At 36.1% G+C, this 72,089-nt stretch overlaps 1 pseudogene across 1 annotated transcript; it reads right to left on the minus strand.

Annotated features, from left to right (window-relative positions):
* Positions 1 to 5,940: 5,940 nt before the first annotated feature.
* Positions 5,941 to 13,670, minus strand: LOC309792107 (electron transfer flavoprotein subunit beta-like; annotated as a pseudogene). The gene is made up of 2 exons: positions 13,614 to 13,670; positions 5,941 to 6,941 (listed from the first exon to the last, which is right to left on the minus strand). The product of its transcript is annotated as an electron transfer flavoprotein subunit beta-like (transcript).
* Between the last annotated feature and the right edge of the window lie 58,419 nt (positions 13,671 to 72,089).

Consider the following 72,089-nt stretch of genomic DNA (forward strand, 5'->3'; position numbering starts at 1 on the left):
AAGATCCAGCCTCATTCACCAGAACACAGGCACTAGTCCCCTCCACAAGGAAGCCTACACAACCCACTAAACCAACCTTAGCCACTGGGGACAGACACCAAAAACAACGGGAACTACGAACCTGCAGCCTGCAAAAAGGAGACCCCAAACACAGTAACATAAGCAAAATGAGAAGACAGAAAAACACACAGCAGGAGAAGGAGCAAGATAAAAACCCACCAGACCTAACAAATGAAGAGGTAATAGGCAGTCTACCTAAAAAAGAATTCAGAATAATGATAGTAAAGATGATCCACGATTCTATTTCCAAGATCCAAAATCTTGGAAATAGAATAGACAAAATGCAAGAAACAGTTAACAAGGACCTAGAAGAACTAAAGATGAATCAAGCATCGATTAAAAGCACAATAAATGAAATGAAAAATACTCTAGATGGGATCAATAGCAGAATAACTGAGGCAGAAGAACGGATAAGTGAGGTGGAAGATAAAATAGTGGAAATAAGTGATGCAGAGCAAAATAAAGAAAAAAGAATGAAAAGAACAGAGGACAGTATCAGAGACCTCTGGGACAACATTAAACACACCAACATTCGAATTATAGGGGTTCCAGAAGAAGAAGAGAAAAAGAAAGGGACTGAGAAAATATTTGAAGAGATTATAGTTGAAAACTTCCTTAATATGGGAAAGGAAATAGTTAATCAAGTCCAGGAGGCACAGAGAGTCCCATACAGAATAAATCCAAGGAGAAATACACCAAGACACATACTAATCAAACTGTCAAAAATTAAACACAAAGAAATCATATTAAAAGCAGCAAGGCAAAAACAACAAATAAAACACAAGGGAATGCCCATCAGGATAACAGCTGATCTCTCAGCAGAAACTCTACAAGCCAGATGGGAGTGGCAGGACATAATTAAAGTGATGAAGGAGAAAAACCTGCAACAAAGATTACTCTACCCAGCAAGGATCTCATTCAGATTTGATGGAGAAATTAAAAACATTTACAGACAAGCAAAAGCTGAGAGAGTTCAACACCAGCAAACCAGCTTTACAACAAATGCTAAAGGAACTTCTCTAGGCAAGAAACACAGCGAAGGAAAAGACCTACAAAAACGAACCCAAAACAATTAAGGAAATGGGAATAGGAACATACATATCGATAATTACCTTAAATGTAAATGGACTAAATGCTCCCACCAAAAGACACAGATTGGATGAATGGATACAAAAACAAGATCCATATATATGCTGTCTACAAGAGACCCACTTCAGACCTAGAGACACATACAGACTGAAAGTAAGGGGATGGAAAAAGATATTCCATGCAAATGGAAACCAAAAGAAAGCTGGAGTAGCAATTCTCATATCAGACAAAATAGACTTTAAAATAAAGACTATTAGAAGAGACACAGTAGGACACTACATAATGATCAAGAAGAAGATAAAACAATTGTAAATATTTATGTGCCCAACATAGGAGCACCTCAATACATAAGGCAAATACTAGCAGGCATAAAAGGAGAAATCGACAGTAACACAATCATAGTAGGGGATTTTAACACCCCACTTTCACCAATGGACAGATCATCCAAAATGAAAATAAATAAGGAAACACAAGCTTTAAATGATACATTAAACAAGATGGACTTAATTGTTATTTATAGGACATTCCATCCAAAAACAACAGAATACACATTTTTCTCAAGTGCTCATGGAACATTCTCCAGGATAGATCATATCTTGGGTCAAAAATCAAGCCTTGGTAAATTTAAGAAAATTGAAATTGTATCAAGTATCTTTTCTGACCACAATGCTATGAGACTAGATATCAATTACAGGAAAAGAGCTGTAAAAAATACAAACACATGGAGGCTAAACAATACACTACTTAATAACGAAGTGATCACTGAAGAAATCATAAAGGAAATTAAAAAATACCTAGAAACAAATGACAATGGAGACACGACGACCCAAAACCTATGGGATGCAGCAAAAGCAGTTCTAAGAGGGAAGTTTATAGCAATACAATCCTACCTTAAGAAACAAGAAACATCTCGAATAAACAACCTAACCTTGCACCTAAAGCAATTAGAGAAAGAAGAGAAAAAAAAACATCCCTAAGTTAGCAGAAGGAAAGAAATCATAAAAATCAGATTGGAAATAAATGAAAAAGAAATGAAGGAAACGATAGCAAAGATCAATAAAACTAAAAGCTGGTTCTTTGAGAAGATAAACAAAATTGACAAACCACTAGCCAGACTCATCAAGAAAAGAAGGGAGAAGACTCAAATCAATAGAATTAGAAATGAACAAGGAGAAGTAACAACTGAAACTGCAGAAATACAAAAGATCATGAGAGATTAGTACAAGCAACTCTATGCCAATAAAATGGACAACCTGGAAGAAATGGACCAATTCTTAGAAATGCACAACCTGCCAAGACTGAATCAGGAAGAAATAGAAAATATGAACAGACCAATCACAAGCACTGAAATTGAAACTGTGATAAAAAATCTTCCAACAAACAAAAGCCCAGGACCAGATGGCTTCACAGGCGAATTCTATCAAGCATTTAGAGAAGAGCTAAGACCTATCCTTCTCAAACTCTTCCAAAATATAGCAGAGGGAGGAGCACTCCCAAACTCATTCTACGAGGCCACCATCACCTTGATACCAAAACCAGACAAGGATGTCACAAAGAAAGAAAACTACAGGCCAATATCACTGATGAACATAGATGCAAAAATCCTCAACAAAATACTAGCAAACAGAATCCAACAGCACATTAAAAGGATCATACACCATGATCAAGTGGGGTTTATTCCAGGAATATAAGGATTCTTGAATATATGCAAATCAATCAACGTGATACACCATATCAACAAATTGAAGGAGAAAAACCATATGATCATCTCAATAGATGCAGAGAAAGCTTTTGACAAAATTCAACACCCATTTAAAAAAAATCCTCTGGAAAGTAGGCATAGAGGGAACTTTCCTCAACATAATAAAGGCCATATATGACAAACCCACAGCCAGCATCATCTTCAATGGTGAAAAACTGAAAACATTTCCACTAAGATCAGGAACAAGACAAGGCTGCCCACTCTCACCACTCTTATTCAACCTAGTTTTGGAAGGTTTACCACAGCAATCAGAGAAGAAAAGGAAATAAAAGGAATCTAAATTGGAAAAGAAGAAGTAAAGCTGTCACTGTTTGCAGATAACATGATACTATACATAGAGAATCCTAAAGATGCTACCAGAAAACTACTAGAGCTAATCAATGAATTTGGTAAAGTAGCAGGATACAAAATTAATGCACAGAAATCTCTGGCATTCCTGTACACTAATGATGAAAAATCTGAAAGTGAAATCAAGAAAACACTCCCATTTACCATTGCAACAAAAAGAATAAAATATCTAGGAATAAACCTACCTAAAGAGACAAAAGACCTGTATGCAGAAAATTATAAGACACTGATGAAAGAAATTAAAGATGATACAAATAGATGGAGAGATGTACCATGTTCTTGGATTGGAAGAATCAACATTGTGAAAATGACTCTACTACCCAAAGCAATCTACAGATTCAATGCAATCCCTATCAAACTACCACTGGCATTTTTCACAGAACTAGAACAAAAAATTTCACAATTTGTATGGAAACACAAAAGACCCTGAATAGCCAAAGCGGTCTTGAGAACGAAAAATGGAGCTGGAGGAATCAGGCTCCCTGACTTCAGACTATACTACAAAGCTACAGTAATCAAGACAGTGTGGTACTGGCACAAAAACAGAAAGATAGATCAATGGAACAGGTTAGAAAGCCCAGAGATAAACCCACGCACATATGGTCACCTTATCTTTGATAAAGGAGGCAGGAATGTACAGTGGAGAAAGGACAGTCTCTTCAATAAGTGGTGCTGGGAAAACTGGACAGGGACATGTAAAAGTATGAGATTAGATCACTCCCTAACACCATACACAAAAATAAGCTCAAAATGGATGAAAGACCTAAATGTAAGGCCAGACACTATCAAACTCTTAGAGGAAAACATAGGCAGGACACTCTATGCCATAAATCACAGCAAGATCCTTTTGGACCCACCTCCTAGAGTAATGGAAATAAAGACAAAAATAAACACATGGGACCTAATGAAACTTCAAAGCTTTTGCACAGCAAAGGAAACCATAAACAACACCAAAAGACAACCCTCAGAATGGGAGAAAAATATTTACAAATGAAGCAACTGACAAAGGATTAAGCTCCAAAATTTATAAGCAGCTCATGCAGCTCAACAACAAAAAAAAAACAACCCAATCCAAAAATGGGCAGAACTCCTAAATAGACATTTCTCCACAGAAGATATACAGACTGCCAACAAACACATGAAAGGATGCTCAACATCTTTACTCATTAGAGAAATGCAAATCAAAACTACAATGAGATATCATCTCACACCAGTCAGAATGGCCATCATCAAAAAATCTACAAACAATAAATGCTGGAGAGGGTGTGGAGAAAAGGGAATACTCTTGCATTGCTGGTGGGAATGTGAATTGGTACAGCCACTATGGGGAACGGTATGGAGGTTCCTTAAAAAACTACAAATAGAACCACCATATGACCCAGCAATCCCACTACTGAGCATATACCCTGAGAAAACCATAATTCAAAAAGAGACATGTACCAAAATGTTCATAGCAGCCCTATTTACAATAGCCCGGAGATGGAAACAACCTAAGTGTCCATCATCGGATGAATGGATAAAGAAGATGTGGCACATATATACAATGGAATATTACTCAGCCATAAAAATAAACGAAATTGAGCTATTTGTAATGAGGTGGATGGACCTAGAGTCTGTCATACAGAGTGAAGTAAGTCAGAAAGAGAAAGACAAATACTGTATGCTGACACATATATATGGAATTTAAGAAAAAAAATGTCATGAAGAACATAGGGGTATGATAGGAATAAAGACACAGATCTACTAGAGAATGGACTTGAGGATATGGGGAGGGGGAAGGGTAAGCTGTGACAAAGCGAAAGAGCGGCATGGACATATATACACTACCAAACGTAAGGTAGATAGCTAGTGGGAAGCAGCCGCATAGCACAGGGAGATCAGCTCGGTGCTTTGTGACCGCCTGGAGGGGTGGGATAGGGAGGGCAGGAGGGAGACGCAAAAGGGAGGGGATATGGGAACATATGTATATGTATAACTGATTAAATTTGCTAAATAAAAAAAATGGCTGGGCAAGGGGAGAAGGACTGTAAGAGGGGGCAGGTGGACTTGGGTCAGAGTGGACAGCAGATGTAGTGTTGGAGAGCGAGCCCATGGCAAGAGCAGGCCCCTCCTCCTTCTTGCTTTCTCTTCAAGGCTTAAAAGACATTCTTTTAGTTTTTCAGATAGTAATCTATTTAAACCACTTAATAATTTTATGAGATAGACGCTATTTTTAGTTCTTTTTTCAGATGAGCCACCTGATATTTATCAACTTTAAGTACCTTGTCCAACATAATTCCAAAATTATTGAGGTGAATCTTTAACGAGTATTCCCAGTAGTTAAAAACTGCCAAAGTGAATGTTATTGGATACTATCTACCAAATATTGGTATTTTGTAAGTAGTTGGATACATGTATCTCGGTTTCAAAGGAAATGTTTGTGCTCAAAATATAAATTTAGGAGCCAGTCATGGAGCAGAATGAGAGCACTTATGAATTAATATAGGTAGAAAATAAAGAGATTATATCTAGAGACAATATTGCCCTTGTGTCAGAGGTTGCTTTTGAATTCTGACTCTATTTCTTAACCATTAGAATAAACTTGGATATGATACATACTACTCTAAAAATTAAATTGTGAGAGGCAGCATATTAAAAATGTTAAGAACATAGATTTCCAGCTTTGCCACTTTGTGAAGATAAACAAATTATCTAAATTTTCTAAGTATCATTTTTCCTCATCCACAAAATGGAAAAAGTAATTATAGCTACTTCAGAGGGTTATTTTGAATTTTCATGGAAATTAATATTTAGTGAATTTATGCTATTTATTAAGTTCTTGTAAATTCTAATATTTTTCTTTTCTCTAAAATGTAATTGGTAAGAGTACTTACCACATACCCTTAAGAAATAAATGAAATAAAGCATATATAAGTACTAAATAAATATCAACCCTTTTTTTTTTTTTTTTTTGAGTCATGGTTTTATTGCTGGGTTTCAGGGAAAGGGCTCAAATGCACCCAATCTCCCTCAGCTTGTCCACCAGGTCCTCTGTTGTCTCCACCTTGACACCGGCCGTGTGCTGGGGTGGGTCTTCCAAGCTAATCACAGAGAATTGGAGGTCAGGTCCACATCCAGGTCCCCAGCCTTGATCACCTTGATCTTCTTGGCTTTCACAATGTTGGGTAACGTATCATAGTGGGGCTCGTTGAGCTGCAGGTCAGCAGTCACCACATCAGGCACCTTCAGGAGCAGGATCTCCAGGCCTCCATCCATCTCCTGCTCCGCTTTCACCTTGTCCCCTTCCAGCGTCACCTGGGAGACGAATGTGCCCTGTGGCCAGTCCAGAAATCCAGCTGTCATCTGCCCTACCTGGTTACAATGATCATCAATGGCCTGCTTGCCCAGGTCCACCTTCTCCTTCTCTGCCAGTTTGGCCAGGACCCAGGCCACCTGCAGGGGACTCAGGAGATCTGCCTATGCAGCCAGCACCTCCACGTGGATGCCTCGGTCTGCACCCATGGCCAGAGCAGTGCGGATGGTCTCCTGGCACTGGGCAAGCCCGCAGCTGACGGCAATGACTTCCTTCACCAGCTTTTTCTCCTTGAGTTGCACGGCCTCCTCCACTGCGATCTAGCAGAAGGGGTTAATGGAGTGCTTCATGCAGTCTGACCGCACCCATCCTGATGGGCTTCACCAGGATCTGCTCAGCCGGGAGGGGAACTGGCAGGGTCAGGTGGAAGCAGGCAAGAAGGCAAGTGTAGGGGTAGGGGGTGGCCGAGACGCCAAGCCTCGCCCAGGCTGGATGGGGGCCAGAGGGATGTGGAAAGGGGCAGGACCTTGTCCAGGGTCCCACAGCTTCAGGGGCAGAGAGCGTTAGAATTCACAGGTGGGTGGAGGCCACCTTTTCACTCAGACATTCACTGAGTGCCAGGGACATCTGACATGTTTGTCCTACTCTGTGGCTGCTTCTTGGGCCTGAAAGAGTGTTTCACAAATTTTTCTTTACAGTAACCCGTAGCAAGAGGTACATTTTACAATATTCCCAAGTGTATTATAAGTGCACACATACATTTATATATAAACATAAATACCACGGCCATATGAGGTTTGGTGATGAATTCTAACCTTTCCATTATACACCTTACCCTGACATTTCCTATTCTTTTCTTTACAATTAATTAATTAATTTTTAACATCTTTCTCGGAGTATAATTGCTTTACATTGTGTTAGTTTCTGCCATATAACAAAGTGAATCAGCTATAAGTATACATATATCCCCATATCCCTTCCCTCTTGCATCTCGGTCCCTCCCACCCTCCCTATCCCACCCCTTTAGGTGGTCACAAAGCACCCAGCTGATCTCCCTGTGCTATGCGACTACTTCCCACTATCTATTTTACATTTGGGAGTGTATACATGTCCAAGCCACTCTCTCACTTCGTCCCACCTTACCCTGCCTCCTCCCTGTGTCCTTAAGTCCATTATTTATGTCTGTGTCTTTATTCCTGTCCTGCCCTTAGGTTCTTCAGAACCATTTTTATTTATTTTTTTTAGATTCCATATGTATGTGTTATCATACGGTATTTGTTTTTCTCTTTCTGACTTACTTCACTCTATCTGACAGATACTAGGTCCATCCACCCCACTACAAATAATTCAATTTTGTTTCTTTTTTATAGCTGAGTAATATTCCATTCTATATATGTGCCACATCTTCTTTATCCATACATCTGTCAATGGACACTTAGGTTGCTTCCATGTCCTGGCAAATGTAAATACTACTGCAGTGAACACTGTGGTACATGACTGTTTGAGTTATGGTTTTCTCAGGGTATATGCCCAGTAGCGGGATTGCTGGGTCATATGGTAGTTCTATATATGGCTTTTTAAGGAACCTCCATACTGTTCTCCATAGTGGCTGTATCAATTTAAATTCCCACTAACAGTGCAATAGGGTTCTCTTTTCTCCACACCCTCTCCAGCATTTATTGTTTATAGATTTTTTGATGGTGGTCATTCTGACTGGTGTGAGCTGATACCTCATTGTAGTTTTGATTTGCATTTCTCTAATGATTAGTGATGTTGAGCATCATTTCATGTGTTTGCTGGCAATCTGCATATCTTCTTTAGAGAAATGTTTATTTAGTTCTTCTGCCCATTTTTGGATTAGTTTGTTTGCTTTTTACATTAAGCTGCATGACCTGCTTGTATATTTTGGAGATTAATCCTTTGTCAGTTGCTTCCTTTGCAAATATTTTCTCCCATTCTGAGGGTTGTCTTCTCACCTTGTTTATGGTTTCCTTTGCTGTGCAAAAGCTTTTAAGTTTTATTCGGTCCCACTTGTTTATTTTTGTTTTTTTTATTTCCATTTCTCTAGGAGGTGAGTCAAAAAGGATCTTGCTGTGATTTATATCATAGAATGTTCTGCCTATGTTTTCCTCTGAGAGTTTGAGAGTTTCTGGCCTTACATTTAGGTCTTTCATCCATTTTGAGATTATTTTTGTGTATGATGTTAAGGAGTGTTCTAATCTCACACTTTAACATGTACCTGTCCAGTTTTCCCAGCACCACTTATTGAAGAGACTGTCCTTTCTCCACTGTACATTCCTGCCTCCTTTATCAAAGATAAGGTGACCATATGTGCTTGGGCTTATCTCTGGGCTTTCTAACCTGTTCCATTGATCTATCTTTCTGTTTTTGTGCCAGTACCACACTGTCTTGATTACTGTAGCTTTGTAGTATAGTCTGAAGTCAGGGAGCCTGATTCCTCCAGCTTCATTTTTCGTTCGCAAGATTGCTTTGGCTATTCGGGGTCTTTTGTGTTTCCATACAAATTGTGAAATTTTTTGTTCTAGTTCTGTGAAAAATGCCAGTGGTAGTTTGATAGGGATTGCATTGAATCTGTAGATTGCTTTGGGTAGTAGAGTCATTTTCACAATGTTGATTCTTCCAATCCAAGAACATGGTACATCTCTCCATCTATTTGTATCATCTTTAATTTCTTTCATCAGTGTCTTATAATTTTCTGCATACAGGTCTTTTGTCTCCTTAGGTAGGTTTATTCCTAGATATTTTATTATTTTTGTTGCAATGGTAAATGGGAGTGTTTTCTTAATTTCACTTTCAGATTTTTCATCATAGTGTGTAGGAATGCCAGAGATTTCTGTGCATTAATTTTGTATCCTGCCACTTTACCAAATTCATTGATTAGCTCTAGTAGTTTTCTGGAAGCATCTTTAGGATTCTCTATGTATAGTACATGTATCTGCAAACAGTCAAAGTTTTACTTCTTCTTTTCTGATTTGGCTTCTGTTTAGTTCTTTTCTTCTCTGATTGTTGTGGTGGGTAAAACTTCCATAACTGTGTTGAATAATAGTAGTGAGAGTGGGCAGCCTTGTCTTGTTCCTGATCTTAGTGGAAATGGTTTTATTTTTTCACCATTGAGAATGGCGTTTGCTGTGGCTTTGTCATATAAGGCCTTGGTTATGTTGAGGTAAGTTCCCTCTATGCCTACTTCTGGGCAGCTTTTATCATAAATTGCTGCTATATTTTGTCAAAAGCTTTTTCTACATCTATTGAGATTATCATATGGTTTTTATCCTTCAGTTTATTAATATGGCATATCACATTGATTGATTTGCATATATGGAAGAATCTTTGCATTCCTAGGAAAAACCCAACATGATCATGGTGTATGATCCTTTTAACGTGCTGCTGGCTTCTGTTTGCTAGTATTTTGTTGAGGATTTTTGCATCTATATTCATCAGTGATATCACCTGTAGTTTTCTTTCTTTTTTTTTTTTTTTTGGTTACATCTTTGTCTTGTGTTGGTATCAGGGTGATGGTGTCCTCGTAAAATGAGTTTGGGAGTGTTGCTCCCTCTGCTATATTTTGGAAGAGCTTGAGAAGAATAGGTGTTAGCTCTTCCCTAAATGTTTCATAGAATTCACCTCTGAAGTCATCTTGTCCTGGGCTTTTGTTTGTTGGAAGATTTTTCATCACAGTTTCAATTTCAGTGCTTGTGATTGATCTATTTATATTTTCTATTTCTTCCTGGTTCAGTCTTGGAAGGTTGTGATTTTCTAAGAATTTGTCCATTTCTTCCAGGTTGTCAATTTTATTGGCATATAGTTGCCTGTAGTAATCTCTCATGATCCTTTATATTTCTGCAGTGTCAGTTATTACTTCTCCTTTTTCATTTCTAATTCTATTGATTTGAGTCTTCTCCCTTTTTTTCTTGATGAGTCTGGCTAAAGGTTTATCAATTTTGTTTATCTTCTCAAAGAACCAGCTTTTAGTTTTGTTTATCTTTTCTATTGTTTTCTTCATTTCTTTTTCAGTTATTTCCCATCTGATCTTTATGATTTTTTTCTGCTAACTTTTTTTTTCTTTTTCTATATGCTTTAGGTGTAAGGTTAGGTTGTTTATTTGATATTTTTCTTGTTTCTTGAAGTAGGATTGTATTGCAATAAACTTCTCTCTTAGAACTGTTTTTGCTGCATCAAATAGGTTTTGGGTATTCGTGTTTTTATTGTCATTTGTCTCTAGGTATTTTTTGATTTCCTCTTTGATTTCTTCAATGATTTCTTGGGTGTTTAGTAGCATATTATTTAGCCTCCCTGTGTTTTTAATTTTTACAGGTTTTTTCCTGTAATTGATATCTAGTCTCATAGTGCTGGGGTCAGAAAAGATACTTGATATGATTTCAATTTTCTTAAATTTACCAAGGCTAGATATGTGACCCAAGATACGATCTATCCTGGAGATTGTTCCATCAACACTTGAGAAGAAAGTGTATTCTGTTCTTTTTGGATGGAATGTCCTATAAATATCAATTAAGTCCATCTTGTTTAATGTGTCATTTAAAGCTTGTGTTTCCTTATTTATTTTCATTTTGGATGATCTGTCCTTTGGTGAAAGTAGGGTGTTTAAGTCCCCTACTATGATTATGTTACTGTCGATTTCCCCTTTTATGGCTGTTAGTATTTGCCTTATATATTGAGGTGCTCCTGTGTTGGGTGCATAAATATTTACAATTGTTATATCTTCTACTTGGATTGATCCCTTGGTCATTCTGTAGTGTCCTTCTTTGTCTCTTGTAATAATCTTTATTTTAAAGTCTATTTTGTGTGATATGAGAATTGCTACTCCATCTTTCTTTTGATTTCTGTTTGCATGGAATATCTTTTTCCAACCCCTCACATTCAGTCTGTAGGTCTGAAGTGGTTCTCTTTTAGATGGAGTATATACAGGTCTTGTTTTTGTATACATTCAGCCAGTCTATATCTTTTGTTTGCAGCATTTAATCCATTTACATTTAAGGTACTTATTGATATATATGTTCCTATTGCCATATTCTTAATTGTTTTGAGTTTTTTTTTTTTTTTTTTCGGTACACAGGCCTCTCACTGTTGTGGCCTCTCCTGTTGCAGAGCACAGGCTTCGGATGCGCAGGCTTATCAGCCATGGCTCACGGGCCCAGCCACTCCACGGCATGTGGGATCTTCCCAGACCGGGGCACGAACCCATTTTCCCTGCATCGGCAGGTGGACTGTCAACCACTGCGCCACCAGGGAAGCCTCTGTGTTTGTTTTTGTAGGTCTTTTCCTTCTCTTGTGTTTTCTGCTTAGAGAAGCTCCTTTAGCATTTTTTGTAATGCTGGTTTGGTGATGCTGAATTTTCTTAGCTTTTGCTTGTCTCTAAAGCTTTTAATTTCTCTGTCAAATCTGAGTGATATCCTTGCTGGATAGAGTAACCTTAGTTGTAAGTGTTTCCCTTTCATTACTTTAAATATATCCTGCCACTTCCTTCTGGCTTGCAGAGTTTCTGCTGAAAGATCAGCTGTTAACATTATGGGGATTCCCTTGTATGCTGTTTCTTGCTTTTCCCTTGCTGCTTTCAATATTTTTTCTTTGTATTTAATTTTTGATAATTTGATTAATATGTGTCTTGACATGTTTCTCATTGGATTTATCCTCTTTACAACTCTGTGCTTCCTTGACTTGATTGACTATTTCCTTTCCCATATTAGGGAAGTTTTCAACTATAATCTCTTCAAATATGTTCTCTATCCCTTTCTTTTTCTCTTCTTCTTCTGGGACCCCTATGATTCCAATGTTAGTATGTTTAATATCCCATAGGTCTCTAAGACTGTCCTCAATTCTTTTCATTCTTTTTTCTTTATTCTGCTCTTCGGTAATTGTTTCCACTATTTTATCTTCCAGGGCACCTATCCATTCTTCTGATTCAGTTATTCTGCTATTGATTCCTTCTAGTGAATGTTTAATTTCATTTATTGTGTTGTTCATCATTGTTTGTTTGCTCTTTAGTTCTTTTAGGTCCTTATTAATTGTTTCTTGTATTTTCTCCATTCTACTTCCAAGATTTTGGATCATGTTTACTATCACTACTCTGAATTATCTTTTAGTTAGACTGCCTATTTCCTCCTCATTTTTTTGGTCTGGTGGGTTTTTACCTGGCTCTTTCGTGTGCTGCATATTTCTCTGTCTTCACATTTTGTTTAACTTACTGTGCTTGGAGTCTCTTTTTCTCAGCCTGCAGGTTCATAGTTCATGTTGCTTTTGGTGTCTGCCCCCAGTGGGTAAGGTTGGTTGAGTGGGTCATGTAGACTTCCTGTTGGAGGGGACTGGTGCCTGTGTTCTGGTGGATGAGGCTGAATCTTGTCTTTCTCGTGGGCAGGACCACTTTAAGTGGTGTGTTTTGATGTGTCTGTGAACTTATTATGATTTTCGGCAGCCTTTCTGCTAATGTGTGGTTTTTTGTTCCTGTCTTGCTAGTTGTTTCGCATGAGGTGTCCAGCATTGGAGCTTGCTCATCATTGAGTGCAACTGGGTCTTTGTGTTGAGATGGTGATCTCTGGCCGAGCTCTCACCAATTGATATTACAATGGGCTGGAGGTCTCTGGTGGACCAATATCCTGAACTCTACTCTCCCTCCTCAGAGGTTCAGGCCTTACAGTTGGTTGTAACACCTAGCCCCTTACAGCCACACAGCCTTAGTAAGCTGAGACACCAAGTGGGGAGTAGGAAAAATAGTGTCAGATACTTCCTTCATCAATTCTTGGATAGTTATTTGGAAAAAAAAAGACAAAAATATAAATAAAAAAGTATGCACAATACCTTGAAGGAAGCCTGTGCCTTTGTGGGTCCCTAGATCTTATGCATCATTAGCTTCATTGTCCATCAGCCTCTGGGAGATAACCAAGCAGAAGTCAGGGATGAGAGTCCTCTGGCACAGGACACAGCAATTTCAGGCACTGTGATGTCCGACAGAGGGAGGAACAAGAGAGGCGGCTGCTGAGGAGAGCTGGAACCAGACCATGTATAAATTTATAATCCATGACAAGGAATCTTCATGGTGAAGTCAATGACCTTCTTGACAGCCATAACCGCACACAGCTCCACCATCTTCCTTCTGCAGCAGCCCTATTAATTTGTTTTTAATAAAATATTTTACATGGTGATTACTATGCCATGCATAACCAGATACAATCTTAATTTATTACATTATTTTACATAAACAAGCATAATCATAGTTTTGTGTAAATGAATATTTAATTCTTCCCTCCCTTCAAGATTTATCCTTTTGATAACTCCTGAAAGGCATATACAGTGGCTCAAAAACAAAACTGACATTTTAAATATCCTTTGACCTTGCCATGAACTTCAATATATGTTTATTCTCTTGATTCTTTCAATTGAATCACTTCAGATATTTAAATGAAGTTTGTTTTAGTTGATGCATAATTCATTGAAAATATCCAATGTATGATGATGTATTGAATTTAAAAGATTTTAGACTTTTCCTTTTTTGTCTAATGTTTGCTTAAATAAATATTCTACCTTTTTCCATACATAATAAGTGATCTCCATTTCCAGTTTACAGGTTTGGCTGGATTAAATGCCATCTTCTACAGTCTTATATTTGGTAGTTTTGAAAATCTTTTCCCAAATTGGATAAATTTTTAACTTCAAAACACTTTTGAAAAACGTCTCTTCAGTGTCATTTTCAGTGTGTTTCCAGTGGGTGTATTTATTTATTTATTTGAAAGGATTTACACAGGAAGAATTTTTTTTATCCTGTGACTGAAGTAGTTAGCCTTTATGGCTCTTGCTGGACTCATTACCACAGAACAATGTCTCTTTACAACTGAAGAGAGAAGGTAGCTTATTTGTCTAGAGACATCTATGAGTTTTAATTAGTTAATACTCATCTAAATGCATACTCTCTAAGTAAAAGTCAAGGAAATTTGATTGTATTCCTAAATAGATAACACTGTAATCAAAGGTTGCCAAGAAATTCCTAGGAGGTTTTCAAAGAAACACCTTGAACTAACCAGCTCCTTGGATTTATCCCACAGAGAGAATAATTTCTGTGCAATTTGAAAAGTGTGAGGACTTTTACTCTTCCCCAGGCATGATTATTAGTGCAGGGATTGCTACCAGAAGGATACAGAAGCCAGAGGTGAATTGAGAATACATGAAATCTAGAGAAGAGGAAACTGTGTCTACATCTAGGTTTTCCTTGCCTGAGTTAAGGGGCACATTTAGTTCTGCAAAACTATGAAATATTTCTGAGTAGCAGAGAGCTTTTGGACTCAAGACTTAAGCTCTTCCAACTTCTCTGGTATGGTGGTCATAGTACTCCACAGAGAGAACTGATAAAGCGGAATTACATTTGTCTTCAAGATACCATATCTAGAATTTCTCCCAAATTAACTTTTGAAAATGTAATTAATAAATGGGCTATGAAAGTTAATGACAGACCATTAGAATAAAAAGAATGAGAAAAGAGGTTTAGAATAATGGCAAATAATATTGGGTGGGTACTTATGAGTTCTCTTGATGCCAACACTTGGAGAGATATCAAGTGTGATGAACATAAGTATTGGAGAAGAAACCTCTATTATATTTTTGACTCTGTCATTAAGCTAGCTGTGTAACACATTTAAATTTTGTTCTATGGTGGCCTACCTAAAACAAGATGATAATTCAGTTTTATTCCAAATGTGCTCCTTGACATTTTATTTTTGTTTAAATTGAAGTATATTTGCTTTACAATTTTGTGTTAGTTTCTGCTGTACAGAAAAGTGAATCAGCCATACATATACATATATCTCCTCTTCCTTTTATTTCCTTCCCATTTCAGACACCACAGAGCACTGAGTAGAGTTCCCTGTTCCATAGAGCCTATTCTCATTAGTTATCTATTTTATACATAGTAGTGTATATATATCAACCCCAATCTCCCAATCCACCTCACTTTGGTAGTCATACATTTATTCTCTATATCTTTGTCTCTATTTGTGCTTTGCAAATAAGTTCTTCTGCACCATTTTTCTAGATTCCACATATATGCATTAATATATGATTTTTTTCTCTTTCTGACTTACTTCACTCTGTATGACACACTCCAGGTCCATCCACATCTGTACAAATGACCCAATTTCGTTCCTTTTTATGACTAATATTCCATTGTATATATGTACCATATCTTCTTTACCCATTCCTCTCTTGATGGACATTTAGGTGGCTTCCAGGTCCTGACTATTGTAAATAGTGCTGCAATGAATGTTGGAGTGCACGTATCTTTTGCAGTTATGGTTTTCTCAGGGAGTATGCCCAATAGTGGGATTTCTGGGTCATAGGGTAGTTCTCTTTTTAGTTTTGTAACGAACCTCCATACTGTTCTCTATAGTGGCTGTATCAGTTTACATTCCCAGTAACAATGTAACAGGGTTCTGTTTTCTCCAGAGCCTCTCCATCATTTATTGTTTGTAGATTTTTTTGATGATGGCCATTCTGACCAGTGTGAGGTGATACCTCATTGTAGCTTTAATTTGCATTTCTTCTAATAACTAGTGATGTTCAGTGTCTTTTCATGTGTTTATTGGCCATCTGTATGTTTTCTTTGGAGAAATGTCTATTTAGGTCTTCTGCCCATTTTTTGAATGGTTTGTTGTTTTTTTGATATTGAGCTGCATGAACTGTTTGTATATTTTGGAGATTAAACCCTTGTCAGTTGCTTTATTTGCAAATATTTTCTCCCATTCTGAGTGTTTTCTTTTCATCTTGTTTATGGTTTCCTTTGATGTGCAAAAGCTTTTGTTTCATTTGGTCCCATTTGTTTATTTTTGTTATTATTTTCATTTCTCTAGGAGATGGGTCAAAAAGGATCTTGCTGTTTTTTATGTCATAGAGTGTTCTGTCTAGGTTTTCCTCTAAGAGTTTTATAGTGTCTGGCCTTACATTTAGTTCTTTAATCCATTTTGAGTTTATTTTTGTGTATGGTGTTAAGGAGTGTTCTAATTTCATTCTTTTACATGTAGCTGTCCAGTTTTCCCAGCACCACTTATTGAAGAGGCTGTCTTTTCTCCATTGTATACTCTTGCCTCCTTTATAAAAGATAAGGTGACCATATGTGCATGAGTTTATCTCTGGACTTTCTATCCTGTTCCATTAATCTATATTTCTGTTTTTGTGCCAGTACCATACTGTCTTGATTACTATACCTCTGTGGTATAGTCTGAAGTCAAGGAGCCTGATTCCTTCACCTGTTTTTCTTTCTCAAGATTGATTTGACTATTCATGGTCTTTTGTGTTTCCATATAAATTGTAAAATTTTTCATTCTAATTCTGTGAAAAATGACATTGGTAATTTGATAGGGATTGCATTGAATCTGTAGATTGCTTTGGGTAGTATAATCCTTTTCATAATATTGACTTTTCCTATCCAAGGACATGGTATATCTCTCCATCTGTTTATGTCATCTTTGATTTCTTTTATCAGTATCCTATAGTTTTCTGAGTACTGGTCTTTTGCCTCTTTAGTTAGGTTTATTCCTAGGTATTTTATTCTTTTCGTTGTAATGGTAAATGGGATTGTTTCCTTAATCTCTCTTTCTTATATTTTGTTGTTAATGTGTAGGAATGCAAGAGATTTCTGTTCATTAATTTTGTATCCTGCAACTTTACCAAATTCATTGATTAGCTCTACTAGTTTTTTGATGGTATCTTAAGGATTCTCTGTATATAGTATCATGTCATCTGCAAACAGTGACAATTTTACTTCTTCTTTTCCAATTTGAATTCACTTTATTTCTTTTTCTTCTCTGATTGCCATGGCTAAGACTTCCAAAACTACATTGTGTAATAGTGGTGAGAGTAGATATCCTTGTCTTGTTCCTGATCTTAGGGGAAATGCTTTTGGTTTTTCACCATTGAGAATGATGTTTACTGTGGGTTTATCCTCTATGGCCTTTATTATGTTGAGGTAGGTGTACTCTATGTCCACTTTCTGGAGAGTTTTTATCATATCAGTGTTGAATTTTGTCAAAAGTTTTTTCTGCATCTATTGACATAATCATATGGTTTTTATTATTCTATTTGCTAATGTGGTGTAGCATGTTGATTGATTTGCATATACTGAAGAATCCTTTCATCCCTGGGATAAATCTCACTTGATCATGTTGTATGGTCCTTTTAATGTGTTGTTGGATTCTGTTTGCTAGTATATTGTTCAGGATTTTTTCGTCTATGTTCATCAGTGTTATTGGTCTTTAATTTTCTTTTTTTGTGATATCTTTGTTTGGTTTTGGTATCATGTTGATGGTTGCCTCCTAGAATGAGCTTTGAAGTGCTCCTTCTTCTGCATTTTTTGGAAGAGTTTGAGAAGGAAATGTGTTAGTTCTTCTCTAAATGTTTGAACTTTTGAGGTTAGAGGATATGATTCTGGGAAAATCAGAGTATATAACCCACTCCACCTTGGAAATAGAGATCACATTTTATTTTTTTCTGATAATAACCCATTTTATAACTCTGTTAATAAAATAAGCTAGAGTTTATAAAAAAAACTTTATTTCTCATAATGTAATGTCCTTCACAGTGGAAACACTTCTTTAACATAATGCCTAGGATATAGTAAATGTCCAAGGAACCACTCCATCACTATCTATAATAAATAAATAAATAAATATATATATATATATATATATATATACACACAGTCTAGATGCAGTATAAAATAACACACTTTTACTCATTCCATATACCTTTATATAAAATGCAAAATGAATTTTCCTTCAGTACAGATTCTCCCAGATACTGAAGGAAGGAAAATTTACTAAGTTGGTAATTATAATATTATTAACTATGATAATGACAATGAATAATAAGAGTAATAATGGTAGTAACATTTAACACATCTTATGCTTTTACAAATATTCTAAACACTAAGCTAATTGTTTTACAACAGTTTCTCACTTGTTTCTCAAAATAACCTAAAGAAGTTTCTTTTATACTTTTAATTTCTATTTGAGGTAACAGGCTTAAAGAAGCAAAATTGCTTCTTAAAGATTGCAAAGCTAGGAAGTGGTGGTGCCAAAAAATGAACTAGGCTATGTATTTCCAAATCTATGTTACTCCCCATATTCAACTTATCCAATCTACTGGTCTGGTTTAAACTGAATCAAACAAACAAATAAACAAAAAAAGCCAAAGCCCAACTAATTAATCTATTGAAATGTGCAGCTTTATTTTTAGTCAGTGATTCTTTGTGATAAACTTGACACAGATTTTTATCTCCTGAGGTAAATTTGATGACTGAATTTTGAAAGTAGTCTTCAGGTCTCATTGGCATACTAAATGTCATTGTATAGGGCTACTCTATAGCTTTTAAGCACTTATTCTATACTAAGTGTCATAAACATATTACATCATTTAATCTAATGACAACCCTAGGTGCTAAATATAGTTGTTCTCCTGCAAGTGATCACAGTGAGACTGAGAGAAGAAAATTAAATTATGCAACTTTGCAGAGTTAATGGACAACTAAATGAAGGGCCTCATATTCAAACCTATTACTTTCTAAGTCTACAGTCCAATTTCCTTTCTATATATAAATTATCTTTAAAAGGCTTCATACATATAATTAGTTGTATGAGTAGTGTGTGAAGGAAGAGTCATGAACTCTAATGTACATGTTCTGTACTATAATATTGCTTTTATTTTCTCATTTAAGCTGAAAAACTATCTTGTGAAATATTTATGTTATCCACATTCTGAGGACCAGGAAACTGAGGTGCAGAAATGTGGCATAATTTATCTAAAGTCATCACATCTGGAAAAACTGCAAAGGTAGAATATGAAGCTGAGGGCTTTTTTTAAGATTTTTTTTTCCATGTGGACCCTTTTTAAAGTCTCTATTGAATTTGCCCAAACACTGCTTCTGTTTTATGTCTTTTTTTTTTTTTTTTTTTTTTTTTTTTTTGCCATGAGGCATGCAGGATCCCAGCTCCCCGACTAGGGATTGAATCTGCAACCCCCACCCCCACCCCCACCCCCACATTGGAAGGCAAAGTCCCAACCACTGGACCTACAGGGGAGTCCCTGAACCAAAGTTTGACTGACCTAGGAGCTTGAAATACTTTTCATATAGAATCTTTAAGGTACTTAATAATTTGAGTTTTTAAGACTCAGTTAAAATGACTGATTCTACTAATTCAATTTTTGGACCACTTATGTTTTCTATTTATTTTCTAGTAATTTATCTATGTATTTTTTTCTAGTATTTTAACTGTTTTTATAATTTAAAAATTATGTTGACAGAAATGTTTTAATCTATACTGTCATCATTTTATCTCTGTGGCTTCTGTAGATATTTATGTATTTTGTTTTATAATGTCTTTTTATTTGTCTTCTCTTATTTTTAAATTATCTCCTCATCAAAAATTTAAATGTCAATACTTCAAAAAACTATTTGTCATTAGCCATTCTTTCTATTTTATATTTGCATTTTAATTTCATTTTGTTACTTTTTTTTGTGTGTGGTCCACAGGCCTCTCACTGTTGTGGCCTCTCCCATTGCAGAGCACAGGTTCCAGATGTGCAGGCTCAGCAGCCATGGCTCACTGGCCCAGCCACTCTGCAGCATGTGGGATCTTCCCTGACCGGGGCATGAACCCATGTCCCCTGCATCAGCAGGCAGACTCTCAACCACTGCACCACCAGGGAGGCCCTCATTTTGTTACTTTTTGATGTGAAGTATGAGAATAATCATTTTAAGTGTTTTAAATTTCTATTATGATTGCTTATTTTACCTGTGTCAATAGTATATTTACTAATTTATAAAATATGAGCAATTTTTCTTAGTTTCTAATTTAATTGAGTGGTGGCTAGAAAAAATTCAAGACATATTTTATGGCCCCTTTCTGTGGTCAGTTTTCACAGACATTCTTTATGTGGGTAAAATAATATCTGTTACATTGTTGCTTATGATAATTTTTTTTCATTTTGCTCTTTATATTGTTCCTATTAATTTTGTTTAAGCTATTAGTTACTGAGAAAGTTATTGATTGACAAAATCAATCCTCAACCAAACTAATACCGACTTCTCTGTTATCATCAAATGTTCTAACTTGTGATCTCACTACCAAAATGTTTTGTTTCATTTTATATTTAGCCAGACTGATATTGTTCATATTATAATATGAGCTCCTATGCATAAGAAATGTAATTATATGATTAGTTTTAAAAGCAACTTACAGAGCACTTCATGAAGATAAAAGGTTTATCATTTTTGTTTAATTCTTCTTCTCTAATCTTTCTTTAGTTGATAATTTCTTATGATTCAGGTATCTCCTGAAATGGCAACACCTCAGATCATTTTCCTGACTGCCCAGTGTAATAATTATTCATTATATATATATATTTATATACATATATATGAGTATTAAATAAACATAATAGTGTTTGGTAAAATTTTGTTGAATGAATAATGTTAAATGATATTTATGAAGCTTTTCTGAATCCAATTTTCTTTCAGTAATACTTGAAAAATTGAAGAGAAGAATGTGGTTATATAATAATCCCTGATTCATCATCACCATATCTTTTTTTTTTTGACATTTTTATTTCTTTCTTTCATTTTGCACTGTTTCTTTACCTTTTTCCCCATTTCTTTCTTCTCTCCCTCTTTCTCCCATTTCTATGTAGATAGTGAATTTTTCTGAGTCTTGCTTAATAAACTCTTTGTCCTTTCTAATGCTTAGAAGTCAGTGGACTTTGCAAAGGAGGAAATTAAAATGGCAGCCTCAGTAGCTCAGGGTTAGATATTAACTCTCATCCTTATGAGTAGACACTAGAGATGCAAATGATGCTGTTGCATTTTTCTGAGAGTTTCAGTGTGGAGCTTTTATTGTTTTGTTATTATGAAGATAAGTCATCATGGGGATCAACCTACACTTTGTATTCACTTTAATAATTTTTTAAAATTGTTGCTCAGAAATGTGCATCAGCATAGATTGTAATCTACTGCTTCCTTAATCTTCCATTCAGGAAATGAGTGTGCCTAAAAGAAATATTAATACCCTTTCCTTTCAGCTTTTAAGATACAACCTATTTTATCCATTGTTTCCTCCTTATTGCTGTTAAGAACAAAAGAGTCTGTTTATTAAAATAATAATTTACAACACAAAAACAGTGTGTATGCTGAAATAGAAGTCAAGTTAAGGGCAAATTCACACATACTGATTACACATTTAGTCTGACTCCTCTTAAGGGAAGTTGTGTCTAGATATGCCTAAATTGACACAAAATATGCCTATACATGAGTAAATTTCCACAAGACTAAGAGTTTCACGTGATCTGTTTACTAATCATAGAAAAAATCTCATTAGCATGTATTTCCTTTAACAAATTCACTCATTCAGTAGACAGGTATTGACTGCTTACAACACAACAGTCTATGTTTTAGGCTCTAGAAATATAGTGGTAAACTGTGCAAAACTTCTACCCTCATGGATGATGTCATGAGGATATCAAAACAAAAATATCATTCCAGACTGCAGTAATGGCTTTGCAGAATGAGACTATATGATGAGTGCTGTTAGAGCTATGTTAGTTAGGAAGGTTAGGAAAAGCTTTTGTAAAGAGATGATCTTTTAGATCAGATATAAATAATAATGGAACAGTGCAAAGCAGAGAACAGCATCTGTGGTGAAGGGAATAAATGGTACACAGGCAGTGGTTTTCCTGAAATAGAAAGAAGACATGTGTGGCTGGAGTATCTTGATTGAAAGGGAGAAATAATAAGAAATGAGGTTGGAGTGAGAAGTAGGCACCAGGTTATGTTGAGTTCTGTGGGATAATTATAAAAAGTTTGAATCTTATTAGAAGTTTTAGAACAAGTTATTGAAATATTTTAATCAGAGGAGTAAATGACCTTATGCTCTTTTTAAATTTTATTATCATATTGTCATCTCTGTGGATAGTTGATTGCAATGTGATAAGTGTAGAAGTGGAAGACAGCTTAGGAAGATTCCTTTTTTGGTTGTGAAATGAAAAATAATATTAATTTTGAATGGAAGGGAAAGTGTAGACAGTGAGAAGAATTCAGGTTTGGGTTATAGTTTGTGGATAAAGCCAACTGGAATTCTTGGTGGAAGGCATGACTGTATTAAAAAAAGAAAGTAATCAAGAGTGACTGTAGCTTTTATTTTCAACAACTGGATGCAAGGTGGTGACATTATAGAATAAGACTGATATAGATTTAAATCGCAGAGCTTAAAATCAGTAAAAAATAAATTTGATATGTACCTTATTATAAGTATTATACATTTCCTATAAATGTTAACATCTTGACAACTCTCAAAACTTTTATTTTGGGACCCAGGGGTAGGTTCTAATGGACACTGAATATGTATCTTTTGAAGGAGATTTGGAAATATGCTGCAAACCAAACTTTTATATCTTTTCTGTCATTATATATATATATATATATATACACACACTGAATTTAGGTCTTGAGTATCTCTTAAAAACATACCAGAGCCCCTTATATTGAGAATTAATGATAAATGTAATTAAGTTGAAGGATTACAGCCTAAATAATGGGTGACAGTATTGTAATTTATGTGACATTTTATTTTATAATGACAAAAAGAAACTAACATACATGAGCACTGAAAAAATCAGTAATGAGCATTAACTGAAGAGATATGAGAAAAATAGGCTAAGTTAGGCTTTTTAAAGTTCTTTTATCAGAAGAGAAAAGGGGAGAATATTGTAATTTATCTTATGTAGTAAGTAGTAGTCTGTATGAAACATACCTAATAGGACTGATTCACAGATGGAAACACTTACTCAAAATGGTCTGGATCATTTAAAAAATGACTGAATACATGCCACGTCCTAATATTTAATGTTTGCATTACACATTTCTTTGAAGGATCCGAGTGCCTGTATGTCTCCAGATAGTCTTGAAATTCACGTGAGTAATTTTTATTATGCTTGTGCTACTGATGTTGCTGGATTTTAATTTCCTTTGAATTGTGATCATAATAATTCACTTTCCTGACATGAAGTAATACTTTATTTCCTCATTGGTGTTAATAAGAGCAAATCTTTGTAGGAAGCATATATTGATGAAAGATTCAGCACTTTGCAGCTCATCTTCATTTTAAATTCAGTGTTGCTAACCTACGATTCTTCCCTGAGATATTTTTTTTATTACCACAACAAACAGGTATTTAAATCCCTTTTTCTTAAGCTATGAAGACATATGGTGGTTTTAATAAATGGATTTTTATAAGTGTGTTAATCTTTGCAATGAACAATGAAACATTTTTCTATAACTATGTCATTCCTTTGTATATTATTTCATTCAAGTAACTAGAGTCAGAACAAATACTTGTATAAATATTGTATATATCTTGTTTAAATATAGATTCATATAATTATTTTACATGAAATATAAAATAATATATCTTCATATTGATATGATGTCAATTATATTAGAAATGAAAATAGACCATGAGGTAAAAGCTCAAAATCTCTAGAGTAAAACTAATTTGCCTTTGATATAACAGCAAAATAGTATTTGTAGGCATTTCTTTTTAATAAAGATTCAGATGAAGCCAGATATCTTTTTTCATATAACTATGTCTTGCATCTAAAAGCTTACTCTTAAATCAGAGGAGCAGAAAGAACAACCCAACCAATCTGTGTAAGGGTTGGTTATAACGGTTCCATTTCTTAGAAATACAATGAGAAGATCTAGAGACAATTCATAATAGTAATATAGCCAATGATTAGCTATAATAATTAACCTCAAACTAGAAAAATTCTACACACTCTTACTAGGTTTGATTAAACATAATGCTTGGAGATATGTTCTCATTCAAGTAATTCCTGCAGAGAATTTTTGGATGAAAACTTTTATAAATAGTAGAGCAAATAAAAAAATTTTTCTGAGTTTTTGTGAACTGTGTGTTAGAAGTAGGGTCTACTCCAATGTAGCTTTCCATCAAACAATTATTATGCAAATATTGTGTGCTAAACACTATATTAGCTATATATATATTCAGTAAAGTATTTTACAAGTGAGCCTGATAGTGAAAGACCTAGGTTTATTTTACCTTTCTTCCCTTCATGACTCCATAACCTTAGAAATTTGACTTGACTTCAGAAGGGAAAATAATTTTGATTGAAGCATTTTTTATTTTTTGGAACCTAGACATCAAGTATAAACAAGAGGTAGGTATAATGTAAGACTGGTTACTGTTAGTAATATAAATTTGATTCAATTGCTTTTTCCTGAAATCCTACTATTTGTTTGCCTTTTACTAGATGCTGAGGATAGAACTGAAAATTAAGTAGCTCCTATGAGTAGGAATGGAAGATACACTCTGGGATAAAGGTATAACAGTGAAAAAAGATGCTGGGATGCCAAATCATGAGATATGTACTTGCAATAGTGATGGTGGTTTCAGTTTAACATCTGCATAAGTAATAGTACCTATATGTGAGGAAAAGTAGGTTGTAACCATTTTATGGAGGGTAAAGGCCAGGTTGAGAATTCTATACTGAATTTGGAAGGTTATAGGAGCCTCTGAAAGCTTTTAGGACAGAGGATAATGTGGTCTATGCTACTTTATAAGAAGATTATATTAAGATTCCTTTCTCTAATGATACCTGAGAGGTATAAAGGATATTTATTTCTAAAGTGCTGTAATAGGTATAATATTATTTTATCCATATAAACTCCTAATGCTACATAGGTGAAAGATAGTTTTGTTATTTTACCATTGGGAGGTTATTAGTGTTCTAAGGTTAGACATTTCACTTGACACAACCTATATTTTAAGGTGAGATTATATTTAAATATATATTTCATGGAATCTTTCAAATCTTAAAGAAGATCAAGACATATTTTCTTTTGAATAGCTGAGAGAGAGCTGCAGATCATCTTGATTGAAATATTAATTTAAAATTCACTGCGGGAGAACAGTTTTAAATATGTCAACAGAGGCTTGCCGATTATATGATCCACAAGCAGTAAAATAGATCCACTAGTTTGGATGGTTTCAAAGTAGATGAAGAACTCTTCTTCCTAATAACAGTTGTTAGAGCAAAATGTGCTGTGTTTACAAACACTTGCCTTTAAATTGGTTTTGCTCATCCATAGTTACTATATTAGGTTTAAACTACTGTGAAATTGTGAAATTAACTTTACTAATTGTATTTGTAGAAAAGATTTTCAATGCAGTAAAGTAAGGTCAAAAGGTTAATTTATTGGCATAGATTTCAGTAGTTTTAGTGAAGCGTAACTAGAGTTCTGTTTACTTGAATCACATTTCCATGAACAGAAATTGCTTTATAACAGAATCATTCATGGAATTATGTAGAAATCAGAACATTAGACAACTGGATATTGAGCAAAAATATATTTTTTGAGTTGTGCTCTCATAGGAAAGGTCCAAAGATGAATCACCCTTTAGGTGTGTTATTATGCATGCATGAATATATTTATGTGTTTAAATACCTCTGTGGCATCAAGTAAGGATTGCAGCCTCTTGACATTTCTTTATCTCTTGCTCTAAGTATTAAGTGAGTAGGCTTATAGCTTAGAAACATTGAAAGGTGCTGAGAGCCCAAAATTTGGATACAGTGGTGAAAGACTAAAATAACACTTTCAGTGCTATGTAGACTAAGAGGCCCAATCCTATGCTAATTTTTAAAAGATCACTTACAAGTTTTACCCTGGCCCTTTTAATCCATTGGTAATTAAATCTGTCATTTGATGGACAGTAAGAGGGGAAAATTCTCCAAGTTACTAAGCCCTTAGTAAATGCCATAGGTATGTATGCTATTGTCTCTGGAGTGCTTGTACCTTTCATGTTACTACTTATAAGAACAGAGATATTTAGACTGTTGTTTGTTTCCTTCATCCACTTTATCACTTTTTTTCTTGAAATGGGAGAAAATGTCTTCACTGTATAAGAAAAGAATAAACATGTTTGCTGCTTTTTTTTCCTAAAATATATATATTTGATTTTGATTACATCAATGAAATATTCTAAATTAAAACACAACTTCTTTTTTCTTCTTGGCAAATGCATTTGTTTATGCAATCATTTGGCTATTAATACTTGACCATAGGTGAAGCCTTATTGCTTTAGGGAACAGAGAATTCCAAAGCAACCCAATTTAAAACTTGTGTGAAATTACTGGCTCTGAGTTCCAAATTTGTCTTGAAATGCAATTTGAATTTTGATTGCAAGGGCTATACATTTGCAAGGATTTTTTAAAAAGTATTTATTTCCAATAAGTTTGTCTTTGACTACCAAATTAAAGTTTAGAAGACTTTATTGCCTAAAGTACAAAGTGTAGAGAAATGCAAAATGATACAAGAGAGGTTTCCTTTCACGCTGAAAAAAAGTGTGGAAAATTTCTGACCTGGGAACAAAAACTTTGAAGAGGATTGAACCAGAAGAATATGAGTGTTAAGCTGTGAGTTTTGTGGGAGAGCACTGCCTCCTACATTTTCCTTCATTGTAGATGTCTGAGGGCAATGAGGGGCAGGGCTTTAGCAGCAGAAATCCCAGAATGGTTTAGGGATGGTAAGAAATTAGTGGACTCATGCCTTATTTTGTATTGTGAGCAAGGACATTTACACATAACTCACTAGCAGACGAGTAGTGAAGACTGAGTAAGGTATCCAGGAAAATGGGACTTAGGGCAGCCTCACAAAAGACTGCGTACTACAGTGAGGTGCAGGAAAAGAAGCTGGAAGTTTTTAATCTCTAAGGAGGAATCATAAGGGAAATAGTCAGGCTAGAACATCTGTAGTCAGTATGGAGAAGAGCAGAATGCCTGGAACTGGTAACCAGAGGATATTTTTAACTGCACATATCAGCAGAGATGCAAATGTACTCAAGAAACACCAAAGGAGAAGCTCTACTTCTAACCAGATGTCACTAGAGAACAGAAGACGACTGTAATATTGCTCTTTCAATGCCATGCCTGAATTCCTGTGCAGTTCAGGTAATCACTGAGCAGAAGAAATGGTGAGAAGTGAGGGGGAGAGTCCTCAATTTTCATCAAGTATTATCCAAAAAAGACAGCAAGGGCAAGATTAAAGTTTTAACCATCAATAAAATAGAGGAATGAATGAAAAGCCAACTTATTTTTAGTCCATAGTGATAAAGTTAAGGTTTGCATACTTGAGTTTTATGAACTATCAAACTGTGAAATATGTTTGCTAATAGAAATCTATTATTTCTCAACAGTATATTTATGTGGATGAGTATGAACTTAAGTGGGAAAGTAATGTTTTTGTTTGGGTTGGTACAAATACTTACATCACTGTATTGATTAAGCCTGGGTTACTAAAACACACACACACATACACACACACACACCAACTTCAGTGTTTCCCAAGAAGCCATAATTTATTTACCATCTTCTGTTCTTTTGTCATATCTACACACCACTTATTTTAGTTGATTTAGTATTTTTTTATGCCTACAATTTATGACATTCCTAACTATCCCAGTTCAAAACAATTATGAATTAAATATTTGGTATAACTGGATAGTTAATTTTTCTTTATATTAATTTTGAACATTATTATTGAAAAGAATAATACATTCTACATAACACCCAAATTTTAACTAATACAATCAGGTAGTCACTAAATTTTGGAAAATATTGATCTCATTAGTAATCAATGGAAAAAATCAAATAAAAATCTGTTTATTCAACAATCTTATATTCAGTATTTCTTAATGAAGTAACATTTAGAATTTATTTTTCTTTTGGTGGGGGAGATAAATGTCTTTGTTCTTTAGAATTTGTTTCTCCTTACATGATAATTAGCATCCTTGACTTCCAGGTACTAAATGTCAGAAGCAGCTCACATCACTATAAAACACACCCTAACCTCTAACACACACCATTTCTAACTTCTTCCTATTAGGTTTTGGTGCCAACAGTTTCTATATTGTGAATATGTATGCACTCTTAAATTAAAAATGAATCTTTAATCCAATCTATTATTATAATACTCTAGATGGTTTGTAAATATATTAGGATAAGAGGGTTTTGAAAGAAAAAAAATGTGTAGGACAGGATGGCAAAACAGGAATATCTACTGTGTAATTAAGAAATATAAAACTGTGGCACATATATACAATGGAATATTACTCAGCCATAAAAAGTAATGAAACTGAGTTATTTGTAGTGAGGTGGATGGACCTAGAGACTGTCATACAGAGTGAAGTATGTCAGAAGGAGAAAAACAAATACCATATGCTAACACATATATATGAAATCTAAAAAAAAAAAAAAAGAAAGAAAAAAAGAAAAGAAAAGAAAAGAAAATGGTCAGAAGACCTAGGGGCAAGATGAGAATAAAGATACAGATCTACTAGAGAATGGACTTGAGGATACGGGGAGGGGAAAGGGTAAGCTGGGACAAAGTGAGACAGTGGCATGGACATATATACACTACCAAACATAAAATAGATAGCTAGTGGGAAGCAGCCGTATAGCACAGGGAGATCAGCTCGGTGCTTTGTGACCACTTAGAGGGGTTGGATAGGGAGGGTAGGATGGAGGGAGATGCCAGAGGGAAGAGATATGGGGACATATGTATATGTATAACTGATTCACTTTGTTATAAAGCAGAAACTGACACACCATTGTAAAGAAATTATACTCTAATAAAGATGTTAAAAAAATAAGAAATATAAAACCAACTAAACTGATGTACTAGGAATTACATTCCTACATTTTATAAGTAATGATGTATTGTATTCCTTGTGCAAAAGGAATAGAGAATACCTTAGTTAGATATAAGAACCAGTTATTTTTTTCTAGATTCTGTCATGCTCTGGTAGTAAAGAAGTCATTGACCTAGTTTCATTTTTTGCATGTAGATATCCAGTTTTCCCAACACCAATTCTTGAAAAAACGATCCTTTCCCCATTGTGTGTTCTTGTTGAAGGTCAGTTGACCCTTATGTGTAGGTTTATTCCTGAACTCTCTATTCTGTTTTACTGGTCTATATGTCTATTTTTATTCCAAAACTATAATGTTTTGATTACAGTAGCTTTGTAATATAGCTTAAAATTAGGAAGTGTGATGCCTCCAATTTTGTTCTTCTTCTTCAAAATCACGTTGTCTTTTTGGAATCTTTTGTGATTCCATAGAAATTTTAGGATTGTTTTCTCTATTTCAGCAAAAAATGCCATTGCAATTTTTATAAGGATTACATAGATTACTTTGAAGAGTATGAATATTTTAAAAATATTAATTCATCTAATCAATAAATACAGGATGTCTTCCAATTTGTGTGTGTCTTTTAAATCTCTTTCATCAATGTTTTATAATTTTCAGTGTACAAGTCTTTTACCTCTTTGGTTTTTGATGCTATTGTAAATGTTTTTATTTTCTTGATTTATTTTCAGATACTTTGTTGTTACTGTATAAAAACACAAAAAATTTTATATGATGGTTTTGTAGCCTACAACTTTAATTAATGTTTTTATTAGTTCTAACTTTTTTTTGTATGCAGTCTTTACAATATTCAATGCATAAGATTATGTCATCTGCAAGCAGATAATTTTACTTCTCTCTTTTTGATCTGGATGCCCTTTATTTCTTTTTCTTGCATAATTGATCTAACTAGGACTTCCATTATTATATTGAACAGAAACAGCAAGAGTGGCCATCCTTGTCTTTTTCTGGATCTTAGAGAAAAAAGCTTTCATTTTTCCACATTGATCATTTTATTAGCTGTAGGCATTTCATATGTGGATTTTATTGTGTTAAGGTAAGTTTATTCTCTACCTAATTTGTTGATGAACTCCCTTTTCCCTAACATATGCATTTATTACTTTGTCATGAAATTGTAGCATTTTCTAGTATGAATAGAAATATTGAAAATGGAAACAATTTACCGAGGGATTTTGCTTCATACTAGATTAATATCAAAATATCACACCTTTTTAAAACAAAGTAAAAATGAAGATAAATATATTGTATGCTATATGTTTCTTGCTATTCTATCAATTTGAACAAGTTTGTTGTGCTAGACATCAATTTAGTTCAACCATTTCTAAGTTCCTATTTGAAATTTATATATATATATATATATATATATATATATATATATATATATATATACACACACACACACAAAACAGGTTGATCTGAATCCATATTGGAATCTCTTTTTAAACATGACTTGTCTCTAAAGCTTTCACTGACATGATAGTCTATGCAAAAGTTATGCTGACTTCATGGTTCCATTATGTAAATAAGGTAATACATCTATTTATGTCCCTCAGAATGTGACTGAAAACTGTGAAGAAATACAGCAGGAGGGAATGTGTCTGGAAAATTTTTATGGAGATTTTTATTTCCAGCTATCAAATTCCACCAACTAATTACATTGAGAAGAGAAGGAAAAACACCCCTCCCTTACATTGTGTATAACTTCACAAAATAAAATAGAGAAGGGAAATAGCTATTTAGTCTTGTAAAATATGTTACTTCAAGTTGGTTATACTTAAAACTGATTATTTTAGCATGTATATTTTAAAGAAAGAGCTGCATCAATCAAATTGTCTATTTTTGCTCTATGTAATTCTGCCCATTTCCCAATAAAGTATTACCGTGAAATATATGACTTCAGGGATTTAATCATAAACCAATTTTACTTTGGATTCCCATTCTTCCTCTACATAGATACACGGTAGCTAATTTTTCCACTGCTACTGGATGAAATATAGAGACTTCTATTATCACATTTTTGGGGGGAATTACAAACTATATTTACTTAGTTATGAGAATTTTTAATGTCATGTAAGATTTAAACTTTCAACTTGATTCAAAGTACCTCCCCACCTCACTCCTGTTAAGTTTGGATGCATGCAGTTGTCGACTGAAAAAAAAAAAAAAAGGCACAACTTAAAAGTTAAGAATTATGTTTTATTTGGTGGACAAAAAACTTTAGCCCAGAAGACAGCAGTTCAGATAGCTCTGAGGGACTGGTTGGAAGGGGTAAGGGAGAAGCCAGGATATATAGGAGATTTTAACACCATCACCACCCCCAAAAAAAAACCAAAAAAAAAAAAAAAAAGAAAAGACAGGTAGTCAGAATATCAAAAGATTACTGTTAATTAAAGAAAACCAGATATCTCAAATTAATGACTTTAGTAGTTTTCTAAGTATGGGAAGATTCAGGAGTCTGGGCTCATTGAAATCATTCCTTTGATATACACCTTAACTATATAGGGATAGTATCCTGCTTTTCTCCACCCTGAATCCCCTCAGGGTGCCCAGTAGGAGCACTTCAGTAGCTGCAGGCTTGATGAACAACATCCTTTGTTTACTGATTTGGCAGACAACATTTTTCATCCATAGTGGAGAGGCCTATAATAAAGGAGAAAGAACAACTGGCTGCTTCTCCAATACTGACACCTTGCTAACAGTTGTTTCAAATCCACACTCACTGTCAAGTATGGACTGGCAGAGTAGAGGAAAGATGAGCAGAATATTTTTGTGATTGTAATGTTGTGAGCTAGCAACACATTTTTAGAGCTGGCAGATGGTTAAAGCTTATTCTTTAATAGGTGTGTTCATAGGTCCTCAGATAACTTATGCACATTTGGGGCAATATCTCATCTGCATCTCTCCTGCTGCAGATGATGCTCTTTCCCTCAGCTCATTGGTTACAATTCCCTTCTCAGACTCTGCAACTCACTGATTCTCTTTGCTCTTCCAGGTATCCTTCCTGGAAAGAAACACAATGAAATCCACTCAGTTTTCTGTTGCATGTGGCCCAAATCTAGTTTACAGGAAAAACTCACTGGCTAACTCCTGTACAAGAGAATGAATACAAAAAGAATAGCATCATTCAGTGGAAAAACTATAACTTCAAGTTTTTATTGAACACAGAATAAAATGTAGGAAGACATATAAAGAATAATGCTATTAATACCTCAGAGTTGCATTAGGTAACTATTGCTGTGTAATTAATTATTTAAAAATGATGCCATAACTCAGCTTCTCTGTGCACCCGTGCCGAATCGAATCTCAGAGACAGAGTTTTGGGTAGAAAAGGATAGCTTTATTACTTTGTGAGGAAAAGGGGGACACAGCAGGCTCTTGCTTTGAAAAACTCTGTGTCCCCACTTGGAGAGGATAGTGAGTAGTTTTGTTTTACAGTAATTGTTTAAAGAGGGCGTGTTCAACTTGAGGACATTCTTTGATGGGTTGGTGGTGAGCTACGTAGGAGTCAGCATATCAACCTTCAGGTTCCGACTGATCTGGGGTCTACATGCTTGTGGGCAGCATACCATCATTCATTAATCTTTAACTTCTCCCACCTGGGAGTGGTGTCAAAATCTAGAAAACAGCTCAAAGATATTGTGTGTGTATCCTTTGATGGGGAACCAGCAACTTGCCCCAAGGCTGCACTATTGTTTCTCTTGACTGTTTGTTTCTCTCTTGTCTGGCATCCTCTCCCTTTCCTAACTAAAAAATGCTTCAATCTGCCCATTGGAACTCAGCGGAAGTCATGGAGGCTGAGTGAAGGCTATTTTCTGTAATCAAAGAAACGGCAGACACAGAAACCTTTTGTGCCCAGGAGCCCCACAGGGCCCTGCTCGGTATCAAAAACTCAGTGGTCTAAAATAATAAATAATTATTATTCATCTCATAGTTTCTGTTGATCAGGAATACAGAAGCAGCTTTGCTGGAGGGTTCTGGCTTGAAGTATCTCATGATATTCACTTAAGATGCAACCAAGACTGCAGTTGTCTGAAGGCTTGGAATTGTTTCTGCCAACTAAAATATTATTCACAACCTAAAAATTGACAGTTATATTTTATTTGGTGGGAATTTTTAGGACTTCAATCCTGAGAGGCAGCATCTCAAGTAACCCTCAGAGAACTGCTCTGAAATGGCAAGGGAGGGAGCCAGGGTATATGAGTTTTGTAACAAAGGACAAGTAGTCTGAACATCAAAAGTCTATTGTTAATTAAAGAAAACTAGAAATCTTAAGTTTAATGAATTTAGTGCTTTTCTATATATGGGAAGATGCGAGAGTCTGGGGTCACTGAAATCATTCCTTTGCTATGTACCTCAGCTATCTGAGACCAGTATACTCTGTTTTCACTTCCTGAGTCTCCTCAGAGATCACTGTGGGGAGTGCCTGCAGTCTGATGACTGCTAGATGGCAGGTATTCTTATCCTTCCTGACTTACCTCAGGGCTCCCCAGCTCACCATCTGCTGGCTGTGGCTGCAATCGCTGATGACTGTAAAATTCTTTGTTTACTGATATGGCAGGCAATATTCCATTTACCATTTGCAAGATCTGCCTTCAAGATGGCTCACTGTGTGGTACTGGTTAATTGTCACCTAAAGTAGTGGGATGGCCAAAAGTTTCATCCGTGTTTTTCTGCAAACTGTTACAGAAAACTTGAATGAACTTTTTGGCTAACGCAGTATCTCATAACATACTCTTGTCTTCACTCAGAAAGACAGAACTCACATGCTTTTTATGACCTAGCCTTAAACATTACACTTCACCTTTTCTTCAATATCCTACTTGTTATACATGTTAGTCCTACTCAATGTGAGTGAGACTGCCAAAGGCTACGAATATCAGGAAGCAGGACCTGATATTCATCAAGGACCCCTTGAAGGCTGATTCCCACAGAAATGCAGTTGAAAATCCAAATACTCCGAATTATATTCTTCTACCAAGAAGACCAATGTATAATTGATAATTTAATACAAAATCCAAAACATTTAATATTCTCACAGACTCCTTCTCTCTGCTAAGCTCTTATGGAATACAGAATATACTATTTTGAAATCTTTATATCTTCATGAGGAATGTGAAAATAAAGTGGATTTCAAAAGGTTATATTTCAGTTTGTGTGAAGAACAGTAGACAAATAGAAACAAGTGTGAAGACCTTTGTTATCCCGGATCTCACATCCTCAGTGTGTTTTCTCCTTGATGGGCACTTGATTTTCTGGAAAAACTGCATTACTCAATCTTATTTGTGGTTATATGACTAAGTTCTTATGGAATGTGAACATTAGTGTATGTTCAAATTTCTACCTTATTCTCTTTAAAAAAACAAACTAGCGGTAGACGTATCCCTTTGTTTTCCTTTCTGCTGACTGGAAACAGTGATGACTAGAGTGGGCTTGGAATTTGCATGTTGTCAATGGTACAGCTGTCCAACTGGTGAAAGTTCTTGAAGTGGTTTTTGGAGCAAATTCTACCCACCCACTAGGGGCTGTTACATGAGTGAGAAATAAACTTCTATCTTGCTTGAGCAAATGCATTTTTGCATATTTTTACTATATGGCTGAAGATTAACTGTAAGTAATTTGGAAACATGAATTGTTACTGGGTTGGTGTGCATTGTGTCAAATGGCTTCAACCGAGGATGTCAGTGGAAGACCTGGACCAGCAATCTCGGTCCTTGTGATAGCGAGCAAAGAGCTGCAGACTACTATTTTGGGCTTAAGCAAAGCAAAGTTTATTAAAGCACAGTTACACTCTCAGAGGGAGAGTGGGCTGTTTCTGTGAAGTGAAACCAGAGCTCCTATACAGCCTTTAGGGTGTTTATAAGGAGGTTCTGTGAGGAGGCGGGGTGCGATCATGGGTGAGTGACAAGGGATCATTATTTGATTGACAGTCCCCAGTTACGTAACAAGTACGTTATTGCACATGCCCTCACCTTACCCTTGATTCACTAAGAAAAGCCCACAGGGTGGGCGGGGGGGCAAAACCACATGCAGATTTTATTATTTTTTATTATTATTTTTATTTTATTTTATTTTATTTTACACAGATTTTATTATAATGATGGTATAATGAGTTTGGGTTTACTATACGTTGTAGTCCTATTTGGCCTGGGCATGAGCAGCCTGGGAAAGTCCCCTCATGTTACTGTGCTCCCTCTTTATCAGAATAAATTGCCCACCACACGATCAAAGTTTTACCTCTTCTGGGTGGGGTCAAGGGAGAGTCCCCAGATGGTTGAGGTATAACTTGACTACTCCCCTCTTGTCTTTTCGCCACGGTAACCTTCTTGCTGCTAATGTCAGGGGAGGGTACTCAGATGGTTGGGGTGTGACTTGATCATTACCCTTGTATCTTTTCTCCACTGTTACCTCCTTGCTGCTAATGTCTGACTAACTACCTAACAGAATGAAAAACATATGCAATACAGTATTAATAACTATAGTCACCATGCTGTATGTTACCATAATGTGATTGATCCAAAGGAGCAAGCCTGGAGAGGCGAAAGGGTAGAGTTCATACTTAATATCCTTTTCCACAGATAATCCTTAATGGTGCTTAAAAGGAGGGACTTGAATAATTTTGTCTGCACATTTATTTAAAGACCATGATCAGGGCTTCCCTGGTGGCGCAGTGTTTGAGGGTCTGCCTGCTGATGCAGGGGATGCGGATTCGTGCCCTGGTATGGGAAAATCCCATATGCCGTGGAGCGGCTGGGCCCGTGAGCCATGGCCATGGAGGCTGCGTGTCCGGAGCCTGTGCTCCATAGCTGGAGAGTCTACAACAGTGAGAGGCCCGTGTATCACCAAAAAAAAAAAAAAAAAAAAAAGACCATGATCAGATTGAACTTCCTGAAACACTTTTCTGATTCTGTCACTCCTCTACTTGATATTTTTCAATGTATCCCTGGACAATATAATAAGACCAGATACCTCAGGGCAGGGGTCTTAAACTAGTATCTGCAGCTTTCTTTCACTTCATCAGCACAGTGAGAAACACAAAACTAAATATCTTAATGGGGTGAGACACAATTACTACAGGCTGTACTGCTGATAATAGCAATATCAGTGATAATAAGAATGCTTAAGAGAAAAGATTTCTTTAAACCTGAAAAAAATTGAAAAACATCAATATTTTAGACACAGTCATAAAATTATAATCATTGTCATCAGTTTGTTCAATTCCATATTATTAATTTTTCATTCTGCTTGAATCCAGTTTTTCCATTAGTTATCCCAACCTTGCCTGATGATTCCAAGAACTTTGCAAGGTTTTCACTAATGCTTGTATTATTTTTCCAGTGAAGTCTGTGCCTTGATCACTGGAGATTGTGGAAGGTATACTTCAATTGGGAAACACATTTTCTAACAGTTTCTTTGTCACCATGAGGGTATCAGCCTTGAGATAGGGGGAGGTTTCAATCCATCTGAAAAACGTACATAACAAGAACATATGGATAACTCATACTGAGTGGCAGGTGAATGAAGTCCAGCTGCAGGTGTTCCAAGGGTCCAGAGAAAGGAAGTCTGAGGTTGCTGGGGACAAAAATAATTTTTCCATGATTATGGATCTGGCAGGTCATACACTGCTGGTAATTTGTCTTTGGAGTTTTATAGAAGTTTCCCCACCAAAGTCTATTCAAAATATGAGTCACCTTCATGCTCTATGGTGGATAAAGAGGTGTAAAAACCAGAAATGGGATTTGCCAGGGAGATGGGAAGAACCAAGCGGCAGTCTTGGGTTTTCCATAGTCCCAACTGTTTGTTTAATTTACAGCCATTGTTTACCAATCTTAATTTCTTTGATTCAGAAGCAGACTGTTGCCTTATTGTCACAGGAAATCAAAATGGCAAAATTCTGGCAATGAAGGATCATTTTTTTGCAGAAGGAGGATAAGACATTAGCCACACCTGCCACAATCTTTATAGATTCTACTGCTGTTACATTAAAGTAGGCAAGGGCATTTCCCAAGTTCAGTTCTTTTGATGTGAGCCTCAGTTTTGAGAACAGCAATCAGGAGGTTACATAGCTGTGAGCAAAACTAGCTGTTTTAATGTTGAGGACACTAGATTCAAGTAATAAAAGACCTGATAAACACAGGAAATTATTTTGGCAAAATACAGAATCCTTGGGTTCTAGGCAGATTACTTTTAAAAGTAAAGAAAAAACCTTTCAAAATCTCTTATTATCAAGAGCAGACCTATAGTCCAAGAAAATTTTGTCCTTCTAGGAGAGGCAAGAAAGTTAAGTTCCTGTTTTACATAAGTACACTATTGATATTAAAGTTCATTCTTAAACCCCCTATAATAACAGTTCAATTTTAGCCAGCTTGAATACACAAGATTCCTCTTCTCTCGCTCATTTTCTCTTCCTAATTTCTATGTGCATAGTTTGCCCTTCACTTTCTTCCTTCCCATTCTGGAAATAACCAGAACTAAAATAAAGTTTTGGTTTTAGATGAAATTACTTTCATTTTCTTTAACAAGAATGCATCTCCATAGCTCATAATTTTTCTTAACCCCAAAACACATTCTACTTTCCTTGCATGCAGAGTTGTTTCCCTTATTACCTCTAATTGCTTTAATTACATATATTAATTAGAATTATTAACCATTATAAAACTTAATTTCTAGTAAAAACTAAGAATTAAGCAATTGTGAACCATATGTCATATGAAGAATTTTTTTAGATTGGCGAATTTATGAATACATTTCATAAGTTCTAGAAATGTGCTTCTTCACAGTATAATCTTTCAACATGACACAAATCATGTGTACCACTAGAAACAAATTAATCTTTAGTTTCTCTGCAATGGGAAGCCAAAAGTAGATAAATGTATGTTCAATAATTAATGTTTCACTATTTTATTTTATTTTATTTAGAAATGATCTAGATATTTAATATCTATCATTTAATTTAACTTAGCCAATCTAAGTTTTGAGTTACCAAAAAGATTTTGGAAGCTATTTTTAAGTACACATAGAATATAACTTGCTAAAATGTTTCTCTACAAACTCTTATCCCACTTACATCCATCTAAATTGCTTGCTCTCAACAATCATGTTGAGATTACCCATGAAAACTTCATGAGACATTAGAAAAAAATAGCTATCATTCTAAGTTATTTTATTTTATTTTTCTAAAAATTTTTCAAAGAGATAACATGAATTTGACTACCAAACCCTAGTAGAATAAAAGTTGTTTATCTGCATTATATTGATATCTAATGTTGATAACATTAAGGACATGTTTGTTAATTAAACCAACAAACTGAAACCCTAGCAGATCATGTTGAGACAGAAAAGAAGGGGGCAGGGCACAACCATTAAAAGAATGACACAACCATTAAATGAACAGACCACCACAAAAAACAGTTAGGACCACTAGGCCCAAGATGTTGGAAGATTTGACTTCTAGTAGATCTTGAGCCTTATTATACACTCATTATAATACATTAGCATGTTAAATGACACACCCACATATGCCATGACAGTTCTGAGGCTAACCATAAAAGGCCAAAAAGTGGGTGGTGGCCCAATTCCTGGAAATCCCAGCTCCTTCCCCAAAATAGTTGGAATAATCCTCTCACTTGTTAGCCTATGAAATCACCCCACCCATAAAAACTAACCACCCCATATTTCAGGTTGCTCTCATGTCTTCTGAGATGGACATATTCTGTCTATGGAACGTGAATCTAACAGGACTGCTTTTATGTGCACTTTTAAAATGATATTATCTATTTCAAATGTTCTTATAATGAACATTGTAATTCCCTGGAGGGCCGGCAGTAGTTTGGTGGGTCCCTAGCCACAGTGGAGTTTAATCCACATTTCTATCCAGCTATGTCTAGCCATAAATGGGGTGCAACTCATATTTCTATTTGGCCATATTTTAGAGCCCCCAACCTGGTGGCTACCAAGCCAAGTTCTCAGGACACAAAACAAGTTTGGACAGATTTTGCCATTTTTGTAAATGTCTACAGCTTCTGGGATCATAGTTCTCAGGTGTAAAATAAGTGGGTGTACTGGAAGGTGGTTTGCTCAACTCTTTGGATGTAAAGGATCCCAGTAGCAATGAGCCTTTATTTACACAAAACAAGACAAACAAACTTGCATCTTAATACATTTGGAGTAATCAAGTGATATTAATGAGTATTTCTGGCCAAGAAAAGGCCCTTTCTGCACCACCACCAAGTACTGTGGAACCTTGGACTGAGGAAAGAATGGAACCAGCAAACCCCAAAGAAGGGGGTTGCAGACTGATTCCAAACAAAAATGGAGAATTGCAGCTGCCACCAACAGTTCCCAACGTGAAATCTGGGGAAAGATTCCAAACAAATGGGGAATTGCAGATTAAACTATCAGCAGTTTCCAGTGTGGAAACTGGGAACAGAATCAAGGGCTAGAGTTTTTCACTCAAAAACCTGGGAATCGTGGTCTGAAAGTCTAGGTTCTTGGCTCTGGACGGAACTGTCTGCCAGCTTGTATTCAAAAAGAGCAGAGCTCAGGGGGCTTCCGTGATGGCGCAGTGGTTGAGAGTCTGCCTGCCGATGCAGGGGACACCAGTTCGTGCCCCGGTCTGGGAAGATCCACGCAGCTGGGCCCGTGAGCCATCGCCACTGAGCCTGAGCGTCTGGAGCCTGTGCTCCACAGCGGGAGAGGCCACAACAGTCAGAGGCCCGTGTACCGCAAAAAAAAAAAAAAAAAAAAAAAAAAGCACAGCTCAAACTGGGAGGAACTTACAGGGCATCATGCTTGTGTTTCTCATTGATCCTGAGTGCCATTGGACGTTTGCTTTGGATCCCATCACTGCCATCAAATCTGTTAAAAAAAGAAAATTCAACTAAGTAAATTTGAAGATGTAATTGGTTTCTTAAGCAATTCATGAATTGGCAGCATCCCATCTAGAAAGCAGAGAGATACTCCAAGTTGTACAAAATGGAGGATTTTTATAGAAGCAAGGTATAGGGAGAAAGTTTTTAGCAGAAGAAAAGAAAGAATTGTTTCTTACCAGGTTACCTTCTTTTGGGAGAAAGGCAAGTATTTCATACAGATTGTCTCTTCTTTCTTGGGCGGGGGGTGTGGACAGGGATCCTTGTGACAGATTTACCTCATTGGTGCTGCCTAGAAAATTCCAAACTGGCTGATTAAGGTTACATTCCTGGGAAAGTGGAAACTGCAATGGTTGGGTATTAAATCCAGGTTTGGTACCATGGGATTCAGGGCAAGTGAAGTCATTTTGGAACTGTGGTTTTCTCTTTAACAACTTTTACAAAATTGGCTCAGGTTTTTATCTGTTCTCTAGCTTCATGATAATTTTGTTCATAGAGATTTTGGTCACTTTAACCTCACAGAGGACATCCCATTAGTTTGCTGTATCAATTATTTAAGATGATATATCCAGATGGATAGGAAGTCACAGGTAATTTAGAGTCCTTGTTAAATTACTTTTGTGCTTGGGAAATGGAGATAAGCCACATGAAAATTCAGGTTATTGTTGTCTCTGATACTTTCTGAGTGTCCTACCAAATTACATTCTCTGTGTTATATCTTCCTCGATTTGAAAGAAGCTACATTTTGGATGATTCTCTTTGTTTTTGAGCCAACTGTACCAGATTTGGTCTCTTGAATTTCCTGCATGAACTGTAGGTTGTAAGCTATAGCAATGTCAAGCTGACCAAGGCTGAAGTACAAGCATCAGTAGTACTTTATCCTGAGGATCCACTGTTAAAACTTAGTGAGTGTGCAAATTGTGGTGTATGCTCTCCAAGGCAAGCTTAGATAGATTAATCACAGAAAATAAATCTAAGATTTTGTTACTGTTGCTGTTATTTGTTTTCATTTTAACAATGTCATGTTTTGTTGAGCAAATAAGCATTTTCAAACTAGAGGCAATTCCTGGCTTGCTACTGTGCCCATGTAGAAACCCTAACCTGACCCCTGGTCATCCAACAATGATATGGCCCAAGTTCTCTGGTCCACCAAACCATAATCAAGTGTGTTACACAATTCTTCATGATCATATGGAATTATGCCTCAAGACTAGATTTGAAAACCTATTGAATACTATCCTACTAGTATGTCGATTTCACTGGCTCTTCTCATACAACTCACTTTTGTGATGAATTTTCACGAAAAATTCCTTATGACCTTTTGAATGAAGTTTAAGTGAACCTGATTTAGTGATGATTCTGCTTGATAAGTTAGCAACAATAGGAAGGTAAATACTGTAGTTCTTTAGTGACACACACAGGGACCCTCAAAAAAGAGCAGAGAAAACAAATCTTTCCTATTGGGGGAAACATCTAGCAGCATGCCAAATTTCAATATCGACTGGAAGGAGAGGAGGTCTAAGGTAAAGATATACACAAACTCCATACAAGCACTAATGATTTTGACAGATTATCAGGGATTTGAAAGGAAAAAGCTCGGGGGATGAGTAATAAGTGTATTGGGTCAAAAGGTGTACAGATCCCTTCTCAAAATGGATATAGAATGTTAGAATGTTTTATTGAGAACAAAATACCGTTGCAAAGTCAGGCAGGCAAGGTGACAAGCTCTGTGGCTATCAACAAAAACTCTTGCCTCATAAAATGATTGATTATGATAGAAAGAGCAGGGGTTGCAGAGACTTAACACAGAGTATCACTCATCAATCTGACCTTGTTATTGTCACTGCTGGGTGCCCATCTGTAAAAAATATATATACTTGCATTTTCTAGAAATTTGGAATAAGATGCTTTATTAACTATACTACAAAGATCATTGACTTTATACTTTGATAAAAAGTTTCCAGAAACTGTAAATGAGATTATTTTGACTAAACTAGAAGAGAAACGAATGTCCGGCAGAAATAGTTGTGGTAATATTGTACATTGGATCACCTTTTGGAGGACAGTTGTGTGATTGAAATTTTATTTTTTATGAGGAATAGTTGCATTGTGTTTAGTAAGATCAGATTGTTATAGCTATTACATGGACAGCTAAATGGGGATATACATGGCTTTTGAATAGTCAAAACACCAAATGTGTATTTACTCAAATTTAGTACTTATTGCAATGTTATCCTAGATTGATCGCTTCTCCCACAGTTTCTGAAAGTTCAGCTACTACAGTTTAAGACTTTCATATGACTTAATTTTCATGAGGTTGACTTCCCTGTGAGAAAGTTGAAGTTGGAAGGAAAACAATTTGAAGGGGTAATAGTGCATGGAGTCATTAGTGATCCTTTTAAGCATTGTGACAGAGACATTAAGAACCTCTGAGGGAGTAGTGGGGGAGTTGTTAGCATTTGGAATCTAACGTAATAGGGCCAGATGCTGGGCAGTGACGGCAGCGGTATTTCCTGAGAACATCCCTTTAGAATAGAGGGTTTAGTACACTCTATGCAGTGCCACCTAGAAACCAGGCTTCCAGGTATCAGGTACTGTCAACAGACATTTCTACAGGCAAACCTCTACAGGAACTACAAACCATCACCTGAAGAAAGCCATTTCTCCAACATTATAGCCCTTTCCAGGGGAACCCTGTATATAATATAGCTGATCAATGCAAGGCTATAAAAAGTCATGCTACTGGGAAAGGGCCATCCCCCCTTCATAGCTACTGATCAAATTGTCTGAGATTGCTGTGATGTATCACCACCCAACTTCTTCCTCTGCTCAAAATATGTTTCTTAAGCTTCATATATATGTTAATCCTAAAAGTCCTCCAATTAATGTACTGCATGGTAATCTTCAGCTCCTCCTGGGTAACCTGACCTGCCACTGCTGGGTATTTTCCTGTACTATTTCTAATTGTGTAGTATCCAAGCCCAGTTCTTTGACCCTCTTGGATATTTTTGTTACATTATATTTTTAATATGTAATATATAATGCACCAGTACTTTAAAAATCTTTTTGCTTAAACCTGAAAATGTAGGTTCTATTATATTCTATTCTATATTAACACTAAAAATATATTGAAAAATATATTGTCAAAATACATTTCCCCCTTTGACTTTTACCAAATATTATGGATATCATTTTTATATGATCCTTCAGTGATATTTAAACTTATGTTTAAAATATATAATGTCCTGAGTTGTGCATTCTCTGGCTACATGTAATGCACATACACACACACACATCATAATACCCTCCACATCCATGGGCTCTATACCTGTGTATGCAACCAACTGCAGATCAAAAATATTACAGAAAGACCCCAAAAGCAAAACTAGGATTTGCTGTGGACTCATAACTGTTTTACATAACATTTACATTGTATTAGCTATTGTAAGTGGCCTAGAGATGATTTAAAATATATGGGAGGATGTGCATAGGTTATGCAAATACTATGCCATTTTATATAAATGACTTAAGCATCTATGGATTTTGGTATCCCTAAGGTGTCCTGGAACCAATCTCCCATGGATAGAGAGGGACGGCTGTATAATGTCTACATATTTTTTTATTTAAAAAAGTTTTATTCTACAGATTTAGAAATTCAAGATTTTTTTAATAACTGCAAAAGAAATTCAGTCACCTAATGATTGATTAGCAGAATGTAGTGGTATATTATCTAAACAGAAATCATGCTGATGTACCAAAATAAATTGTCTATTAGTGAAAAGTATACACTTTAAGGCACAGCATCATTTCACAAATTACAGTAGGGGTACTTTGCAAGAATTTATTCAAACTAGAGAATTCTGAGTAATGCATCTTTTGAATGCAACTCTTAAACATTTAACAACTCTGTGCATTCTTTTTCTTGAAAAAATGAGCTTGTGTGTGTCATAGAAATGCTGCTTTACTGCTGCAGAGGTCAAAGTTCAAGGCTCAAGAGGTACAGGAGAGAATACAAAGGTAGCCTTAAGAAACTTGGTTTTGTTTAATGCATAAAAAAGATAAAGTTTATAAAAGATAATTTACAAACCAAGAACAAAGTGATTGTGCACACATTATGTACAAGCATCCTTAAAACATCAAAAATTTTCAAATATGTAGCCAAAACAAAAAAAAGAAAACAACCATTTTCCCTTACCAAAAAAAAAAACCAAACAACAACAACAACAAAAAAAAACCCAAAAGATTGAGTAAATTGTGGATTTGGTGGTTTCAGAAATATGTAGAAGAAAATAACAATGTCTATATTTTTAAAAGGAAAAAAATTAAACACTGCAAAGTGAAAATTCAGTCTTTTATTGAAAAATGCATTTATGTAGTCCTCTCTATTATTTTTAAATTATGGCTGTTTTTTTTTTTTTTTTCTAGCCCTACCCATATTGTCATATGTAGGATTTTCAATGATGCCTAAGGTATCTTATTGTAACTACAACACTATTTGTTCCAGAGACATGATATTTAAATTGGTTCTGGGCAAGTCACCAGTTAGAAATCACTATTAAGAGTTCTTTCTCTTAATGATGCTTTGTTCTAGTGTTGTAAGCTGTGAAGGGTAGCATCCTTCAATATAGATTTTTAGTGCAGGTAATTTGTCCTTGTTTGTTTTCTAGTTGTATAAATTGGTAACAGGATGTGGAAGAGAAAGGACATTTATAACAGAAATAAGTGTTTCTATCCAACAATATCTAACTTAAAAACTACATGTTTTTCGCAGTCATTTGTTACATTTAAATCATTTATAGGTTACTCTCTCAGCTAGACACTAACTTGTGGGTTCAAAATACAAAAGTTAGTAACCAGTAGAAGGAAAACATGTAAGAAATAAAAGTTATAGATACAAACTGTAGATAACTGGGGACAGGTTCTAACATTTGAAATAGTCATTTTGATGCAGCTCTTTCATTTTGTTATATCTGAAAGTATAAAATATTCAATTGTTTGCCTATTTTCATTTCCATTTAATTTGTTAAACATTACCCCACACTCTGAGGTGAGGATCAGCCTTAGTATAAAGATGGTGACTGGGAGTTCCCCATGGTCTAGGGGCTAAGATTCCAGCCTTTCATTGCCATGGCCCAAGTTCAGTCCCTGGCCCTGGCTGGGGAACTGAGATCCTGCAAGCCACGTGGCGCAGCCAAAAAAAAGATAGTGATGAAGTGACACTGTGAGTGCAGAATAGAATGCAAATTCAATATATATGAAAGATAAATGTTCAGGACTTGTGTGTATATATATTTTTAAGAAAAGGGAATCAATTTTTTATTTTATTTATTTATATTTTTTGTGGTACGCGGGCCTCTCACTGTTGTGGCCTCTCCCGTTGTGGAGCACAGGCTCCAGGGGCGCAGGCTCAGTGGCCATGGCTCACAGGCCCAGCCACTCTGCGGAATGTGGGATCCTCCCAGACTGGGGCACAAACCCGTGTCCCCTGCATCGGCAGGCATACTCTCAACCACTGCACTACCAGGGAGGCCCGGGCATCAATTTTTTAAAACATGTTATCCTCTCAATTTTCTAAGAGTCACTTGAATTTTGAATAGTTCATTTCTCAAATTCTCAGAGTTATTCCTTAAAGTAATATTTTAAATTGGTAACATATTTCTCTACTAAATAACTGTATATGTTCTCTTTTCCATTAACAAACCTAAAGGCTGAATGTCACCTTTTGTTGTAAACTGTCTAATTGTGTTAATATTACCAAGTGAGTCAATAAAATACAGATATGAAGAATGATGGGAAAGATATTTAAGTCATAATGTAATTCCTTATTCTCATTTCCAACCCATAGACTAAATCCTGTAATATTTTCTAAGACTTAAAATGGTGGTACTCATTGTTATGGAGATATATGTTATTTAGATATTTAAAAAATAATAGTTTAGAGAGTAAGTATTATGGAAGCAACTCAGTTACAGAGAGACTTCACAAATATATTTCCTTTTTTTCCTTCTTTTCTGCTTTTGCAAGTGTGAATGGATAATATGAGATTATGTTAAAAACCTCTTCCCGGACAGGGAGGTTTTCAAATGGTGGCTGTGTTACAGCAAAAGTAAAAACTTTAAAATGAAAATTCTTCAAAACATATTTGAAATTAGACTGCCTGCTATATTTGATATGACATGGACACATGATTCTCATGGGCTGAAATGACACAAAGGAAAGTTTTAGAGACTAAAACATTGTATATATCTTAAAGAGGGTTCCCCTTGAATGTGGAAATTGCAGAGCTAAGAAAGAGGTTGTTGGTGGCTTCACCCACGGTGAAGACTAAGGGACAAAAGGGGTGGAAGACTAGAGCCAGATCTCCTTTACCTGGGAATGATGCAGGGAGAGGTCCCCTTAGGGATTCATGATGAATCAATAATGCCTCCCTTGAGAGAGCCAACATTTGGATCCCTTGTCACAGGATAAACAATAAAAGTCAGTGTTTGACAGATTAATGGAAATCACCCAAAAAACAGAACACACTCCCCATGGCTGCTATAGAATTGTTCAAATAAGAAAGGTGCAATTACTACAAAGTAAAGGAAGGATGGGTACCTAGCCATGGGTATCTCACAATAAATATGGTTTTCTTCTCCCTCTAACAGTAGGGGTGACAGTGATGACGTTGGCTCTATCGTTGGTCACTATAGCCTCAAGACCATCCTCCCGTGGAAGCAGAAAAAAGAATGATATGTGAAATTAGTTTTAAAATGATCAGTACTAAGTGTTAAGGACCTGAATAAGACTAGTTAACAAATAAAATGATACAATGACAGAAATAATATGGAATAAGATTGATACGTTGTGAAAGGAAACTGCTACCCAGTGAGAAAGATTAATTGGACATAGAAATATGATAGTTATTCTTAGGAAAAATAAAACTATATCATGTATACTTTCAAAATCTAGGATTTCTCATTCAACCTAAAACATTAGTCAAAATACTGTATAAAGTTGAAATCAAGCAATACAAAAAGGAATAAAAGAGAAAGTGATAGCTACCCTAAATGAAAGATGATTTAGAGATAAAATAAGGCCATTGATAAATTGTTTCAATCATTTAAAAAGTTTTAAAAAAATATGGCATGATAGCGCTACTTTGACATAGGTGTATAAAATCAATACTAAAAATAGCTCAGACTTAGTGGCTGCATCAAAATATCTATTTTACAAAAAGACAATCATTTGCTTAAGAAGTCTACCCTAATGGGCTGCTACTTATTCCTGAGATTGTGAGTTATTTGTTGCAGAGTAATCTACCTAACAGCCATCCACCTCTTCTTTCTATAAGAGCCCACTACCCACAGTAGAGACTTGAAGTACAAGCGTTTGCAGAGTGGCATAAATCGTGACCCAGTACTGGGAAATTAGATCTGAGAAAAGTCTGCTGAGGACGTTGAGGCAAGGAGTTGCCTTTCTAATAATAGAAGATACACGGGAACAATGTCCCTCTTCTTTAAGTGTATACTGTTGCTTATATACTGGATGACTGGGAGGATGGCAGAAAATCTTTTGATCATGGGAGGACATATGAGGGCCTAAGTCAACATACCGAGAAGAGTAGAGATACAGAAAATATTTCAGTATTGGAATTCCCTGGTGGTGCAGTGGTTAAGAATCCACCTGCCAATGCAGAGGACGCAGGTTCGATCCCTGGTCTGGGAAGATCCCACATGCAGCAGAGCAACAAAGCCTGTGCACTGCAAATACTGAGCCTGCACTCTAGAGCACATGAGCCACAACTACTGAGCCCATGTGTTGCAACTACTAAAGCCCACATGCCTAGAGCTCGTGCTCCACAATGAAGAGTAACCCCCACTCGCTGCAACTAGAGAAAGCCAGTGTGCAGCAACGAAGACCCAACACACCCAAAAATAAATTTAAAAAAAAAAATGAATCACTATGTTCTACACCTGAAACCAATATAATATTTTTAAAAAGAGAAAATACTTCAGTCTTCATGGAATTGTTGAATCTCTGACTTAGCTAATCTTGCAAACGTCCTATCTCTTGGTGTCTTGTTATTCTTCCACTCATCCATTTCATCTGTCTGTATGCTAGATACTGGGCAAGAAGCAGTGAAGAGAATGTGCTAAGTCTTCTGACGGAGTGAGAGAGTGAACTGACACATAAATATATACTAACAAGATATTATGGGTACTGCTTTGTTGATGTGGAGGTTATTAGTGATCTTCACCAAAGTAATATCAGTTGAGTGGTGGGGAGAAAACCTGAGAGGACTTTGCTCCTAAGAGATAATCAGAGGATGAGGAAACAAAACAGAGACTAGAGACAACATCCTAAAACAATTTTGCTATTAATTAAAGCTTGAAATAAAATTGTTATTTTATGGCAAGGTAAGAAAAACTTAAACATAAAAAATTTTCTCTTCCATTTGGCCTCCTCTCTCCCACCTACGTATATTGTGTGTCTGCATTATGCATCGACCAAACCTCTCCCAATCAGAAGAAATACCTGCTCAACCTCAAAGAGCAACATTCTCCTAACAACTATAAGACAACTACTTAAAACATAACACTCCTTGGTTTTGTAAGGGACCACAGTGATACTTAGACCTGGATTGTGTAAACTGTCAATAATATGAAATTTAATGTACAACTCTCTGTCTCAAAAATCTTATATAACTGTGCTTTGTCTTCTAAGGTGTGGAATAGTTATTGGAGCTTTCTTAGATTCTTTTCCTGGGATATAATCTTCAAATTTGGCTCAACTAAAATTTTCCATTTCTTTCTTAGATTGACTGCTTAATGTTTCATCAACGTAGCATAATAATGAATGAAGAGGAAGCCAGAGGGTGGTATGAATGCAATAAAAAACTTTGTTTGAGATGGTAAATAATATGGTATATTTGAAGACTGTTGACACTGATTAAATAGAGAAGTAAAAGAATTCTTAGACCCAAATCTAACATGGAGAGTGGTTCCATATGCCAGTAATACTCTGGACACCAGCTGGGTGTCCTACAATTTAATTCAATTATGACACTATATACCCTAAGATAGAGTCAGATTCCACAGGTAAAGGGTTCAATCCCACAAGACTGCTCACCCTCCTTCAGACAGCAGTAGCAAACCCACGTTGTTACCTGTGCTTCTGACCAAGTGGATACAGATTGTAGGTTCCAAGGACTCCCACTTTGGGTTCAATTAATCCACTAGAGTTGCTCACAGAACTCAGAGAAACATTTTACTTACTGGATTACTGATTTATTGTAAAAGGATACAGATGAACATCCACATGGAAGAGATGTGTAGGACAAGGTATGGGGAAAGAGCATAGAGCTTCCATGCTCTCTCCCAGCTCACCACTCTCTTCAAATCTCTAGTTTACCAACCCAGAAGCTCTCTGAACCCTGTTCTCCTGGGTCTTTATGGAAGCTTTATTAGATAGTCATGATTGATTAAATTGATGGCCACTGGCAATTGATTCAAAATCCAGGCCCTCTCCTCTCCCTTGAGGTGGGGTGGGGGGTAACACTGAAAGTTCCAACCTTCTAATCAGATGGTTGGTTCTCCTGGCAACCAGCCCCATCCGTAGGTGGGGTTCAAAAGTCACCTTATTATCATAACAAGAGATACTTTTGTCACTGTTAACACTTAGGAAATTCCAAGAGTTTTGGTTGCTGTGAGTCAGGAACCCTGAAAAACAACCAAATATATACGAAAAATACATTTTGGTCAACTGGATGACCAAATACATATTTTTCTTGTAAATCACAGTATCACAAGAGGGAATAATTAAAGATTCAGGAGAGGAGCTAATTTTAGGAATAATGTTGAGTTAGACCAGAGAGGATGTATCAGTATCTTGATGGAGGGATAGGCATTCTAAAGGATGATAGACAGTTTATTCATTGTAATGGGAAAGAAAGCAGGGCACAAATGTACAGATGCAGGTATTATAAATTGATTATCTTGGTCTTGTAAAATAATCAGTAGTGTTTTAGTTTGAACCAACTCTAGTTGGTATTTTGTTACCTGCAGCTGAAATTATTTTAGACAACATATTCCCTGAAGTCATGAATTATCTCATGGCTATGTCTGCATTCCCAAAATCTTGTTCAAAGATTGGCATTTAGTTGTTCTCAATAAATATATGATAAATGAATTCATGAATGGGTGTACTAAATGATACTAAAATAAATGGAAATTTAGTGTATTTAAATGAGGTTTCCTTATATTAAAAAATGAGACTATTCTAGCTCTGAACAGGTAAAGTTTTCATAAACCAAAGAAAATAAAGCAATCTAACCTTAACTGGATATTTTACATGAAGACCAACAGGTATGCATACCTTCACTTGAGGATATGGTGATGATATTGATGATGATAATGATGACGATGATGATGACAATGTTAAAATAAATTTTAAAATGAATATTGGTGAAAATGATGATGAAGCTGTGTTGATGTTATCGGTTAAAGCTAGCTTTTATTTGTTAAACACCCTGCTAAATGGTTTACATGCAGTACTTTAATCTCTACCACATTATCTGTTATGACCCAATAATATTACCTTCATCCTACAAATTAGAATTTTAACTGAAGAATAAATAGGATAATTAATCTTCCCAGGATCTCACAGTTATGACAGAAAACACAGTGAGGGTTCTTCTATTTTTCCCCCCAAATCACTTCTCATAATCATTATTTAACTACCTGAGTTTGATTTTTTATTTTCTAACTGAAGTTTGACTGAACCAGCCATTAACAAAACAATATTTTTTGATACATTTAAAAGGACTTCTTTTCAATTCCAAATTTTCATCTAGCTATGAAGTTGAATACTCTTGAGATTTGTTTCAGAGTTGGAACAATTTTAACTCAATTAACTCATAATTGAATTTATTTTTCATTTAAAAAAATCTGCATTTTTTTCTTCTTTTGATCATGTAGATTTGCCCACTAAAAACTAGGATCATCAGTTATTTTCCTTCTGACTGTCAGAGTCTAATTCCATCCTAGAAATAGGTATTATATAATTAAGGTAGGAAAGGGAGAAACTCAGAATAGGTAAGGTAAAATTCTCATTGTCTGTGTATGTTAATTTTGTCAAACACTGTTTTGTGTAAATGTGCATGTATATGTGTATTTAGGACCTGAGTGCATAAATATTGAGTTATTTTAACGAAGGATCTCCATTTAATTGTTGCTTTATTGTTTGTTTATATTTGACTTTAAGTGACACCTCAGCTTTTGGTTATACACTGCTTATTTTTGTAATGTTAATTTGACTTCATCCTTTTATATAAAACAACCTGTACATATTGTCAGATGGTAGAACAAAAAAACTATGTGAAAATCTTCAGGCCAGATGCCTGACTAAAGTCTGGTATTTCATATTGCACAAACTATTTTCTGATTCCTACTATCTTCCCACACCTCTCACTAGTGTGAAGACTGACACTAATTGTCATTGACATTGACAGACTATGGGGACTGTTCAGTTGAAGTGAGTGGACATGACATCTAGAAGTCCCCTTCCCAATTAGAGAGCCTTCCCAGAAAGAAGGGGTTGCAGCAATGCTTGGAGTTACAGTTAAAATAATTAATAACTCTTCTGTACATAGAGAACTTCTTACTTCATATCATCAGAATCATATTCTGGCTTAAGTGAAAATAAACAAACAAACAAACAAACAAAAACTATATCTCTAAGTCACAGTAGCAAATATATACACTCCCTCCTTATTAATCCCAGGCTGAAAAGGACAGTCAAGATTCACCAGGTTCAAGTAAAACCCACCTTACTCAAGAGTTCGCATAATATTCATGCTAATGGAAGATATCTTCTATCTCTAACCCTGATTTTATTTCTGTTACGTAAGCTGTATTCTCTTGTGTATACATTTTTCCAGTTGCAACTTGGGACAAACAGTGTATAACATGCAAGGAGTTTTTAATGTAATTCTATATTGTGAATATCAGTGTTTCCAATTAAAAAAAGCATAACAGACAACTTTCCAGAAGCATTTACATCCTATGCCATTTTCATTTTGACTACTCATCTACTGACATTTAATGTCTATTTTTTTTTTTTTTTTTTTTTTGGCGGTACATGGGCCTCTCACTGTTGGGGCCTTTCCCATTGCAGAGCACAGGCTCCAGACACACAGGCTCAACAGCCGTGGCTCATGGGCCCAGCTGCTCCATGGCATGTGGGATCTTCCCGGACTGGGGCATGAACCTGTGTCCCCTTCATTGGCAGGCGGACTCTCAACCACTGCACCACCAGGGAAGCCCCAGTCTTTTACTTTTTATTTAACTTGAAAATATTTTTACTTAAAGTCATATTTACTAGTGCTCCTGAGAGTCATTCCAACCCCAAAGTCATGACCGAGTAATTACCAGAACTATAATATTATAATTCATGACTGAAACAAAAGCAATATTCATAGCAGCACAAATAAGCAATCATATTACCTGTGAATTCTTATAACTTAATAAACAAAATTCTTGAGAAACTATAAATGCCAGTTATCTCTGTGTTAGCTGCCTTCCTGTTTGCTTTCTCATCATCTTTTATTAAAAATGGAGACGATCTCATTTTTTTCCTAATCATTTGCAGGGTAATACTTCTCACCACCCAATAATTCCCAATCAGATGTTGTTATGGCTTGTCAAAGACTATGACCGGGAGTGGCCTGTTTTATAAAAATCACATTTTGATGAAATTTAGTAAATATTTTTAGTTGAAGGTCTTAGGTCCTCCCCCTGCCTCCACCCCACCACTATTTTCAGAGTTGGGAGAGTAAGAATGGGAAAGGATTGAATATTATAGAGTAGGTTTAGGTATGTTTCTTCCCTCTACTTCTATATATACCCACTATTTTTTTAGGCCCTTGTATCATACAGAAAAATTAACTTGAAATGGATTAAACACTTAAATATATAAGACCTGAAACCATAAAACTCCTAGAAGGAAACACAGGGAAAAGCTCATCAACATCAGTCTTCAAAATGATTTTTTGTATATGACATCAAAATCATGGGAAGGAACAGTAAAAATAAACAAGTAGACTATAGCAAACCTTCTTCTTTGATGTGAGAGAAAAATCACATTGTTATCAAAAAAATCTTAAAAGATGGTATGCTCCACATTGTAACAATTTGACTTCCTTTTTGTTGATTAGAGATAAGTAGCCTTACGATTTTGTACTTTCCTTAAAGAATTCCATTTAGATTTTATAATGAAAATTGATTAGTATGTAAGACATACCTCTATAAAGTAATATGATCTGTTAAAAACTTCTTTTATTTTGCCATGTAACATAGATACATGAGTGCATGAATTATAAGTGTATAACTTAATGAATTACCAAAACTTACAAAGAGAACCGTGGTGTAACCACTCTCCACATCAAAGCACAGAATATTACGAACAACATAAACCTGCTAGAAAGCCCTTTGTAATCACCTGTTCTTCCTTTCTTTCTACAGCTCTGCTTTCATGCCTTTCTACAGTCTAGAAGTTTTTGCTAATTACTTCCTTGTTTTTCTTTATGCTTTTATTATGTAACACTGCCATATATTTCTTCCATTAGCCAATGGAATCATGGACTATGTATTCTCCTCTTTTGGATTTTTTCTGTTCAATATTATACTTTGAGGTTAATCCATGTTATTGCACTAAACTTTATTTAATAGATTTTAAAAATAGCATATTTTTCATTACACTGTTAATGGTTATTTAGGCTGGCCTGGAGTTATTACAAATAATGTCGCTATAACATTTTAGTTCATGTCTTGCTATATATGTGTGTTCATTTCTGCTTGGCACATATTTAGAACAGAATTGTTACATCGTAGTATGTGTGACATTTGCTAATTTGAAGACATCACAATTTAGTACATAATAGCAATAGAAAAATACTGTTTTCTAAAGTAGTTAAACCAATTTATGCACTCTCCATAAGTGTATGAGAGTTTTCATGCTCCACATCTTTACCAGCAAATGATATTGTCTGATTTCTATTTCTTTTTCAGCTCTTCCTGTGGGTAGGAGAGGTATTTCACTGTAGGCTTCCTGGTTTTTTCTAATGAGGTTAACCAAATATATATATATATATTTTTTTCCCATCAGTATTCATTTCTTTTGTGAACTGTCTTCAAGTTTATTGCCCATTTTTATTTGGAATGTCTATCTTTTTCTAATTAATCTGGAGGAGTTCGTAATATATTCTAGACAGAAAAAAATATTGGTTCAAAATATTGCAGTCATATTCATCCTTTCTATAATTTGCATTTTAACTGTCTTGTTGATTATTTTGATGAAAAGTTATCTCCTAAATTTATCTATATTTATCTTTTTGTTTGTTCTTTTTGTACCAACATTCTAGATTTTGTGTGTATCATTATTTAAACAATTTTTTTTTATTGTTAATACACTGACCATATGGCTTGCTTTTCTAAGGATAGACAAGTTTACTGGTTGCTCTGGTATGATTATAAATATCATCCACTTTCCATTACATTTATATTAAGGGTAGATTTAGATTTTACCAGGCTTATGATTTTGCCAAGGAGTAGAATTAAACAAAAGAATGGCAAGGGAGTTGTGGGTGTAGACAAAGGAGTAATTATGAGAATCTAATACTGAAATTAAGCTGGGTAAAGTAGGGAGAAATTGGCAGTCAGAAAGGGAATTGATAGAATCAGGAACAAAAAGGAATTGTAGTTACTGAGTGATTATGTTGTCTATGTAATGACTCTGACAGAGATAAGTTAAAATAGAGCAGTGAAGAAGAGTACAAGGAATTAAATACCAAGGTTTTGGAAAGACTTTAAGTGAATATTGAAGTTGTAGATAATTGAAACGACAGTTAACTTTGGTTGTATAGACCCTACAATTTATAAAAATAAAAAATAAACCTGGAGAAATCACTCAGCAAAACTCACAATATTCATTTACCAAATGTTGGGAGCAAAGACACATTCACATCCTCACCTCTCACAGATAATGGTATTTAAGAAATGAGGAGTAAAAAATCTTCATTGCCCTTTGAAGAATCTCACAGTGTGGTCAGCCCTCATCTAAAATGATAATCTTTTATCTTCCTTCTAGTATTCAAAGCCTCTTCATTGCTGCTTCCTCTTTGGACTCCATAGTTTTGATACCCTCAGGTTGTATAGGAGCAGGCTGCTGACTAGTGACACAGTTTCATTTTCTCTTGTAAGCAGATATTTTTGAGTCATTCGACAGAAACTATTTCCACTGACCTTGTTATACTATTTCTTATACTTGTCAAATTTTCCTCCAGAGTTTTTTTTCTCATTCCTTTTTTTTTTTTTTTTTTTTGTTTCAGCCCAGTAGTCACTCTGTGCAAAGCTGATGTGATGCTTTCAAAGGTTGGACCCCAAGGTGACTGGTGAGCACTGATCCCTTTATAAATGTGCTCCACTATACCCTGCATACCCAGTGTGCTGAATGCATCTTTTTCTGCTGAAATGAGTGATGCCTCGGGTGGTTTATATACATTTGCTCTCCTGAAAGTCATTTCAGAGGACTCAGTTACATTTCTTAGAAGTTAATACAATTACTAAATCACTCTTTCTTATTTTTTCCAAATGAGGGCTAGTAATTTTTGCTATATTTAAGTACCTTCTTTACATCTTCCTTACCTACTGAACCAGATATTTGTTTTCTAACATACTCCTCTACATTTTGCCTGGAAGAGTTTGAAATATAGTTTGAAATACAGTATCAAGAAGTATCAGTTCTACCAAAATCTTCCATAGGTCAATCACATGATGCACACCTCATGGTGCTTTATGAGATAGTCTTACCAAGGAGATGTCTCCCATCAGACTGCCATCTAATTCAGACTTGCATGCAATCTGTCATTGTCTTGATTTGGTCCCCTTTAATACATCTTATCTTGGTACATGTTGCCTTAGACCTCGAATTCTGTACATTTCTCATGCTTTCCTTCAGGACACAGAAAACGCATGTTTCCAACTTTGAGGCACACTGTCATTTCTCTAGGCACCAGATTTTTCTTAGGACCACATATTTGCTTAAGGCATGAACTTGATATCCCAGATATCTGGAAATGGACACTCGCCTATGTAAAAACAGCAACTCAATTCAGCTGTGTACAAAGTGAGCATCACTGCAAGTTATTTGGTTCCCCAAATTTTCTTTATTTCTCAAGTTTTTCTGCCAAGTGAATCTGATGTTTACGTTTTTGTGTAATTGGGGACAAAATGCCACTCTTCTCCAACTGAGAAACAAAATAACTTAGAAATACAATTAAAGTGTCTTTATATGGAAAAGCAAATTATCAACTTTATTACTTGATAAGCTTAGTTGAGTAACATAGCTTAGTGCAAGAGACAAAAATAGACATGCAAATTTCCTACCCTAGATACAGACCTGTGACCAGCCCATCTAATGTTTAGGTCTGCAGGACAGGAGCTATTGCTGGAAATTCGATTACATTGGCTTGGTTGTAAAAAGGAACGTAGATGAAATTCCCAAGTGTTTGTACTCCTCCCACCATATACCTAGCCTCATTCAGTCAAGAAATGCAAATCACTGCCTGTCATCTAACCTCCAGATTAATCATTCAACCTCCATGAGGAAGACCAAGGAGTGGGGTACACAGCCAGATCTGCTTACAGAAAATATTTTCTCGGAGACTTCTGGGTAAGATGGCGGAAGAGTAAGATGCGGAGATCACCTTCCTCCCCACGGATACACCAGAAATACAGCTACACGAGGAACAACTCCTACAGAACACCTACTGAACACTGGCAGAAGACCCCAGACCTCCCAAAAGGCAAGAAACCCCCCACATACCTGGGTAGGGCAAAGCGGAGAGATCCCCACACAGGATCAGTGCCGAGCGGCACTCACCAGCCCGAGAGGCTTGTCTGCTTGCCCGCTGGGGCGCGCAGCGCTGGAAGCTGAGGCTCGGGCTTCGGTCAGAGCGCAGGGAGAGGACTGGGGCTGGCGGCGAGAACTCAGCCAGAAGGGGGCTAATGAGCCACAGCTAGCCGGCAGGGAGTCCGGGAAAACTCTGGAGCTGCCGAAGAGGCAAGAGACTTTTTCTTCCCTCTTGGTTTCCTGGTGCGCGAGGAGAGGGGATTAAGAGCGCTGCTTAAAGGGGCTCCACAGATGGGCGTGAGTCGCGACTGAAAGCACGGAGCCCAGAGACGGGCGTGGGACGCTGGGGCTGCTGCTGCTGCCGCCAAGAAGCCTGTGTGCGAGCACAGGTCACTGCCCACACCGCCCTTCCGGGAGCCTGTGCAGCCCGCCACTGCCAGGGTCCCGGGATCCAGGGGCGGCTTCCCTGGGAGAACGCATGGCGCGCCTCGGGCTGGTGCAACGTCACGCCGACCTTTGCCGCTGCAGGCTCGCCCCGCACTCTGTGCTCCTCCCTCCCGCCCGGCCTGAATGAGCCAGAGTCCCCGAAGAGGCTGCTCCTTTAACCCTGTACTGCCTGAGCGAAGAACAGACGCCCTCCGGCGACCTACACGCAGAGGCGGGGCCAAATCCAAAGCTGAGACCCAGGAGCTGTGAGAACAAAGAAGAGAAAGGGAAATCTCTCCCAGCAGCCTCAGAAGCAGCGGATTAAAGCTCCACAATCAACTTGATGTACCCTGCATCTGTGGAATACATGAATGGACAACACATCATCCCAAATTGAGGAGCCTGGAGTCAGTGCTGTGCCTCTGAGGTGGGAGAGACAACTTCAGGACACTGGTCCACAAGAGACCTCCCAGCTCCACATAATATCAAACAGCGAAAATCTTCCAGAGATCTCCATCTCAACACCAGCACCCAGCTTCACTCAACGACCAGCAAGCTACAGTGCTGGACACCCTATGCCAAACAACTAGCAAGACAGGAACACAACGCCACCCATTAGCAGAGAGGTGGCCTAAACACATAAAATGTCTGCAGACACCCCAAAACACACCACAAGACGTGGACCTGCCCACCAGAAAGACAAGATCCAGCCTCATCCACTAGAACACAGGCACTAGTCCCCTCCACCAGGAAGCCTACACAACCCACTAAACCAACCTTAGCCACTGGGGACAGACACCAAAAACAACGGGAACTACGAACCTGCAGCCTGCAAAAAGGAGACCCCAAACACAGTAACATAAGCAAAATGAGAAGACAGAAAAACACACAGCAGGTGAAGGAGCAAGATAAAAACCCACCAGATCTAACAAATGAAGAGGTAATAGGCAGTCTACCTGAAAAAGAATTCAGAATAATGATGGTAAAGATGATCCAAGATTCTATTTCCCAGATCCAAAATCTTGAAAATAGAATAGACAAAATGCAAGAAACAGTTATCAAGGACCTAGAAGAACTAAAGATGAATCAAGCATCGATTAAAAACACAATACATGAAATAAAAAATACTCTAGACGGGATCAATAGCAGAATAACTGAGGCAGAAGAACGGATAAGTGAGGTGGAAGATAAAATAGTGGAAATAACTGCTGCAGAGCAAAATAAAGAAAAAAGAATGAAACGAACAGAGGACAGTCTCAGAGACCTCTGGGACAACATTAAACGCACCAACATTCGAATTATAGGGGTTCCAGAAGAAGAAGAGAAAAAGAAAGGGACTGAGAAAATATTTGAAGAGATTATAGTTGAAAACTTCCCTAATATGGGAAAGGAAATAGTTAATCAAGTCCAGGAGGCACAGAGAGTCCCATACAGAATAATTCCAAGGAGAAATACGCCAAGACACATATTAATCAAACTGTCAAAAATTAAACACAAAGAAATCATATTAAAAGCAGCAAGGCAAAAACAACAAATAACACACAAGGGAATCCCCATCAGGATAACAGCTGATCTCTCAGCAGAAACTCTACAAGCCAGAAGGGAGTGGCAGGACATAATTAAAGTGATGAAGGAGAAAAACCTGCAACCAAGATTACTCTACCCAGCAAGGATCTCATTCAGATTTGATGGAGAAATTAAAATGTTTACAGACAAGCAAAAGCTGAGAGAGTTCAGCACCACCAAACCAGCTTTACAACAAATGCTAAAGGAACTTCTCTAGGCAAGAAACACAACCGAAGTAAAAGACCTACAATAACGAACCCAAAACAATTAAGAAAATGGGAACAGGAACATACATATCAATAATTACCTTAAATGTAAATGGACTAAATGCTCCCACCAAAAGACACAGAGTGGCTGAATGGATACAAAAACAAGACCCATATATATGCTGTCTACAAGAGACCCACTTCAGACCTCGAGACACATACAGACTGAAAGTAAGGGGATGGAAAAAGATATTCCATGCAAAAGGAAACCAAAAGAAAGCTGGAGTAGCAATACTCATATCAGACAAAATAGACTTTAAAGTAAAGACTACTAGAAGAGACAAAGAAGGACACTACATAATGATCAAGGGATCGATCCAAGAAGAAGATATAACAATTGTAAATATTTATGCACCAAACATAGGAGCACCTCAATACATAAGGCAAGTATTAACAGCCATAAAAGGAGAAATCGACAGTAACACACTCATAGTAGGGGACTTTAACACCCCACTTTCACCAATGGACAGATCATCCAAAATGAAAATAAATAAGGAAACACAAGCTTTAAAGGATACATTAAACAAGATGGACTTAATTGATATTTATAGGACATTCCATCCAAAAACAACAGAATACACATTTTTCTCAAGTGCTCATGGAACATTCTCCAGGATAGATCATATCTTGGGTCACAAATCAAGCCTTGGTAAATTTAAGAAAATTGAAATTGTATCAAGTATCTTTTCCGACCACAATGCTATGAGACTAGATATCAATTACAGGAAAAGAGCTGTAAAAAATACAAACACATGGAGGCTAAACAATACACTACTTAATAATGAAGTGATCACTGAAGAAATCAAAGAGGAAATTAAAAAATACCTAGAAACAAATGACAATGGAGACACGACGACCCAAAACCTAAGGGATGCAGCAAAAGCAGTTCTAAGGGGGAATTTTATAGCAATACAATCCCACCTTAAGAAACAGGAAACATCTTGAATAAACAACCTAACCTTGCACCTAAAGCAATTAGAGAAAGAAGAACAAAAACATCCCAAAGTTAGCAGAAGGAAAGAAATCATAAAAATCAGATCAGAAATAAATGAAAAAGAAATGAAGGAAACGATAGCAAAGATCAATAAAACTAAAACTGGTTCTTTGAGAAGATAAACAAAATTGATAAACCATTAGCCAGACTCATCAAGAAAAAAAGGGAGAAGACTCAAATCAATAGAATTAGAAATGAACAAGGAGAAGTAACAACTGACACTGCAGAAATACAAAAGATCATGAGAGATTAGTACAAGCAACTCTATGCCAATAAAATGGACAACCTGGAAGAAATGGACCAATTCTTAGAAATGCACAACCTGCCAAGACTGAATCAGGAAGAAATAGAAAATATGAACAGACCAATCACAAGCACTGAAATTGAGACTGTGATAAAAAATCTTCCAACAAACAAAAGCCCAGGACCAGATGGCTTCACAGGCGAAATCTATCAAGCATTTAGAGAAGAGCTAACACCTATCCTTCTGAAACTCTTCCAAAATATAGCAGAGGGAGGAACACTCCCAAACTCATTCTACGAGGCCACCATCACCTTGATACCAAAACCAGACAAGGATGTCACAAAGAAAGAAAGCTACAGGCCAATATCACTGATGAACATAGATGCAAAAATCCTCAACAAAATACTAGCAAACAGAATCCAACAGCACATTAAAAGGATCGTACACCATGATCAAGTGGGGTTTATTCCAGGAATGCAAGGATTCTTCAATATACGCAAATCAATCAACGTGATACACCATATTAACAAATTGAAGGAGAAAAACCATATGATCATCTCAATAGATGCAGAGAAAGCTTTTGACAAAATTCAACACCCATTTATGATAAAAACCCTGCAGAAAGTAGGCATAGAGGGAACTTTCCTCAACATAATAAAGGCCATATATGACAAACCCACAGCCAGCATCGTCCTCAATGGTGAAAAACTGAAACCATTTCCACTAAGATCAGGAACAAGACAAGGTTGCCCACTCTCACCACTCTTATTCAACCTAGTTTTGGAAGGTTTAGCCACAGCAATCAGAGAAGAAAAGGAAATAAAAGGAATCCAAATCGGAAAAGAAGAAGTAAAGCTGTCACTGTTTGCAGATGACATGATACTATACATAGAGAATCCTAAAGATGCTACCAGAAAACTACTAGAGCTAATCAATGAATTTGGTCAAGTTGCAGGATACAAAATTAATGCACAGAAATCTCTGGCATTCCTATATACTAATGATGAAAAATCTGAAAGTGAAATCAAGAAAACACTCCCATTTACCATTGCAACATAAAGAATAAAATATCTAGGAATAAACCTACCTAAGGAGACAAAAGACCTGTATGCAGAAAATTATAAGACACTGATGAAAGAAATTCAAGATGATACAAATAGATGGAGAGATGTACCATGTTCTTGGATTGGAAGAATCAACATTGTGAAAATGACTCTACTACCCAAAGCAATCTACAGATTCAATGCAATCCCTATCAAACTACCACTGGCATTTTTCACAGAACTAGAACAAAAAATTTCACAATTTGTATGGAAACACAAAAGACCCCGAATAGCCAAAGCAATCTTGCGAACGAAAAATGAAGCTGGAGGAATCAGGCTCCCTGACTTCAGACTATACTACAAAGCTACAGTAATCAAGACAGTATGGTACTGGCACAAAAACAGAAAGATAGATCAATGGAACAGGATAGAAAGCCCAGAGTTAAACGCACGGACATATGGTCACCTTATCTTTGATAAAGGAGGCAGGAATGTACAGTGGAGAAAGGACAGTCTCTTCAATAAGTGGTGCTGGGAAAACTGGATAGGGGCATGTAAAAGTATGAGATTAGATCACTCCCTAACACCATACACAAAAATAAGCTCAAAATGGATTAAAGACCTAAATGTAAGGCCAGACACTATCAAACTCTTAGAGGAACACATAGGCAGAACACTCTATGACATAAATCACAGCAAGATCCTTTTTGACCCACCTCCTAGAGAAATGGAAATAAAGACAAAAATAAACACATGGGACCAAATGAAACTTAAAAGCTTTTGCACAGCAAAGGAGACCATAAACAAGACCAAAAGACAACCCTCAGAATGGGAGAAAATATTTGCCAATGAAGCAACTGACAAAGGATTAATCTCCAAAATTTATAAGCAGCTCATGCAGCTCAATAACAAAAAAACAAACAACCCAATCCAAAAATGGGCAGAAGACCTAAATAGACATTTCTCCACAGAAGATATACAGACTGCCAACAAACACATGAAAGGATGCTCAACATCTTTACTCATTCGAGAAATGCAAATCAAAACTACAATGAGATATCATCTCACACCAGTCAGAATGGCCATCATCAAAAAATCTAGAAACAATAAATGCTGGAGAGGGTGTGGAAAAAAGGGAACACTCTTGCACTGCTGGTGGGAATGTGAATTGGTACAGCCGCTATGGAGAACGGTATGGAGGTTCCTTAAAAAACTACAAATAAAACTACCATATGACCCAGCAATCCCACTACTGGGCATATACCCTGAGAAAACCATAATTCAAAAAGAGACATGTACCAAAATGTTCATAGCAGCCCTATTTACAATAGCCCGGAGATGGAAACAACCTAAGTGTCCATCATCGGATGAATGGGTAAAGAAGATGTGGCACATATATACAATGGAATATTACTCAGCCATAAAAAGAAATGAAATTGAGCTATTTGTAATGAGGTGGATGGACCTAGAGTCTGTCATACAGAGTGAAGTAAGTCAGAAAGAGAAAGACAAATACTGTATGCTGACACATATATATGGAATTTAAAAAAAATTGTCATGAAGAACATAGGGGTAAGACAGGAATAAAGACACAGACCTACTAGAGAATGGACTTGAGGATATGGGGAGGGGGAAGGGTAAGCTGTGACAAAGTGAAAGAGTAGCATGGACATATATACACTACCAAACGTAAGGTAGATAGCTAGTGGGAAGCAGCCGCATAGCACAGGGAGATCAGTTCGGTGCTTTGTGACCGCCTGGAGGGGTGGGATAGGGAGGGTGGGAGGGAGACGCAAAAGGGAGGGGATATGGGAACATATGTATATGTATAACTGATTAAATTTGTTATAAAGCAAAAAATAAATAAATTAAAAAAAAAAAAAGAAAATATTTTCTCACCCAAACCAAGACAAGTGAGATGGAATTCTCCTATTATACTAAAGTACATAATTTAGTTATTTCTTTTTTTTTTTTTTTTTTTTTTCGTTATGTAGGCCTCTCACTGTTGTGGACTCTCCTGTTGCGGAGCACAGGCTCCGGATGTGCAGGCTCAGAGGCCATGGCTCACGGGCCCAGTCGCTCCGTGGCATGTGGGTTTTCCCCGGACTGGGGCATGAACCCGTGTCCCCTGCATCAGCAGGCGGACTCTCAACCACTGCGCCACCAGGGAAGCCCAGTTATTTCTTTGAACATCTCTTGATCTTAAAGTTTCTGATTATTTGTTTGAAAATAAAGGCTTTATTTCAAACTAGAGAAAATGTTATTTTTAACTTCTGGATACATCTTTTAAAATTAAGTATTTCTACATAGCCAAATGACATTTTTAAAATTAACAAAAGTAAAAATAATCCCTTGATATCAGCTAATAACTATTTCACATTCAAATATTTTAATTGTCCAAAATATGTCCTTTATAGCTGATTTGCCCAAATCAGATCAAGCCCGGAATCATTCAATGCATACAGTTGTTGTGTACTTTGTGTCTTTTAATTTAAAACAGTTATATTTTCATGTCACTGACTTGTGAAGACACTGTTAGTTCTATTTTTTCTGATTGCCTCCTGGGGTATTATTTGGTTTATTTCTTGTCCCCCTTTATTTTGTATACATTAATAGATTGTGGAGACTTGATAAATTTAAGTTAGAATACATCACTGTGTCATTTATGATTCTTTATTTCAACAGACGTATAATATCTAACACTCATACCAGTACAGGAGCAAAGATTGACCATGTGCTGTCAGCCAAGCCCAGTCCTCTCCCTGGGATCCGAACTATGAATCCCGATCCTCAGCTCCCAGATGCTGCCCGACCCGGTGGGTGAGCAGACAAGCCTCTCAGGCTGGTGAGTGCTGGTCAACAGCAATCCTCCATGCAGGAATCTCTCCGCTTGGCCCTCTGCACCCCTGTTGCTGTGCTCTCCTTCATGGCTCCAAAGTTTCCCTCCCGCCCCCCATCTCTTCCTGTGAAGGGACTTTCGAGTGTGTGGAAACTTTTCCTCCTTCACAGCTCCCTCCCCGGGTTGCAGGTCCTGTCCCTCTTCGTTTGTCTCTGTTTTTTCTTTTTTCTTTTGCCCTACCCAGGTACGTGGGGGAGTTTCTTGCCTTTTGGGAAGTCTGAGGTCTTCTGCCAGTGTTCAGTAGGTGTTCTGTAGGAGTTTTTTCCCATGTAGATGTATTTCTGATGTATTTGTGTGGAGGAAGGTGATCTCCACATCTTACTCCTCCACCATCTTGAAGGTGTACCCCTGCTTGGTTATTAAATATTGAATCTATGTCATAATGCCAAGCAGCTTTCTAGAATGGTTATGAGTCACTGTATCATTTTTCACTCATATTATCAGTGTATGATAGTTTCAGCTGTTCCACATTCTCACCATGCTTGGTAATGTCAGCCTTTAATTTCAGTTACTTTGGTGGATGGTGATTGCTATAATACTGCAATTTTAGTTTTTTTGATAACTAACAATGTTGAGTACATTTATATTTGGTATTTTGATTACACATATCCTCCGTTTTTCAAAAGTTTGTTTTACACCACTTTGCTTTTAGGAAAGACCTACATTAGTCTTTCCTTTAAGGAAAGGTAGCCAAAGAGGGTTTTTGCTCTTACAAAAATATGGTGAAAAGCAAAAGTACCATTCAACATTTGTTTTGCAGAGAGCAGTTACAGGGCAGCACACACCTGAACCAGCGAGATTGGCACTGCCAAGCTCTTTCTTTGGAACTACACTCAGCATCGAGCCTCCATAGCTTTGAACTCCTTCTCTGAGCATCTATGCTCTATCTAGATTTATGTTGTGAGTCTGTTAGCATGATGTGTACTAAGGTAATTGCTTCTTTGTTTGACACCATTTCAGCTTATAAAAGATTTCATAGTAATGCTTACTTTTGGATGGTAGGGGAAACCTGTATCTTTTTCTGTGTGTGAAGTATGCATTAAAAAAATCTTGTCTGTTTAAAAGAATTGAGTTGTCTGCATTTTTCAATTATTGCTTATCTTATAACTCCTTATTTTAGTGTGCATGTTAGCCAGAAAATTATCTATATTTTTTTTTATTTTGTTTCACAGAAATCATAAGTTCTAGTATTTTTATTTACTTTATATTTAGATCTAGGCCCCTCCCCTGATCTCCAGATTCCTGTATTTAATTATCTATCAACATGAATCTCCATTTGAGTCTCTATCAGTTAGGCACCTTGAACTTAAAATGTGTTAATCTTAGCTGCTGAGAAGCCCCCAAACCAGCTCCTGCCATAATCGTGTACATCTCAGTTAATGGCAACTCCATTCTTCCAACTGCTCAGGCCACACTCTTAAATTCTCTGTATTTTCCATTACCTCACACTCAATCCATCAACAAACTTTTTTTCAGCTAAATTTTAAAAATATAACCAGAATTCTACCATATATATATATATATATATATATATATATATCACCCACTGCTATGACTTTGGCCCAAGGTACTGCCATTTGGAGTATTGCAATAGTATCAAAATTGGGGTCTTTTCTTCTTCTCTTAGCTCTGTGAAGTCATGGTCTACACAGATGGTAGAATAATCCTATTAAAATATTAGTCTGAGCTCAAATTCCCCCAGAGATCTTCATGACATTGAAAATAAAGACTTACTATGTCTCACAAGGCCCTGTGTGATCTGCCTCCCAGACAGCTCTCTGATCCATCTCTCTCTTCACTGTATCCTGTACCCTGGTCTCTGTGCTGTTCCTCAGACAGGCCAGGAAACACTTCCTTTGATGGGACTTCACACTTAGTGTTTTTTCTACCTGGAAAGTTTGACTCCAAAACATCTGCAAGAGTGGTATTTACTTAAAAGTCATTCACCCAGTGAAGTCTTTTGTGGATACCTTATTTAAAATTCCAAATCTATACCTCTTTGATATTTAATATTCTTCTACCCTTTCTATAATCTCCTTAACATTTATCACCAACTAACATACCATACACATACTAAAACACAGATGGATAATATCCATATCCCCCAGTTCCACATTCCCAGATTCAACCAAACACCAATTGAAAATATTAAAAAAAAAATCCAGAAAAATCCAAAAAGCAAAACTTGAAATTGCTGTGCACTGGCAAATATTTATTTGGCAATTACATTGTATTTTGTGGTCTAAGTAATCTAGAGATGATTTAAAGTATATGGGAAGATGTGTGAAGGTTAAATACTACACCATTTTATATCAGGCATTTTAGCATCTGGGGAGTCTGGTATCCATGAGGGGTGGGGGCAGTGGCTGAAACCAATCCCCTGTGGATACAGAGAGATAGCTATATTTTTCTTATGTATCTTGGTTATTGTCCATCTGCTTGGAAGCATTTTCCATGAAGTCATAGATTTTGCTTTGGTCATTACTATATTCCCATATCCAAGAACCATGCCTAGCACAGGATAGGTATCCCGTAAAGGTTTTAAATATGAATAAATGATAACATAAACATGCCTAGCACAGGATAGGTATCCCGTAAAGGTTTTAAATATGAATAAATGATAACATAAACATATCTACATTATATTTCTAGTGTAGTTATCTTTTGCCTAGGAATTCATTTCTATGCTTAAGAGTGGTCCTTCTTATATATTACAGAATCCTTTGATATGTTCAGGCTCTTCTATGTTTGTCATTGATTGTTGCTTTTTCTCATCAGTGTTCTTGGCAAAATTAGTCTGCATTTGGGCCTCTATTGGTATTTTTATTTATCTCCTCCTTCTTTCCCAAAATTATTGCTTTACTTATAGCTATTTCCAGCATTCTCCTTTCAGATATTGAGCTGGAATACAAGAAGATGCTCCACATGCTTGTAAAAATTCCAGGTGATAACTTTCTCTGATTCTGATAGATTGAGGTAGAAAATTCTCTAGCATTTTCTTTTTCTTTTTGTCTTTGAGAAGGTGGATATACTTCTAAGTACTTTGGGAATATTCAGAGATTTTCTTTTGCCTTGAAGCATGTATTGAAAAGCATAATCTCTAATGATTCTTATCGTGTATGTACTCTTCCCAGTGTATTTCCTATGTCTACTTGCCCTTGACATTACATCCAGTATGTAATGCTGGATATTTATCTAGCAGAAAAATACTGAGATGCATAAAGAAAAGCATGGCTCAGCCTCACAGACACTGACTGTAACACTGGAGTTACTGTTGAACATGGCTCTACCTGTTAAATTATTTCCTTCCTATCTGTGGGTCATTAGAAATTTAAAAATTTGGTCCCTCCCATATTTAAATTAGTAGAAATTCATTTCAAAGATTCATGAATTATGAACCCATAATATCCAGGGCTGTTACCACTACACCTCTTCTTTTTCTCTGATTTCATTTGTATTTTAAAAATAGGAAGAAAAAGGAGAAAACTATGACATTTTGGTGAGCTGTGATTATAACCTATTTTTGTTATTAACAAACTAATATAATTTTTAATGTTTGGTCAATATTTTGATGTATTAATGTAAACTATTATTTTAACCTAATTACTACATATATATATATACACATAAATATATATATATATATATATATATATATATACATATATATATATATATATATATATATAGTGTAGAAAAGACAAGTGATGATAAAAGCTTTTAAAAATAATAACAATATTAATCCAACAATTCTTGGCCAGCACTCTACTATGCATACCCATTTTTCAGTCCAGAACAAACCAGTCTTTTTACCATATCCAGTGTGTTTTTCTTGGTATTTCCAAGGTGTTTCTGATTAATTTTAGCATTTGCTAGCTCTTGATTCAGCATTTTAGATATTATCTCAGCACTCTTCAACCACAACTACACTCAGCCCATATTCCCAAAATAGCTATATTGTAATTTGAATAAATACATATTCAGTGTTTTGATTTCTCTTTTAAAATATTACTAACTGCTGTTCTAAGTGCCATTATATGGTGACTTTCTCTTTTCTTGTGTATATTTTGCATTTTCCTGTGGTTAATAACTGACTCTTTTAAAATTGTTACTTGCTTTTCTTAGACGTTTTGGCTTCACAATCTCATAATTTATAAGCTCTGAAAAATTTCTGGTATTATAAGATTCCACAAGATCAAACTGGTCAAATAATCTATTAGTTTCCTTTAATTTCTTTCCCAGGATTTCCTGGAATTCTGGAACTCTCCTAGGTTTCTCTCTAGATATGGTTCAGAGTTGTCATCCTTGGAATTCCCTTTGCCTCTTTCAGGTATTGAATATCTTCTTTCCTACATATCTGATTTTACTTTTTCTTCATTTATTTACCTGAATTTTTTGAAATACATAATCTTATAGCCCTCTGAGAAGGAGGTAATGAGTGTTACATTTATTTTTCAAATTTTGCATGTCTAAAATATATCTATGCTACCTTCATACTGGAATTCTGGATTACTGGATTTGAATTCTAGTTTACAAACTATTTTAACTTATAAGTTTGAAGGCATTTTTTCCCCTCTTTTCTTCTGCTTTCTACTGTTGCTATTGCAAACTCAGATGTCCTTTAGATACTTGAACTTTTGTACTCTTTTCTTTCTCTCTGGACAATTTTTAAATGTTATTTTTCTTTAATGTCCTAAGAGTTAACAACATGAGACTCCATTGCCACCACTATATACTCTCCTCTCAAGACTTACATCTTTTTGTTTAAAAAAAAAAAATATATATATATATATATATATATATATATATATATATATATATATAAAGTAATTTCCTCCTCATCAAAAAGTTTTGTTTGCACTTTCTGACACATTTATTAGTCAGATTATATATTTCTATAGATATCCCTCAACATCCCCTTTTTATTGTTATTTGTTTTAGTTTCTATATCTTGTGTTAGAAGCTTCCCTAATGAATCTGGAAATCTTTGTTCATTCATATTTAAGAGTGAGGTAGTAAAAAGCTCTCATCATGGACAAGGCTTGCTACTGGTAAGCTAGTTTAGGATGAAACTGCTGCTGTCAGATTTTCACTGTAGAATGTTTATGCTTTTTCTCTGGGATGTTCATCTACTTCACAGAAGATAATCCTGTCCCTTTGGCTGTGGATTAGCAGCCCAGAAACTGATACTCTGGAGCTCAGCAGTGAGTGCTTGGAGTCTCAGAACTGAGTAAAAAGTCTGACTTAATTTCAGGTCTTCTGTTTCAGGACTAAATTCTTTTCACCCCCACACCATGTACCTGCTACTTTTGAGATAAACATTACCTCCTAGAAAATGAGGGAAGAGACAGTTACCTAAATTCACACACAAAAAACATAAATCAAGGATTTAAAGTCTCTGTATAGACTGTTGAATGATCTTCTTGTTTTCTGGCCCCCTGATCCTCACTCCTGCTTCCTATGACCATCTGGTGCCTCTAATCAACTTCCTTAATAACAATACCTTTATATTTGTGCAGAAGGAATTACCTTCAAGATACTTACCAACTTATAAGAGAGACAGAGAAAAGTGGCTTTTTCAAAATATAGACTGCAACAAAACCAGTAACATTTGAACAGATAACAAAAGTTACCAATATATTCAACAAATAGAAAGCTGGCACAGGAGAACTTGAGGTTAAAATTAGAAGACCAGGAGCCAGATAGTATTGCTACATAAAGAGCTCATAAGCAAGTTTTTAAGGTGGAGTTTGCCTTGCTTTGGAAAGAAACATTTAGCTATGCCAAGTAATGATTTCATATTTTCCATTAACACCCTCTCATTTCAGTAAATGCAAAATTATATCCATGAAGCCAAACATATAGATGTAGTAACATCCCATTTCTTTTTGAGACTAACATGCTGTTTTTGATGACATAAGACATGTGAAAAAAACTTTGGTTAGTTTTTATTGTAGGCAAAGAATATTTAAACATGATGTTAGTTTTAGCTAAATACATGTGAAATAACAACACTAAAATCCTGAGTTATTTTAAGTATACACTTTCAAACTTTCAAACATTATGTAGTGTTCAAATATTATTCATGGATCTAACTATTCTCAATTTCTGATTATCCTGAATGACAGACAAAGGTAATTGTGTTCTCAAGAAATTAAATATATATTTATTTCCATGATTTATGAAAAAAACTATCTTTAATAAATATTCTAAAAATCCAACTGAGCTAACTCTTTTTTACCCCCACCCTCACCCCACCTACTTCATTTAATGTTTTTGACATAATGTTTTATGGGTTCACATAATGTGGGATTGGTAGAATAAGTTTAAACTTAAGAAATCAGCAACTTAAAATAATCACATATACATAGATTACATTATATAAACCTCATGGTAACCACAAGCTAAAAATATATAATACATACACAAACAAGACTGAGAAAAGAATCCAGTAACAACTAAAGGTAGACATCAAATCACAAGGTAAGGGAACAAAAGAAGAAAGGAACATAAAAGAACTACAAAAACAACCCCAAAACAATGAAAAAAATGGCAAAAAGTACATACCTATCAATAATTACCTTAAATGTAAATGAACTAAATGCTAAAATTAGAAGACATAGAGTTGCTGAATGGATAAATAAATAAGACCCATATATAATCTGCCTACAAGAGACTCACTTCAAATCTAAAGATACCCATAGACTGAAAGTTATGGGATGGAAAATGGTAATCCATGTGAATGGACACAAAAGAAAGCTGGGGTAGCAATACATATATCAGACAAAATGGACTTTAAAACAAAGACTGTAAAAAAAGACAAAGAAGAACATTACATAATGATAAAGGGATCAATTTCACAAGAAAATGTAAAATTTTAAATATATATGCAACAAACAGGGGAGAAACTAAGTACATAATGCAAATATTTAGGAGGGCTTCCCTGGTGGTGCAGTGGTTGAGAGTCCACCTGCTGATGCAGGGGACATAGGTTTGTGCTCCAGTCTGGGAAGTTCCCACATGGAGCAGAGCGGCTGGGCCAATGAACCATGGCTGCTGGGCCTGCACGTTCGGAGCCTGTGCTCCACAATGGGAGAGGCCACAACAGTGAAAGGCCCGCGTACCACAAAAAAAAAAAAATAGAAGGAAACTGACAGCAACACAGTAATATTAGGGGACTTTAGCACCACATTTACATCAATGGACAGATAATCCAGACAGAAAATCAATAAGGAAATACTGGCCTTAAATGATACATTAGAACAGATGGTCTCTCTCTCTCTCTCTCTCCCTCTCTCTCCCTCTCACTCTATCCAAAAGCAGTTTAATACATATTCTTTTCAGGTACATATGGAAAGTCTCCAAGCTAGATTACATGCTAGACCACAAACAATTCTCAGTAAATTTAAAAAGATTGAAATCATATCAAACATCTTTTATTACCACAATGCCATGAGACAAAAAATCAACTATAAGAAAAATACTGCAAATAATATAAACATGTGGAGGCTAAACAATATGTTACTCAAAAAACAATGGGTCACTGAAGAAATCAAA

The sequence above is a fragment of the Mesoplodon mirus genome, assembly GCF_964341445.2.
Source record: "Mesoplodon mirus genome assembly, chromosome: 16".
NCBI classification, from domain to species: Eukaryota; Metazoa; Chordata; class Mammalia; order Artiodactyla; family Ziphiidae; genus Mesoplodon; species Mesoplodon mirus.